Raw genomic sequence first — 72,089 nt, 5'->3', positions numbered from 1 at the left:
ACAATTGTTGTTATATTACTGTGTTACTCAATTCCTTTATTTCTGTCTATGTCTTTGAATCTGGTTACTCTATCCACTATTAAGAATGGGTTATTGAACAGTACGTCAAAGAATAAATCAAAAGGGAAGTTAGAAATCAGTTAAATGAAAACAGAAATATAGTACACCAAAACTATAGGACACAGCAAGAATGGTGCTAAGGTACTAAGGTGCTAAGCTGTAAGTGTTTAGATTAAAAAGCAAGAATGATCAGGGAACCTGGGTAACTCACTTGGTTAAGAGTCCCAACTCTTACTTTTGACTCCGGTCATGATCTCAGGGTTGAAAGATCAAGCCCCACATCAGGTTTCCTGCTTGGCTTGGAGTCTGCTTGAGATTCTCTCGTTCCCTCTGTCCCTCCCCAACTCACGCTACCTTCTCTCTCTCTCGCTCTACCTAAACCCCTCCCCCTGCTCTCTCATCTCTCCAAACTAAATCTTAAAAAAAAAAAAAAAATCTCAAAACTACCTAACTTTTTTTTTAAAGATTTTTATTTATTTATTTGATGGACAGAGATCACAAATAGGCTGAGAAGCAGGCAGAGAGAGAGAGAGAGGAGGAAGCAGGTTCCCTGCTGAGCAAAGAGCCCAATGTGGGCTTCCTCTGCTTTCGGCTCAGGACCCTGAGATCATGACCTGAGCCGAAAGCAGAGGCTTTAACCCACTGAGCCACCCAGGTGCCCCAAACTACCTAACCTTTTAACTTAAACTAGATAAAGAGCAAACTAAAGCCAAAGCTAACAGAAGGAAATAACAGAACAGAGATAAACAAAATGGAGAATAGAAAGACACAGAAAAATCAATAAAACCAACACTGGTTCTTTGAAAAGACTATTTTTTTTTTTTAAGATTTTATTTGAGAGAGATCGAGAGAGCACCATCAGGGTGAGAAGCAGTGGGAGAGGCAGAAGCAGATTCCCCACAGAGCAGGGAGTTCCACAAGGGGCTCCATCTTTCCTCACCAAAATATAATTAAGAATGTACATGCAAACTTTTGCATGTAAACATCCAGGGCATCCTGTATCTCCGTAAGAGTCAAGGGACCTGAGATTAAGAATCAATGCATAAAATTCACTGAATAGATGATGGTAGTTTTAAATTTTTTTTTAATTTTATTTATTTCTTTGACAGAGACAGATCACAAATAGGCAGAGAGGCAGGCAGAGAGAGGAGGAAGCTGGCTCCCTGCTGAGCAGAGAGCCCGATGCGGGGCTGGATCCCAGGACCCTGAGATCATGACCTGAGCCGAAGGCAGAGGCTTTAACCCACTGAGTCACCCAGGCGCCCAATGATGGTAGTTTTATAAGAATGTTGCTTTTCTCAGAAACCATATTCAGTCTTTTAATAATATCCTGACTCTGTCATGATGGTCAAAATTGCATCATGGGTATCTGACAAGTGAGACAAGTTCTGGGAAGGAATGGCTGTCATTTAGTGTAATTTACTACCGAACTGGGATTGAAGCTTGTAACACAGATCTTCACCTAAACCATCTAGGTTTTCTCACCTATAAATGAAGTGATTTCATCCATCTTGAGGCCATATTTCAGCAATACTTTTCTGTGATATGATCGTGATGCTTACAACTCTAACTAGATACCCCACAGAGCATCGCAGGTAATTTATAATTTCTGTGTCTCCACGAACCATCCGTGTACTGGGGATCAGAGGGTCAGGGCCCCTAATGGTGTCCCTCAGCAGTGATTCTATCACCCTCTCTAGGCTTAAGCTACTCACGTTGGCATGCTGTTGTGACAAATCTATCAAGTACTCAAACACAATGTTAAAGTTCAAAACACTATTTGAGGATAATGAATAATATTACCACTTACATACTGTGTAGTGTGTTACATGCCCCCGACTGTGTTTTGCACTTTTTTCCAATTTGACCTTCAGAAATGTGTTATGAGACAGTGTGGAAATCTCCACTTTACAAAGGAAATTTTGAGCCCCAGAGACACTGAGGTGCACTGTTGATGAATTACAGAACTGGGGCTTGAGCTAATATCAATATCCTTTCACTATTCACTCTAAGATATTATTGGCACAATCCATAAAGAAATACAGAAAATTAGATTCTATTTTTAAAAGTAGGATCAAATCCAGTGCCTTCAAGATATTGTCTCTACTTTATAATATTAGTAATTTTGAGTCACAATTAGGTAAATGGGATATGGTGAAAAAACCTTTCTGTTCCATCAATTTGAACATAACATTTGAAAACTTTCTTAAACTAATTAAAGTTCTTTCAACAAGATGATTTGTGACTTTAAACACTGCTCAAGATTTTTTGAATAGCTCATTAGCAAGTTCTTTCTAATTTGCTTCTAAATGATATCTCACAGAGCAGGTTTATGAAGTCAAGAGTTCGGTTTTGTACCACAGCCCAAGGCAAAATTCTCACTCTCCCTGCCGATATGGCAGGGATGGCTAGCTAGGACATCACTCATGTACCCCTTCCACGGCATGCAGTTACTGCTAGAAAATGGTCCTCCCGTTCTCGAGGACATCTCAGGCAGAGGCAAGCACTAAATGCACATACCCAAGACCCTGCTGACCCAGGAAAAGTCAGTTTCTACTGCACTGAGACACTGGAGTCTTGGTGTTCACTGCAGCAGGTAGTGTGAGTTATCAAATATGACTGTTCAACTCTTAAGATTATACCCTAATTAAAAAAAAAGAAATGAAAATGAAAAGTTTAAAAAAAGAAACATGTTCACTAAAAAAATCTGTCTTGCAACTATACCTCTGGAGAGTCACATGGTCCACTTTCCACACTTAAAAGGAAGTACTAGAAAAATAAACACGTGTCAACATCTCTTTAAACATTATGGCATTTAAGTCCATGCAGAACAGGAAAAAAAAAAAAAAAAAAAAAAAAAAAAAAAAAGGAACAAAACAGAAAATGCCAAGACTCACACGTATACAGTCACCTAATTAATGACAGGGCAGTTGGAAAGAATGCATTTTTCCCCCCAGTAAATTGTGTTGGTTCTTTTTGTTATCCCTACAGAAATCTCTAAAAAATGGTTCTTGACTCCTGTATCCCGGGGTCCTGGGATCAAGCCCCGCATCAGCAGGAAGTCTGCTTTCCCCTCTCTCTGCCTGCCTCTCTGCCTACTTGTGATCTCTCTCTCTGTGTCAAATAAATAAATAAAATCTTTAAAAAAAAACAAACAAAAAAATAAAATAAAATACCTCAAACCAGAAACGTCCCAAGTGGGAAGCAACAGTAAAAGGATGAACGAACTGTAGAATTCACAGGATACTGCATGGCGATAACGTCAATGTACTACAATTATAGCCAAAAGCATGGAGGAATTCCAAAACCACACGGAGTGAAATAAGCCATTCACAAAATAGGGCACTCTGTGATTTCATTGAAGTTCAAAAACAGAGCTATTCAAGGGTGTTAGAATTCTGAGCAGTGGCTACCCCTGGTGCAGTAAGGAAAACCAAGACAAGATAAGGCTCAAGGGTGCTCTCAGGTGACATTGTTTCTTTTTATCTGCCGACGCTGGTTACCAATGTAACTTTATACATTTTCTCTGGCATGAACCTTTGTGTTCTTTTATTAAACAAAAAGTATAAATAGTCAAACGTTATCCCCCCCCCCCGCCAAAAAAAAAATCAGTTAGCCATGATTCTGCTCTGTGGTTTGATATAAATTTATAATCTGTAACATTCATATTCTAAGTACAAAGTTCAGAAATTTGATAAGCCTCTTCTACCACTGTTTTTTATTACACACAATCTCACTGTCTACTGTGCTCTGATTTGATTAAAATGTTCCAAAATAATCTAAGATAAAGGGATATTTGATAGTTGCCAGCCATAGAAAGAAGTTTCAAATACAGGAGCAATAATGTCTCTGCAAATGAACTAGAAGAGATAAAACAATATAGGGACTATGTGTACCTCATCAATGTGACATTATCTAAACTACTGAACATGAAGGAGATCTTTAGTGGGTTTTTCTGTTTGTTTTTTGTTTTGTTTTGTTTTTTATAATTCTCAGGCGTGAGCACAGGACCCATAGGAGAAGGAGGAAGTGATATTTTATCACAGATGAATAGATCTGTGGCTGCACACCAGCAGACTCCAGGCCTAGAGGGGGGATGGTTCACTGAGGCCAAAGATGAGCCCCAGACACAGCAATGGAGGCTTAGGCTTCTTGGGGAAGCTGACAGACATGGAGTGCAGGAGCGGCTGACAGGACAGACATCCGCAGTTGAGGTCTATCCTGCAGCAAGCTGACATGTCAGAGCAACTGAGCCCAGCCATGGCTCTGAGGGGTCCTTTCTCTCCTTGTACAGCCTGCATCCCCAGGAGTTCGGGGCCTGCTGTCCACATACTCGCTGTTATAAAGAGGATGCCGTGGGTTGACATCCCCAGAGCCTCTGACCTTGAACACTGACCATATTCTGCACATTCCACTCGATGGGAATGGAGGGAGGACGGTACCACTACGTTCTCAAGACAGTGATCATCAGGCGTGCCCAGGGTACACCTGCACAAGGTGGCTGTCCATCGCATGTCATATAGTGGTGTTATACTGAATACATGCTTGTTTTTATTATTCTGAGAAAAGAATACTTAAGATCAGGCAATACAATTCGTTTCTGAAGTGAGAGCAACAATCATAATTTGCATACCACATTCACCATGGACCTTGTCTAGCCTAGCTCTGAAAGCAAGTGTCTTCTCTCGGATGAAAATTATGTTGGATAGCCAAGCACACCTTAATGAAAATCATGTGGTCATGCAGGCGGTGGCTAACATAGAACACGGACCATACTTCCACAAAGTAGAATTCCTTTTGTTATAGAAAAATATAAAAAACATAGTAGAAGAAACCACACTGCCTCAGATTCTAAAACACAAAATTCGGCATTTTCCTTAAAATAATTTTTTCAATAAATCTAAGTCTCTAGAGGCCTAAGAAATTCCACAGAGTACATTTTCTTTAGAATAGTAGCATCTCACTCTTTCACCACTCAGGGAAGAAGTATTTATCAAGCTCCTATCATGTGCTGGGCAAGAGACCGGGCTCTGGGAATACAAAAACCCATAGGATGCTATGCCCTTCCTCAATAAACTCACTCTTTAGGGAGAAAGACAGACTTGTAAACAAGACAGCAAATTGAGTCCTAGAGCAGAAGCCACAGTTGGCTCTCAGGGAGAACTGACTTGGTCTCCTCCGTGCCTGCCCTATGTAAGCCTCAACAGAGAAAATGGGACCTGATGTGAGTCAGATGTGTTTGCACCCACATTCCCCGAGTGGTGACATCTTGTGTGAACACAGCACACTACCACAGTCAGGGAACCAACGCAGACATCTTCACAGACCTATTCAGACTCACCATTTTACGTTCTCCTGTGGTTGTGCACGTATGTTCAGGTCTGTGCAATTTTACCACGTGTGCCCATGCAGGTGATTGTGACCGCAGTCAAGATACGGAAGACTCTCACCACACAGGTCCCCCATGATGTCCTCTAACACTACCACTGTCTCCCTGCCTCCACATCTCCTCTTCCTAATACCTGGAAACCATGAACCTGTTCTCTAGCTCTGCCATTTTTGTCATCTAAGAATTATTCTATAAGTGGAATCACACACTATGTTAAGTATTTGAGATACATTTTCCCCTCATTAAGTATAATTTCCTAGAGACCCATCCCCACACTGGCACGGACCAAAGTATCAATAGTTTCTTCCTCTTCATTGCTGAGTAGTATTTTATAGCAGGAACCCACCATGACTGGTTTAACACTCTACCAACAACAAGACACCTGGCTTTGTTTCCCCTTTTTAACTGCTATAAAGTTGCTATGGACATTTATGTGCAGGTTTTTGTGTGGATATAAATTTTCATTTGTCTGGTATACATGCCTAAGAACACAGCTCCTAGATCACCCATAGATTCATTAGATAACTGACCATTTTTGAGAGCCTATGCTATTTTATGTTCCTATCAGCAATACAGGAGTGTGCCAGTTTCTATCCATTCTCACAACATTTATAAATAAATAGGAGGTTTTCATTGTTAACAAGTTTCATAGCTGTGTTATAGTCAGACCAAAAATCTCTCCTTTACTGTGATTTTAATGTACAGCTAATAGTAAATAACATTCAATCTTCATCTCTTCCAGCTGCTGTGTTTAAACCATTTATATTTAATTTAAACCACTTATATTTAAACCATTAATATTTACATTTATATTTAATATTTAAAGATACATTTGGATTTGGATGCATCATTTTTGGGGGCTGTGCATCATTTTATGACATTTTTTGTTCGGCTTTTTTTGTTTCTTCTGTTTCTCATTTTCTGTCTCTTGAAGTTTGATTTTTTTTTTTTTTAGTATTCTGTTTAAATTTATATACTATCTCTTTGTATAGTTTTTATGTAATTTTTTCAGGGATATTATATATGCTTAACATTTCACAGTCTACTTAGAGTTAATATTTTACCACTTGAAGTAAATTTAGAAACGTAGAAAATTTACCAATGTAAAGGTATCGTATCATGGCTATCCCTCTTTTGGTTTATTAGTTTTCGTATATTGTATATGTGAAAATGTTACCAGATGATTTAACTTTCACATTCAACTACTGCATACATTCTCACAAACTTAGGAGAAATAACAGTTTATCACATTTACTCACAAATCTGCAATTGATGTTGCACTTTTTTTTTTTTTTTCATTTTTGAAGATCCATTTCTACCTGGGATATCATTTTCTGTCTGAGGAGTGTCTTTTAGTGTTTACTTAGAACAGGTCTGCTGACAATAAACTAGTTTGTTTTCATCTGACAACATTTCTATTTTCATTAGAAGAATATTTTCACTGGATCTAAAATTCTTTTCCATCAGCGCCTGAAAAGTGATGTCTGGTTTTCTAAGGTTTCTGATGAGCCATCTGAAGTCACCTGAATCCTGTTCTCCCGGGCATATCATTTCCTATGGATGCTTACAGGATTCTTATTCCCATACTTTTGGCTTTCAGCAGCTTTATTCTGATGCACTGGACATATATTTCTTTGAAATTACCTTGTTTGAATTTTGCTGAAGCACTTGCTTATGCAATTTCATATCTTCTGCCTAATTTAGAAAGTTTTCATTTTCAGGTCTTTTTTCCCCTGAGCCATGGTCTTTCTTCTCCTTTTCAAGATTCCTGTGGCATAAATGTTAGAATTCTTGATATTGTCCACAAAGATTTTGAAGCTCTTAATTTTTTCTTTACACGTTTCCCCCCCCGCCCAGTTAGTGATATAGATTGGAAGGCATCTATTGTTTACTTTCAAGTTTTCTTATTTTTCCCTTATTTCCATTTTTGAGCACTTTCAGTGATTTTTAAAAATTTTTCAGTTCTAAATTTTCCATTTTTAAAATAAATTCTATCAGTCTGCTGAGACTTTGCATTTTTATTTGTTTCAATGGGTTTTGCCATTTCTTCACAGAGCAGTTATAATAACTTAGTTATGGTTCAAATATTTTAGATGTAGTCCTTTTCAGGTTTGACATCAGTTGATTGCCTTTACTTTTGAGAATATGCCCAACTTCTGGGATTCTTTGTAGGTTGTGCTGAGAGGGGACAAGATGGCCCATCATGCACCACACTCACCTTGGTAGTCAACCATTGGTTAATGCCTTCTTATGCTGAAGTAGGAGGGATGTGTTCGATGAACGGGTTGCAACAGAAGTAATAGTATCTTTTTTTTTTTTTTAAAGATTTTTTTGAGACACAGAGAGAGAGAGAGCTTGCACACACAGTGGGGAGAGGAAGAGGGAAAGAGAATCAAGCAGACTCCCCGCTAAGCACAGAGCCTGACTCAGGGCTCAATCTCACAACCCTGAGATCATGGCCTGAGCCAAAATTGAGAGTCGGATGGTCAAATGACTGAACCACCCAGGTGCCCAAGTAATGGCATCTTCAAGTGAAGTAGTAGTAAGAGTGCTGGGCACTCTCTCTCTTCCTTCCCCCTGCTTGGACCATCCCTGGTGAAGGAATACACTGCCATGGCCTGAGCAGCTCTTTGGAGAGGCTCACATGATGAGGACTGAGGACCCGCAGCCTCTTGCAAACAGCATTGTGTGAGCATGGGTGTGCATCTCCTTAGCCAGGTCAGGCCTTCAGATGCTTACAGCCTTGCCTGACAGTTGAACTGCAAACTGTTCCATCCCACAGGGGCTCTCTTCCCACCCCCCTGCTAGATCAGGCAAAAGTTAGCAAAGAGTGCTTCTTCATCTTAACTGGAAATGAATACAACAATTTTTTAAATATTTTTTTTATTTTTTAATAAACATATAATGTATTATTAGCTCCAGGGGTACAGGTCTGTGAATCGCCAGGTTTACACACTTCACAGCACTCACCATAGCACAGACCCTCCCCAATGCCCATAACCGCACCACCCTCTCCATACCCTCCTCCCCCAGGCAACCCTCAGTTTGTTTTGTGAGATTAAGATTCTCTTATGCTTTGTCTCCATCCCAATCCCATCTTGTTTCATTTATTCTTTTCCTACCTCCCAAACCCCCCACGTTGCATCTCCACTTCCTCATATCAGGGAGATCATAATCAAAATCATAATCATAATCATAGTTGTCTTTCTCCGATTGACTTATTTTGGTAAGCATAATACCCTCTAGTTCCATCCACATTGTCACAAATGGCAAGATTTCATTTCTTTTGATGGCTGCATAATATTCCATTGTGTGTATATATATATATATATATATATATATATATATATATATATATACATACTACATCTTCTTTATCCATTCATCTGTTGATGGACATCTAGGTTCTTTCCATAGTTTGGCTATTGTGGACATTGCTGCTATAAACATTAGGATGCGTGTGCCCCTTCGGATCACTACGTTTGTATCTTTAGGGTAAATACCCAGTAGTGTGATTGTTGGGTCTTAGGGTAGCTCTATTTTCAACTTTTTGAGGAACCTCCATGCTGTTTTCCAGAGTGGTTGCACCAGCTTGCATTCCCACCAAGAGTGTAGGAGGGTTCCCCTTTCTCCGCATCCTTGCCAGCATCTGTCATTTCCTGACTTGTTAATTTTAGCCATTCTGACTGGTGTGAGGTGGTATCTCATTGTGGTTTTGATTTGTATTTCCCTGATGCCGAGTGATGTGGAGCACTTTTCCAGAATACAACAATTTTTTTTGTTTTTAATAATGGGTTAACAGTTACAATAAGAGACAAACAAAATAAAACATACTTAATTCTTTTTTTTAAAGATTTTATTTATTTATTTGACAGAGAGAGAGAGATCACAAGTAGGCAGAGAGACAGGAAGTGGGGGGGGTGGGGGGAAGCAGGCTCCCTGCCAAGCAGAGAGCCTGACGCAGGGCTCCATCCCAGGACCCTGAGATCAGGACCTGAGCCAAAGGTGGAGGCTTAACCCACTGAGCCACCCAGGGTGCCCCAAAACATGTATGTAATTCTAACACAACTGATTCATTTTGATATTTGTAGGATAATTGTAAACATTATAGGAAATTGCTTTAAAACTACTGTAACACTTTAATGAGACCATTCACATTCCTGTCCCTGGTAATAAAGTGCTTTTGTTTCCCTTTCTAGATAGGAGATAAAGCACCATGTGTATATAGTCATCAGACATCTCATGAACACCAAGAGACTTTCCTTAGCAAACTTCAGTAAGCTGTCCCACCCTTGTAAGCTAACTATAACAAACTGAAAATATTTCAGAACAGGAGCTAACACATCCTTTTTCTTGCTGCATAAGCTTCGTTAACTCTGGGGGTTTATTAGATTCTGACATAATGATCCTTAAAAACAACAGTGATCTCAGAAGTTCCACATTGCCGTCTTTTTATTCATGTGGCTCAGACACCAACCCCCATCTCTAACGGATGGCACCTTGGCAGCTGGCGTAGCAGTGGAGACCTAAAGGCAGAATTTGCCACTTAAAAAGAAATCCAATATATATATATATATATATATATTCATCCTCTTAAACGTGTTTTGCTATGGCTGTTGTTGGTGTGTGTTAGCATGTCTTTAGTTCGATTCTGTAAAAATTTCATAGGGGGGTTGGAGGTAGGGTGCTTACTTTCGACATTGCTCACTTCTATCTGTCTTTCCCCAGTCTGAAATCAGCAGGACCCCAGTAATGGATGTTGTCTGTATCCCTCTGTCACAGACCATTGGGTTTCTTACCTCGCTCTCCCCCCGCAACCAGTTGGTCATTTGGACTTTAACATTCTTAACCTCCTAAGTTTAATAGTGTTCACCTATCTGCTTATTTATTCCAAATTCACGGTTTCCTAAATAGTAATTCAAGTATAAAAATCCTTGCCATCCTGTTACACATGCAGTTTTCTCTTAATACGTAAAGATTAAATCTACTTAGGGCACCTGGGTGACTCAGTCATTAAGCTTCTACCTTCAGCTCAGGTCATAATCCCAGGATCCTGGGATCGAGCCCCACATTGGGCTCCCTGCTCAGTGGGGAGTCTGCTTCTCTCTCTCCCTCCACCCCTCTCCCTGCTCATGCTCTTTCTCAAATAAATAAAACATTAAAAAAAAAAAAAAAGAAAGATGGGCTTTGAGTGAAATTTGAGTGCACACTTGTGTACATGTCTTTCAAGGCAAGAACATTTTCTTCAGGTTCTTCTGGTTGTGATCTTGCTTCTGTGTAAGTTATATGTTGCCAGAAATTTCAATTATTCAAGAAAAACTAGAAACCTAAACTCGAACTGAAATATCCTCAGTTTTATAACTGGCCTAATTGGCACCCGGGTGGCTCAGTGGTTGAGTGTCTGCCTTCTGCTTGGGTCATGATTTCAGGGTCCTGGGATCGAGTCCCATGTCGGGCTTACTGCTCAGTGGGGAGCCTGCTTCTCCCACTGCCTGCCCCTCCCCCTGCTAGTGTGTTCTCTCTCTAACAGATAAAATCTTAAAAAAAAAAAAAAGATTAATTCCGCTTAATGCCTGTGTCTTCTATGTTAGTTATGACTTATAATTGGATATTCCAGAAAAAAGTTTGATAAAGAGAATAAATACCTTAGAAATCATATCATCTGCCATAAATACAAAACTTACTCCTTCTCTCTTTTAATAAATAGATGACATTTTTGTCAACAGTTCTATCTAATCAACAATAGCAAGGGATATATTTTAAAGGTCCAAATCACATCACTTTATGTTAAATTTTAAAAAAATTTCAGTAGTATTGTCCTAACATATGTATGTATACGCACAGCCCCCCCCAGTTAGACATATTTATACATTAAAAATGACTACATTTAAGAAGTTCTGCACTGAATTTGCTTAGAAATCACCTTAAAACACTCTGGAAGCTTAAGAAACTCTAAAACCCTGTGTGATCTTAAAATATGTCTGCATTTAGTATTGATTGCTCTATCTACAGAACAGAAAGCTCTCAGAATCACTCAGAAAGGCTTATGTCTGCTAGAGTACCCAGTCTGAATTCTGAAAGGTATTTGCCATTATTTATAATTTGTGGAATGGATAGCTAATAATGTCTGTAATCTTGGTAGTTCTAAGAATAATACTGTAGTCTACACAGTAAGACTTAATCAGTATTGGCTGAAAGCCCTGTAAGTACGTATAATGTGCCCTTTCCACGGCTATGAATAACTCTAAGAAAATGTCACTATTTCGCATTTGGATCAGGTGTAGTTCTCACTGAATGCTTTACTGAAACCGTACAAATGTCTTATTTATATGTAGGCAACTACAGGTGGCTCAAGGAGGATGTGTGTTGAGATTATTAATTGGGAAGGCAGACAGATGTTTTTATCCTGGTAGTTTATAAAACCACCATTTACTACTTGTGATAGAGTTTGGAGGGGTTCTCAGCTCATTTCTGAGAGGAAGGAAATGTTGCAGGGACATCACAGACATGCCTGTGGTCAGAAGGCCACTCCCTTCTCTTTGTTCCACGGTCCTGCTCACGCCCTCTCTTCCACAGCTCCAGATCTCTGTGTGTCCACAGTGTGTGAGGTAATTATTGATGTAACCTTATCAACGCAAGCATGTAGAAGATACAGCTACAGAAACTTATCAGTGCCTGGCAAACTCCCCAGGAGGAGGCCCAGTTCTTCCACTAGCATATCAAAGTGTAATGCCGGGTACCTGGCTCTCCACTCACCTGGAGGGGCAATTCCACCACTACAGGGCAGCTGCCTCTCCCCACCCACTGTTTCCAATAAACCTAGAAGATGGTGGAGGTCTCTGTTAACTGTCCAAGCCATGTAACACATGGTCATCAATAAGGTGTCTATGGAATACCTACAGTAGGCAAGACCAGATGGTACTAGCCCAATACCAAAAAATACACTGGGTAGTGCCTAAAAGAGCATTTCTCTGACAGGACCATGGAGGATATTAACTCGTGTTGCACTTCCCACTGTACCAAATAGCCTACAACAGAGCAGATTATACGCAAACTAGAAACACCACCTGAAATACACCAGAATATGCTAGAATTTATATAGTTTTTCAAGTAGATTAATTCCCAAACCTTTCATTTTGATTCCTACAAATTTAAAAGTTAACAGTCACTTCTACTGAGACCTCACTTTACTGATTCCACAGTTATAGCCTCATAGCTGGGATGACCAGAGAGATGTTGATCTGATTTTTAGAGTGAAAGGAGGACTAACAATAATTATATCTGAACAACAGGTGTAAACAAGGAATGTCCTGGGACTGAGACATATGGTTATCCCAATGAACCAGATTTTTCTTTGGATAGGAATCAAAATGGCCACGTACTGCCAATACTTTGGAAAATACTGGGGGCCATCCATCAAGTGATATAGGCTAAATGGGGCATGGTCATAGACAATGACTTACAGATTTCAAATGTTTAATATGTTGTAGAGAGTGGATACCCACTTATAAGGAAAGTTTACAAATAACCAAAGAACCTCAGAAATCAAAGCTTTGCCTTAATTCACATGCAAATGAAGCTTCCCATTGTCCTTTTAAAATAAACAAGGGGGCACAGAGGCCTTCAGATAATCACTAAATTACAAAGAACAGATGTGAGCCATTTACGGGTAAATGTGCTTGCTGGCAGAGAGAAAACAAGATAAAACAGCATGCACTGAAACAACCAAATTGGCTTTTTTAATGACTCATACATGTGTGATTACTAAAGACAGCAACAAAAATAAAACTGTTCACTTGACTAAGGCTAATACACTTTAGTTACTTCAAATTAAAGGCTCATTATGCCATTTTTGTGTGTCATACATCCGTTTCTGACAGCCTCATAGGAAGGCACCTTTTCAGAATTTATAGGAACAAAGACATCGCCTGACTCCCTCGTGTTAGGGCATTACTGGTTTTGTGACCAACTGTTCTTTCTGTTAAAAGTGTTCTTTCCTAAGTTATGAAATTTCTATTCAGAATCACTTCTGAAGTTCATAACTCATAATGAACGTTATACCCAGTGATCTTTACGAATCTCTTATTTTTGTGTTAGCACCACTTTTTTATGTTTTGAAATAAAGCGGGGAGGGATCTTACCTTTAAAGAGGTAATGCAACTTAAAGAGAAATGCAACTTTAAGCCAGTGTTGCTGACCCATCTCCGTTCTTCCTCCTCACCCCTTATACCCACCCCATTCCAGTTCACACTCTCTCGGACATGTAGTCTACCAACTGACTCATTCTATTGAGGTCACTTCTCAGCATGCCACATATGAAACACAGGTCCGGATCTTAAATTATATTATCACTTTTTTAAAGTAAACATATTGGCGTGGACTATGAGGGATAATAGTTAAAACTGTATGCATTACAGAGAAGTGCTACGTGATTTCAGAGTAAGGGAATTGTTTTCAAAAATTTCGTTTAAATTTCAACAGTAGGACAAAGTCAAAGTTCAGTCAAAATGAGAACTTTTATTGTACTTGGGCTTAGCCAACTCCCTGACTTCTCCCACCGCTTCTCTCTGGCCACCAGGGATTTGGAAGATGCCCCCTGGACACATCATCTCAGAAGCACAACCTTCTCCAAAGAATTTTGAATACTGCACAGAAAATGGATTTGCTTAAGCAAAATTGGGAAGTGATGCTAATGTAGGTTAGATACTCTTCAAGAAAAACCATGAAGCATTTTTTTTTTTAATGTACATATCTTGCTTGATTAGTGCTCCCTAAAACACACCTAAAAAGTACTGCTCTAGAGGCACCTGGGTGGCACAGGAGGTTAAGCGTCTGCCTTGAACTCAGCTCAAGATCTTGGGATACTGGGATGAAGTCTCGCATCAGCCTCCCTGCTCAGTGGGGTGTCTGCTTCTCCCTCTCCCTCTGTTGCTCCCCTGCTTATGTGTTCTTTGTCACATGAATTAAAAAAAAAAAAAAAAGTACTGTTCTATATTTCTCTGTAGCAAAGGGTCTATCACTCCATGTCTAGAGGATACCAGGGGAAAGAAAAATTGTTAAGCTAATGCACGGTAATAACACTATACCATAAGCAGGTTTCTTTTCTGAGCCTAGTACTGAGCTAGACATTAAACTTCAAAAAACAATAAAGGTGGACTGATGTCAAGAAATTCTTAGTTTAATGAGGTTGTTAGTGTATTCGTCTTCTAAGCCTGTAAAGCTAGGTCTTTTCTAAAGAGATACTTTGAAAACAATGTCATTCATTAAAAGAGAATTCCACAGATAAAATAGAGCAATATTTAGTTTGAACAAATGAGAATGGATTCTTTAAAAAAAATATTTTATTTATCTATTTTATTTGAGAAAGCAGGCCTTTAAGTGAGTGGGGGGTTGGGGAGGGAAGCCCAGAGGGAGAGGATCTCAAGTGGACTCCTGGCAGACTGGGGAGCTCTGTGCAGGAATTAATCCCAGGACCCTGAGATTCTGACCTGAGCCAAAACCAAGAGGCAGACACTTAGCCAACTTAGCCACCCAGAGACCCCTTGATTCTTTGTTTTAATTTGACCTTAATGACTTAAATGCCTCATGGGAACTTGGAGAGAGGTTAGGGTTTCTAAAATTCCCTTGTGAGCGTCCAATCCCACTCATATCTGTATTAAGGAGAGTAACTGCAAATAAACCAACTTTTTAATTAGAAAAGTTAACCTTTACTAGAGCAAACATATATGGTAAATATAGTCAGTCTTACTACTTTTCCACTTGTCATGTATTTAAACAGAGAGCTGGTTGATTCATAACCAAGAGAACACTAGAACTATAGTATCTCATAAAAATCTTTTATGAAATGAGTACTATTCCTCAAGTAAGACTCTTCATCACTTTTGGCACTGGACAAACTTCCAGACTAAAGTCAGATCAGAGTCAGGATTTGTACTGACGTTCCTATGCTGACGAGTCTAAAGTTCTCTCATGCATGGTGCCTATAAAATTAGGTTTCTGAACATTTAATTTAAATTAAATTTAGCAAGCGAGTAGTTTTTGAGCACATTTCATATGCAAAGCATGATGTCAGGCATTGCCAGAAAAACAGAGTTAAATTCTGTTGAGGTGGGGTCTTGAAAAATATCATATGAAATACATATTAAAATATCAAAACCATATTGATCCCAAAATGCTATTTTTCTATAATAAAGAACTTTGTTAATTGCAGTATCACAAAAGATCAATTACTTATTTTAAGGACAACCTATTATAGGCTAAAAGAAATCGCATTAGTTATACAATCTTCATTTGATATAAAATACTATGATTTTTGTGATCTCCTTTTTAATGTTTGTTTTCCTATTCACAGTAATTGGGTGGCACATTGAGCTCACCAGAGTGATCTTTTTAAACTCTCAACAAATCTACTAAAGTCAGAAAGATATGCCAGACTGTTTGTGTTCATTAGTTGCTCCATTCCTTCCGCAATGTTTGAGTACATTTGGGAGGACACTGTTCTACACACCATGATGCAAGGGTGAATAAGACAATGTCATCTTTATCTCATTGGAGCATGAAAAAATAAACTATGTGCCACATTAAAATGTGATAAATACTATCCAGAATTGTGTAGTTTTTATGGAATGGTAATCTTTTTACCCAGGATTCTGTGTTTAATGGGGGATTAACAATAAAAACTGCATCTACATTGAGACTAAAAAATTAGCCAAATGAAGATGTATGAAATGGTCCAGGAATCTGATTCTCAAAGCTAGGGAGGGGGACTCTTTGGGCTATGGACCCTGATCTGTGATTACATAAGTTCAAAATTGCCCTCACTTACGTTAATGATTGAAAATAAAACAACAAATATGGGGCGCCTGGATGGCTCAGTTGGTTAAGCACCTGACTTCTGATTTCAGCTCAGGTCTGATCTCAGGGTCATGAGATCAAGCCCCAAGTTGGGCTCTGTGCTCAGTGGGGAGTCTGCTTAAGATTCTCTCTCTCCCTCTGCCCTTTCCCACCCCCCCCAACTTGCATGTGCTCTCTCTAAAATAAATCTTTAAAAAATAAATGAAACACCAAACAAACATAAATCTCCCTGTCCCACCTGTGAATGTTTCCTGGAGGAGATAAACTGCACCACAGTGACCAAGAGCAGCAAGTGCTCAAAGAGGTGAATGTGGCATCCTGGGAAATAGCAAGCAATCTGTGCACCATTCCTATTCCCTCAGTGATCATCAAAATCTAACAATGCTAGATTGTTACATTACACTATTGTTGCTGTTGCAGGGCTCTGTCTCCAAAATGTTAAATATCTGGGGTAGCTTTCCTCCATGATAGAACACTCTATGCACATTCATTCAGTCTATATTCACTCTCAATAGCTAATAAACACTAAGAACACACAATACTCCATGCAAAAGCTTTGAAATATTATGCATATATAAGGAACAGTGTTTAGAGAACAGTTTATTATCTACATGGTATTAGTTTTGATATATAGTACTTATTAACAGCATTTATAAAGATGAATGTTAATTGGAACAACTCAAGAGAGGGCTATCACTGTACAAGGAGGTGTTCTTGTGAATTTGCAAAATGGGAGCATCTCTAGGAGCTTATAAATTTTCCAGCAAGAACCAGGAACTTAGAGAACCCTACCAGGAAAGTGTGTCAAGAGTCAAACAAGCATCTTGTGAATTCAGAAGCAGAAGAAGTAAGTTTGTGCTGCCCAAAGGGAAAGTTCTATACCTAAGGGGCTGTGGGTTGGACTTTTAATGATTTCCATAGATGAAGATACCATTCCAGGTGGGAGTAATGTTTGCCCCAGAAGGAGGAAGGCCCACGATTTCTTTAACCATAATGAGGTCAACTAGTTAGCTGGAATAGGTTCTGCATACAGGGGGAAAATCAATTACATAGTTCTGTGCTAGGAGGAGGACAGGATCTCTTCTGTAAAAACAGAGCTGAAAGGAGAGATATGGACAAAGCACAGCAGTATGCATTGTTTTTAACTGCAGTTAATGAAAAGAAAGTTCTGTGTTATCACATCCAGAACATACTAACATATAAAAGGCTAGCACAGGTAAGGAGAGAAAGGATCACCTGTGGTAACCATGTTGGTGAGAGATCAGAGAGGACCTCACAGTAATTATGTGGCATAACTGTGGCAAATGATAAGCAGGAAAATGTCCCATAATCTACTCCAGAGGGGCAAACCCAAAACAGGGAATCCCAGTTATAGGTCAATATGGATTTTATCTCAAATTTATAAGTCAATAAAATTCTTATTTATATACGGAAGAAAACAAGATTCTATGTGGTCACTACCATAAATACAGAAAGGCATGAGAGGATTGTATTATTTTCAACTTAATTATCAACTTATTTTTGAAATGCCAGCATGCATGCACTGAGGAACACAGAGAGAGGCAGATGGCCAGGGCATAGCAGCTAACTGGCATCCCACACCTCTGCATAAGCTGACTTCACCATAACACAGGAATAAAGGGAGTGAAAACTAATCTGACCCCAAATATAAAAATATCCTACAACGGGCTCTCTGTCAAGAGAAGTTCTACTTAATCACCATGAGGAACTGTGTCAAAATCGGTACAAAGGCTGGACTCCAAGTACCAGGTAACGATCTTCTATTGTCCCCTGCGTGTCGTGTCCAACAACATCCCCATCCTCATCACCCCATATGGGTCCTGTTGGCCACACAGAGGTCATTAAGAGCAGGTAAATGACTTCTTTTGCTATTGACTTTGGTCCCAATGCCAATTTTGAGTTTGCCCCAGAAACTGCTAAGAACTCAGGGTTTTGAGTTCCCACTGCCAAAAAGCATTGAGTATGCGGCTGCTTTTCCAGTGAGTGTGTTTGAAAGGTGCCAAATCTAATTAAGGAAGAATAAAACACAGACAGTATAGAAGTGATATTTAAGAAGATTCCTAAGTGAGGTGTTCTAGGATTAAAATATGTCAAAACTAGCTATACCTAGGATACAGGATGCCATTAGAATAAAGTGTGACTTCCTGTGATAGTCATACCGTCACCATTGCTCCTTCCTTTCAATCATGGTTCCTGGAACCGTGGTTTATCTCAACTTTGTCTAAAATGTTAATTCTCACGTTAAATGTACTTGTCTGCCTCATCACAACCTCTGTATTGGAAACTGTTGTCAAAAGGTTAGTGTCTTATTCTTTCACCTCTTTAGATCCAGAGGGGAAGAGTTCCTGTCTAGTCTGCTCTCGGAGACTCCAAATCAGTTCTGTCCTGCCTGCATCTGATAGTTGAGAGGACCTGGGCTTGTTCTGCAGCCTCAGCCAGACTAAGAAATTCTCCTTTTAGCCCCCTGAGATCCTAGGTCATGACCCTTTGCTTAATCAGCATGGGGTGGGTGTGTGTGTGTAACTTCCCAGCTAATTAACATATTTGACATTTACATTTGCCCTTGAAAATGACACTCAAATTAATAGAAAGAAAATTTAGTGAACATCAGTAAAATATGGAAAGCCGCTTTGATTTTTTTAAAACTAAAGTCCTAGATGTGAAACTTAGAAAAGTAGGTAAAATTCAAAAGTAACATGGAAATAATAGGTTTTTTTGTTTGTTTGTTTGTTTTTTTAAAGAAGCTTCAAGTAGAAGGCTGTACCTATTAAGAGACCATATAACATTTCAGGGCTATAGTTATCAAATTGAGATCATGGCTCATACACACACTTATATTCTTTCGGTGGTTATTAAAAATGGTAACAGTTTATATATGATAATTATTTCCTACTATTTGAAATGTTCATTTTTGCTGCCCTTCATCTAGAAGCTTTGTTTGAAATTACATCTGATAGTGTATAGAAGTCTGCACACAAGCAAACCCCATGTGGAAAAATTGGTCTTTAATCCTCTACTGCTTACAGGCAAACCCAGTGTTTAATGAGATAAGTGACAGGTACGCTATCCCACCAGACATGCAGGACTCGGAGCCAGGCTACTATGAGAAAATTGGACCTCAGAAGAATTCTTGCCCTTCGCATCTCAGGTATCATCACAAGAGCCACCATTTTCGGAAGATGATGCTTTTTGGCTTCTATTTAAGCTCATCTCTTCGTCCTTGGTTTTTAAAGCAGTATTTCCCTTCTGCAAGGAGCAGGAGGATTTCATCTGGCTTTTGACTTAACAGTATCTGAATCATGTTTGGGTTCTGTTTGCCAGACTCCTAATTTTAGTTTTGATTACTCAAAGATTGTATATAATACTCCCACATGACCTTTTAGTAATTAATATTTTAATTTTATTGGCTTTTTCTCAACTAAACTTTCTTACAGTCTCAAGATTCCAAGCTGGATTTTACTCTTGTTCTCGGGGAGACAATGTATCCATTAATGGATTCTTCAAATAAAATTTGACATAAAACTGAAACAGGACCTCTCTAAACAAGGGTTAACTATTTCAGTTAGGTTATTCATCCAAATTAGTGGTCTCAGATTTACTAAGTAGGCCAAAATGAAATATTAATGCTTTATTTGATGGGATACAAATAGTAGAAACTTCTAAGCAACAAAGTTAATATTTATTTCTTGGCCTAAGATTATTTACCTGTTTTAAAAAACAAAATTAGGTACTTAGACAATTTTTAAAATAATGCATTTTCTCAATAGTAAGCAAGGCACTCAAGTGTTTAAATGATGAGGAAGCACCACCCGTAAGAACATTCAGCTCATATATGGGTAATGGTGTCACAGCTGTAAAGTGCTTCTTGGCTCTTAACCTTATAGTAAGTTTTCCTTCATTTCAAAGGACAGACTGGAAATACCATCTCCTATACCCCAGGCTTGAGACATCACATTCTCAAGGCAATTGATTTATAACAAAGGAAGGGAAATATTATTCTATAGAAGAAGAGAGGAGGAATGTATTCCAAACTCTAACATGTTAAAATAGGTATTCACTAATTTGTAATCTAGGGAGAAAAACAGGTTTGCTTGATGTTTATCTTTAAAACAGGATTGCTTGGGTTTGCCTAAACTTTTTCAGGCAAAATAGCTTATTGCTATTTTTCCAGTTTTCCATAGAAGACTGTATAGAACAAGGCATTCTTCAGGTTTATATTAGATCATTACATTGAGCTCCTGGTAGTCAGCGCAGCTTGGTTGACCTTGGGCTAACCTTGATTAGTATGACCAATAAATATTCTTCTACGCTTTTCTTTTAGCATCCTTTCTGAGCCTCTATTATTGAAGACACCATGCTAGCTATGGCAGAGGTTTTCAAAAGGAAACTTGTCTTCAAGCAGCTTACAGAACATACTTGGATAGGAGACAAATACATAACCAACTATCAGAAGCGAGAATGATGAACTGCTCTGGGAATTCAGAGGAAAGAGATCCAAATTGCAATCCAATGCTCTTCTCAGACTTTGTTCCGTGCATGTGGCGAAACAGGAATAAATCTTTCTTTAAAGGAAGCTATACATTTGAAACTCTACTTCATGTAGCAAAAGAGTTAAAGGGACATGCTTAACGTCTCATGGACTGATTTTTTTTTTTTTCCATTTCTGGTAAAAGCTCAGAGGCTGAAGCACCAGTTTCAGAAAAGGAACTGAATGATAGCAACGAAGCCTAGTATATAATTTCTGCTTCCTCTTTATGTAGCTAGTAACTTTTAATTAAGTCCTCCAAACCTAATCCTTACTAAAAACATTTACATATTTTTTATTTAGCCATGTTTTAAGATTCTGTTAACAGATATGAATATTGTGGGGAATAATTGGGTTATTACACCCACACACACACATTATGCTTTTTGTATTAAAGTTTAACATTTTAGGGGCTCCTGGGTGGCACAGTCAATTAAGTGTTTGACTCTTGATTTTGGCTGAGGTCCTGATCTCAGGTTGGTGAGATGGAGTCCCTAGTCCAGTATCACGTGCAGCTCCTTGCTCAGCAGGGAGTCTGCTACTTCCTCTCCCTCTGCCCCTCCTCCTACTTGCACTTTCTAAATCTTTTTAAACAATAGTAATAAAGTATAAGGTTTTAATTAGGGACAAGTAGTATTAATGATCATGATAATTATAAACTAAACTAGTATAGCCTAAAAGTCAACACAAAATTAGACATATTTTAGGAAAGGTACGAAAGAAGATCTGTGACCCTTTGTTTCCAGAACAAAACACTTACGCATTTATCACTTGCACACCTGAAGACAGCATTGAGTGAACAGATGAAGCATCAGTAGAAGAATGGCAATCCATGACCTTGGCCAAATGAGGCCTAACCACCTACTGACCAAAACCTGCCCTTTGAATGGTTATCTATCTACCGTCTATGAATGAATATAAATCTACTGTCTATTTCTCTCTCCATCTATTTCCTACACATCTGTCTTAGGCTTCGGTCATCATTTCTTATGAAGAGAATGGAAACCATAGCACAGCACATCTCTCAGACTTTCTGATCCACCACTCTTCCAGGCTCCAGGACTGGTATTTAAGATGTCTAGATCATTATGTAGCTAAATGCATGTGGTGCGTTTTGAGATTCCATAACTTGTGCTACAGATAAAATGTTTTTGCTACCTTCAGCTTTCTTAGATTGTTTTTGCTCTTATATGGAACTCTTGGCCTTAGTCTTCACTGGTTTCTTAAATCTGTTTTATTTATAGTCAGTTTCCTCTTCCTGATACTTTTTTATTACCTTTACTAATTTCTAGCCAACGTATACATTAATTATACCAAATATCGTTAGAACATTGTACTTTCTCACCTATATTTTTCTGGCTTTCTTAAAGCTTTCGGGATATTTATTCCAAGAATAGGAGAATCATCTTCTTCAAAAAACTTCTGTAGCATGTTTGGCCTTTGCTCACTAGCAAGGACATTGAGCTATGGAAGCTCTATTTGTCTCCCTGTGGATTAGTCACTGCTCAGCGGGGCTCAAAGTCCAAGTACAAGAGAAAGAGAAGTCTCCCTCCCCAAGCCCTGCCTATCTATTATTTTTCTCTCTTCCTTCCCTATCTCCCATCACTTCTCCCTCCTGAATCTGCTCTATGTGTTCTTAAAAAAAAGAGAGAGAGAAAAAATCTTTATTTTTTTCCTTTGTGACCCCATAAAAATGTTAACTTATTTATTCATTGTCCTACTCCGTTGTTTTGATATTCTGGAGAAACAGTTACTTGGGCCTATTTTTGGCTCAGTGGGTTAAAGCCTCTGCCTTCAGCTCAGGTCATGATCCCAGGGTCCTGGGATCGAGCCCCGCATTGGGCTCTCTGCTCAGCAGGGAGCCTGCTTCCCCTTCTCTCTCTGCCTGCCTCTCTGCCTACTTGTGATCTCTGTCTGTGAAATAAATAAATAAAATCTTAAAAAAAAACCAAAACACCAAAATCTTAATGAACATCTCAGTGTGAGGCATATGGATTCAAATATGTGAAGGTAGGGATGGTGTCTTTTAATTAAGAAAACAAATCTTCACTTGTTGATAGCACATTTCTGTGGTTTCTCTACATGAAGAACCTACCGTTTCCCTATAAATGGAACAGTAAAGAATCCCTTCCCTTGGCACCCTAACTAAGGCCTTAGGCGATGATGGATGCCTTCTTCAATTTGACTAGTCTCCTAAAGTTTTCCTGTAAATATCCTAACAATCTAAACATCTGGAACCAAGGATAAAAAAACAATTACTGAAAGGTTAAAAAAAGAGGGCATAAAGAAAACATTGAATATATGTGTGAAAAACCTTATAGAAACATATGGCTTAAATTTAGTATCAGGTATTTTGTATTTCATAAACTTAATAAATAATAACTTACCCAGTACATACTAAATTGTACTTCACAAATGTCAGTTCATGTAATAATTTTAAAAACACTACTTCACATACGAGCACATTAAAACAGGGATAAGTTAAGTAATTTGCCCAAGGCTATACAGGTAAATATGTATTAGAACTATTGGTCAAACCCACATAATATGGCCCCAAAATCACACTCTTAAATACTATACTTTCCCACACATGCACAGTTCTTTACTGTTTGAAAACAGGGTATATGACTCGGATTTCTGAAAGACTAATTCTCGCGTGTGCAGCAGCGCTAATAAGTTTACTACAGAAAAAAAGGGAGAAACAATATAATACCCAAAGCAATCTACACATCCAGTGAAATCCCTATCAATACTAATAGCATTTTCACAGAACTAGAACAATACTAAAATTTTTTATGGAATTACAAATGACCCCAAAAAGCAAAAAATAATCTTGAGAAAGAAAAAACTGAAGGCATCATCATCCCAGATTTCAAGATACACTATAAAACTATGATAATTATGGAGAGGAGAAGGGAGTTGAGGGAAATTGGAGGGGGAGATGAACCATGAGAGACTATGGACTCTGAAAAATAATCTGAGGGTTTTGAAGGTGGGGGTGAGAGGTTGGGGGAGCCTGGTGATGGGTATTATGGAGGACACGTATCGCATGGTATACTGGGTGTGCTGCATAAACAATGAATTCTGTTACACTGAAAAGAAATTAAAATTTTTTAAGAAACTATAATAATCAAAACAGTGTGGTATTGGCACAGAAATGGACAGATAAATCAAGGGAACAGAGAGCCCAGAAATAAATCCACAATTATATGTTCAGTTAATATATGACAAAAGAGGCATGAATATACATTGGGGGAAAGACAGTCTTTATTTAATAAATAGTGTTCAGCAAAACAATGAAACTGGATCGCTTTCTCACATCGTGCACTAAATAAATTCAAAATGGAATAAAGACCTAAATGTGAGGTATGAAACTATCAAAATCCTAGAAGAGATCACAGGCAGCATTTTCCTTGACATCACTCATAACAATATATTTCTAGATAGTTCTCCTCAGGCAAAAAAACAAAAACAACAATAAACTGTTGACACTACACCAAAAATAACAAAGCTTTTGCACAGTGAAGGGCACAATCAACAAAACAAAAAAGCAAGCTCCTGAATGGGAGAAGATACATACAAATGACATAGGTGATAAGAAGTTACTACCAAAAATATAGAGAGAACTCCTACAACTCAAAACTAAACGAAGAAAGAGAGAAAATAAGCAAGCAAACAAAAAATAATCTGATGAAAAACAGGCAGAGGAGGGGGTGCATGGGCGGTTCAGTAGGTTAAGCATCTGACTTTGGCTCAGGTCATGATCTCAGGGTCTTGAGATCAGCCCCGTGTTGGGCTCTGCATTAGGCTTGGATCCTGTTTAGGATTCTTTCTGCATCTCCCTCACTCTCCCCTTACTCTCAGTTCTCTCTCTAAACACACACACAAGTTTCTGTTTGTTTGTTTGTTTGTTTTTGTTTTTGTTTTTGTTTTTTTAGGGGGAAAAATAGAAAACACAGACTTAATTTTATATTCTATTGCTGGTGGGCATCAGATTTCCCATACTGCTCCTACCAGAAAAGGCAGTCATTCTAAAAGAGCTAACGGTATTAGCAAAGAAGAAGCAATCATCATCCAAGGACAAAACACTGTAAATGCCAGCTAAGAATCTGAGGAAATCCAGTAACTTCTTGCCAAAAGAAAATAAAAGAGACTGAGAGAGGCAAACTCAGAGAAAAACAACTCTATGAATCAGAATTTGTGCTCATAGGAGAAAAATAAATTCATGTCTATTACCTTCAATTTATCAACTTCCCATAAGGTGATAGGTGTGGTAAGGATGTAGGAAGGAAGAATTATAGAGTGAGTGATGGTATTGCAGTTCTCCAAATACTCAGTAGCCAATAATAGATAAAAGTAACACTAAAAATACATAGGGAAATAAATTAAGAAATACGTGAACAAATTGCTTTTAGGCCACAGTATAAAGAGTTTAAGAGCTACCTGATACCATAAACCAGGTAATTAATAATAAAGGAGGTGAGCAGAATACTAGTCTCCATAGGAACCTGCGAGTATGCTATAGCAAAAAAAAGAGAATCCTTGGACCTTAACACGGAAATATTACCCTGGATTGTCCTGAAGGCCCCAAACAATTATGGGGGTCCTGAGAAGTAAAAGAGGAAAACAGAGAAGTAACGCCAGAGTAACGCAGCATGAGGACTATACGCTCCCCGGCTGGCTTTGGAGACAGAGGAAGGAAACAGGTTCTCAGCTAGAAAAGCCAAAAAAGTACACAGCCCAGCTAATGTCTTGCTATTATTAGCGCCAGGAGACTTCCAGTGGATTATTTCCTGTAGAACTCGGTAACAAATCGGTAACAAAAAAAGGTAACTAATCGGTGTTGTTTAAGTTGCTAAGTTTCTGGAAATTTGTAGAAAAGTCAGGCCGTGGCCATGAATCCCTCTGCAGGAGTTCTGTCCTATCACTGCAGAGGGTCCTGACTAGGGAATGAGTTCCCACGGCACAGCGAGCTAGGGCCTGCTTTGCAGAAGAACGGGGGCTCCTTTGCAGCTTTCCATAGGTTGTCCTTGGGCGCTGAAGCAACTGCTGAAATCTCCATGATGCTCACTCACACACATCAACGTGCTTTCATCCCCATCTCCTGCTGCCCTGAACTATGTCGTATCCTTGAAAACACACCTGACTGGGCTGAAGAGAACTAGGGCCCATGCCACTCTCTCTTACGATGGAGAAACCAGACATCTATAGGTAACTGGAGGGTGAACATGCTTGAAATAGCATATAAAAACACATCCTAGAATATACACAATTATGTTTAGATTAGAAGTATACGTAACAGAATACAAGATTCTGTTATTATATTAAAAAAGCACTAAGGGTATAGAATGTTTCAAACTCCCAATGCATTATATAGATAAAATGGCTCCTTAAAAGGTAACAAAGTTTCAAATGATAATCCACTGTCTCCTTTACATCTCTGTTCAGTAAGTGCCTGTGGAAGGGATTCCAGATCAGTCTTGGACTGCATTGTTCTACTAACCAACTACGCCCTTTGGGAGTGCTGGCAAGATTTTGAGAAGATTTAAAACTCCTCTGATTTTGAAGAAAACTATGTCCCAAAAGTTTAAACTCCAACTCATAACATTCTATACTAGCAGTGTATGATTTGACAAATTTAACACATGTATGTTTTAAAATTTAACCTTATGGGCACCTGGGTGGCATCTGACTCTTTATTTCAGCTCAGGTCATGATTGCAGGGTCATGGGTTTGGGTCCCATGCTGGGCTTTAAGCGCAGTGGGGAGTCAGCTTAAGACTCTCCCCCCCCCCTTCCTCTGGCCCTCTCCCCACTCATGCGCACTGGTACTCTCTCTCTTAAAAATAAATCTTTAAAAATAAAATAAAATTTAACCTCAAAGAAGGCTATGAAATACTCAAGCTGCAACTATCTCAAATGAGAACACTCAACTTATGCTTGATTATAAACAAAATCTTGAACACCCATATTCTGATGGAGAAATGAATCATTAATAACCAATAAACTTGACTTGAATCATCTATTATTTAGGTAAGAAATAAAGAAATAACTCTCCCCCCACTGCTTTCCTTTCTCTCCTTAGTCCTTTCTGAATTTATCTAGGTTCTTCTAAATGAACATGTTATCTAAGAAATTCCAACATTTTTTTTTTAATTTGTGACCACTTCTTGCAATAATTTTTATAAGCAATACTGGCCATATTGGCAAGTTCATAATATTTATATTTGGAAAATAACCAAAAAATAATCTGCATGATTCTCATACTTCATCACAGCTAACAGCTTCTGATTTTGACAAAGCAAAACCAAATAAGATAGAAATTGCCTGTTACAGATCTACCAATATTGTATCCTATAATCTAAGGTCTATTATGTTTTGGTAAAATTATACAATATAAACTCAAATTGCTTATGCAACTTGAAAAGATATCAAATCCCATATTATGCATGGAATTTCATATATATTGTAATATATTTGATATTTTCTTAATACAAAGATTCAGAAGTCAACCAATGAAAAGGGGACAACAAATTCCATCATTATGTCAATATTTGAGGTTTTTTATTATGTCTTTTTAAAAAATTATGTGGGTATTTGATTAAATATAAGACAAAAAAACTGGAATCCCTTCACTGCACATTACCAAAGGATTTGGTATTTATTTAACGAAAATAAAACACTTTGAGAACCACAGACTATTCATACAAGTATTGAAATATTTTAATGAGGAAAAAGTACAAAAACTGATTAAAAATTTTAAATTATGGTAGATAATAAAATATGTTCTAAAATTTCAGGTAATTTTTTTTTTTTTTGCCCTTTTCTTTTGCAGGATGTAAATCTGAAGGACCTCAAAGAAAAATGTAGCAATTAAGTTTGGAAAAGATATGAAAGAGACTTTTACTTTTAGAATGGACATTTTTCCCTTTCCTAAAATGTCTATTATTCAAGAAGCGTGTTCATAAGTTTAACTGAAAAAAATAGTATTTTTAATAATGTAATAGACCTGCTCTAAAAAATGGTTCTCTTATCTAGATAACATCTATCACACTGCAGTCAACTACAAAAACAAAAAGAGCAAAATACAAATTTAGAGAAACACTTTTTCTAAGGGAAGCCTATTTAAACCCTGTAACATTTAGAAAAGTTCTCAGAGCCCCAAATATATTTCACAAAAATATAGTTTCCTCAGTTTCAAGTAACTGTTCTCGAACATTTTGAGTAAATGATTAAACAGTCAGTGGACAGTTGCATTTCTAAATAAATTGAAAGTCAAGGAGTCAACATTTCTCATAAAAATAAATTAAAATTACAGTACATCATGGTCTCCGTTGTCCAACACTATTGTTGTTACCAGATCTACTTGACAATTTTTTAAAACCAGTCCTAAATCCTACAACTCCCAAGTCCTTGATTAAGCATGTTACTGTAAATTGAATGTCCATGATTAACACCCACACCATAAAGTCTTGGGTGTTTAGCTGAATTACAGGGCTCATGTTTTTCTAGGAGTGTTAAATGAACACTCTGGAGGTGGACTACTGGGTCTAGCTGGAGTCAATGTGACAGGGTTTGAATCATTAGTACCCTTTAAAGGAGGCACTGGAATTACATGATGGTCTGAAAAGTGTACGACATTGGCTGCAATAAGTGTAATCCAATCATCCCTGAGAATTTGCACAAAGTCGACACTAGAGTGTACAGCCTGGTGGTCACATGAGCAAGAAGTATGTGTTCATTTGCATCTCATCGAATTCTTCCCATGCTCTGATCCAGCCAATGAGCCAAAACCAAGGGTCTACAAATGCTTATCTCAAACTTCTAAAACTCCATTCAAGGTAGATCCTTCTATGATAAGTTTGTCCAACTGACCAATAACATGGAGTGGTGTCTGGTGGGACACTTGGCCACTGGACGCACTCACTGGATACAGAGTGCCAAACGTCATCAGAGCTATGGCTATGGCAGAGGCAGTGTCTACAGCAAAATAATTATTCATTTCTATTAGCATATATGTAATACAAAGAGCAGATTCTCCCACTAGATTGGACAAGCAAATGGATTCATTCAGGGAAAGAAGATACTGTAAGTCCTAGAAGAATTCTACACAAGCTTCAACTAGGAACTATAGCATGCTCTTGAAGCCAACTTAACTAGCAGCTTCAAAGACAGAAGCAAAAGGCTGACTCCAAATAGAAAGCATCATGAATGAGTTAAAAGAAAGAGCCAACTAATAATCTTCCTGTGTGTATCTTGCAAGGATTCAAAAAGCGTTCTTTCTTTTAACATAAAGAGAGCTCCCCCATGGGAGCAGATACAGCCAAGACCTTAATCTTTCAAATCCAGTGAATAGACCATTTCCTCATCATCACCGGGGAACTTACCAAACATTCATGAAGCTAAAACGATCAAACAAGGTCAAGTGGGTATCGGCAGGGAAAGCCCTACCTTTAGGGGAACTACATCACACCAGCAGGAGGTCGGTATGTGTAAAGTTTACTGCACCAAAGAGCAAGATCTCCCAGGACCCCCAGTCAGCTGCTACACATCTAAACCCCTGTCATAACTGGCCAAAAAGAGGATCTTTGTGGTTTTCTAAAGAGATGAATGGGCCACATAGTAAGGAGTAGCCTAGCGCCTGCCAGAAGACATTCTGGAAGCTGGTCTTCCCTGAGCAATTATTTCAACCTCTAAGGGTAGAAGTATTTTTTGTGATATTTTGTTAAAAGGTAAATGGAATTAAGATTTGGACCAGAGGAGACTTTGGCAATCTCCTCTTCATGGCTGGATATGTGGTACGCCCACTGTGGATCAAAGACTTCTGTAAAGATACATGTTCAGACTTAACAACCACCTGAAATCCTAAGTGGAAATTACCTTTACTATAGGAAATTTGTAACATATGCTCTTATGATGAAGCTCAAGTGAGTCAAAGAATTACGTGATAGAAAAAGAATCTGCACATTCACAGAAAGTGAACGGGTAGGCAAATAATCTTGTGTGTAAAATACAGTGACTCAAGAAAGGTTTCAGGCTGTACTTCACAGCTTATAAGCATTTTTTCCTATACTATTGCATTTTCCTAAACACAAATGACCTTAGTTTTTAAGTAAGTATTTTCAGTTAAACTGCTTAAAGGCCCATATATGGTAACTATGTAATTTAAGTTAAACATGATTTCTTGGTCATGAGGTGCCCTAGTCATCATTCCCGTTTAGGTCCATGATCTTGAGCCTTAACCATCCTTCAGATGTATTCTAATACTAAAAGCTCTTAACAAATTTCACCTTATTTCTAATTCAATGTCAGAGAATTAATGTGTTGACATTGGAATTAATTATCAGTCCCAGCATAATTAAAGTGACATTTAACCACTTAATAGAACAAGGAATGTAGATAGAGAAAAATCCAAGAACTACATTCTCTACCTGAAAGGAAAACAATTATTTCAAGCTCTATGCTAATTCAATCCATGGTCCCCAAAACAGAACTTTGGGGCATTCTATTTCATTCTGTCTTTAATGAATCCAAACTGAGTAACTGGAACCAATGGCCACTTATTCACAAATGTCGTCTATTTCTAATTCTTGGCCAAATAAGCTCTCAGAAAGATGATTTAAAAAAGAGTCTTAGCACCCATATATATGACAAAAGTATTTTGGCTTGTGAAGAATGACTATAGCTTGTATTCTGGCAAGATTTTTAAAAAGATGAAAATCAGCATCATCCTTACAGGAAATAATTCCTAACCCCCTCTGTTCTGTTTGAAGAACAGTCACAAATCATTTTAAAGTCATCACTCCCAGTGGTGAATTCTCACACTGTCCTAGGCTTTCTACTTTATGGGATTTGAAAAATCAATGAGAGAATTTCATTCAGAATAAAAATGTGAGCACCGTGAACTTGGGGAAGAGCAAACTGCACCACAGCACATCAATATCTTCCATTTGGTACCAGTTGGTACAGAGGTTAAAAAAGTTTAAAAACAAAACCACAAAAACCAGGAAAGAGAGAGGGAGATAGCTAATTGGAGGGGGAAGGGTGATATATGGATCGGAGCATACACAATTCCATACCTGTTCAAGCCCTTAATCTTGGTGCAACACTGGTTTTGGTAAGCTCCCGAAAACGCTAATGAAGTGACTATCCAGGTAACATACCAAGGAAGGTTAAGGAGCAGGAAGGAGAGCTCATTTATCACAGATGCAGACAAACTTGGGTTCAATTGCCCACTCTGCAACTGCTCAGCTCTAGGACTTAGGGCAAGCTATGTGCCCCCTTTTAACCTCAAGCTTGCCATCTGAAAAATAAGGCCAATAGCTCCTACTTGATAGGATTCTTGTGGGGATTTTATGAAGCCTCAGATCATGAGTGTTGAGCCTGTAGAGTCTGTGGTTCAGAAGGATAGGCCTTGGAGTAAAGGCTGACCACCCAGATTCTCGTCTCCGTTCAGCCACACACCAGCTGTGCAACTTGCATGTGTGACGGAAATTCTCTGAGTCTCATCTCATCAGTTGTGCCTGAAAAATGCACATGAGCCTATCGCTTCTACCTTCCTCATTTTCCTATTTTCAAATCCAGACAAATAAATTTATATGTGGGGAAAAAAGACTGTTTTTGGATAATAACTATGCAGAGAAGTGGTCTTTAAAGACATTTTTACTTTGAAAGAACCCTCCAAAGTCTTTAGGAAAAAAAAAAAAAGCATGAACAAGGCATACGTTCACATTGTATTCTTTACTTTAAAAGGTTTAATGTTTCTTAATTAAAAGGCCTAATTAACATTAAAAGACTTAATACTACTGAGAACAATTATCTTCACTTGTATCAGCTAAACTAATAAAAGTGAGATTAAATGCATACTCATACAATATTTGTCTTGAAATCTCATATTCTGTGTTGTCACTTTGTCCCATCGAAAGAGAGGGACTTTAGTAAAGTAGTATTTCCCACTGCGAATGACTTTTTAAAAAAATCATCTTAGGTAACTGTGAAGCCTCTTAAGTTTTTACTCTGGATTTCAAGCAAAGGAATCCACCCTGCTTTCTCTATTAACTGCAACATTAAAAAAAAAAAGCCTTTTATAAGGTAGTATCATTATTCATAGAGGCTTTTAAACAATCACTCCAAATTGGACTCCTTAAACAAGTATGTAAAGAGAAACCAGTCATTACAGGATTTCAGAGGGACCTCAGAAGGCCTCCTGGGATTGGTGGGGTTTCTTGAACATAATCCATGTTGACAGTGAGTCAAGAGCTAAAAAAAATACTATGTTTAAAAAAAGAGAAAGGTACCTGAGGTTATGATGAATTTGACTCATTTCAGGAATGTTTAAATTTTTTTTTAAAAAGATTTTATTTATTTGACAGAGAGAGAATAGGCAGAGAGGCAGGCAGAGAGAGAGGAGGAAGCAGGCTCCCTGTTGAGCAGACGTAGGGCTCGATCCCAGGACCCTGGGATCATGACCCAAGCCGAAGGCAGAGGCTTTAACCCACTGATCCACTCAGGCGCCCCAGGAATGTTTAAAATACTCACAAAGGAATGATGAGTTATTCAGTAGGTGCCTCCCTCCACTTGGGGTTGGGGAGGGCTCTCTGAAATATACATGCCAGCCAAAGAAAACCCAATATTCAGAAAGCTACTGAGGTTAAACAAGTTTTAATTCAGCTTTCCAAAGGAATCCATGTCAGTCATGCTCAATTGCTCCTGCCACTCCTGGCTAACATGGTGTGGGCTTTGCTACAGGTGGTTTCATTCATTCCTGCATCCCTTCACCCACCATGTATCGAACTCTTGTTACCTATCAGTTAGCTTCTAGTCCCCCCAGTTCTGGAAGGAAAGAAAGTATACATAGTGGCTCATCTCTTGAAGATCACAGTCTAGTAGTGAGAGAAGACGAATGAGTATGTATTTATGTGAGGTGAGGGTATGTGCTGGACAGAAAACCAAGGAATAAGGCAGATAGGGAATCTAAGGGGTAGGAAGAGGGGAGGGAGCAGTCCAGCCCAATACTGAATTACATTTAACTTTATTTTATTTTTTTATTTATTTCTTTTCAGCATAACAGAATTCATTGTTTATGCACCACACCCAGTGCTCCATGTAATACGTGCCCTCCATAATATCCACCACCTGGCTCCCCCAACCTCCCACCCCCGCCCCTTCAAAACCCTCAGATTGTTTTTCAGAGTCCAAAGTCTCTCATGGTTGATCTCCCCTTCCAATTTTCCTCAACTCCCTTCTCCTCTACTTTAAAGCAGCATCTGAAACAGGTACCAGCCAGAGCCACTGTCCGAATATAACTGTGGCTCTCAGAACCTGATTACCAACTGAATTTGTCAATAATGGGTCATTGAGAAGTCCTCAAAAAAATACAGTTGTAATGCCCCAAACAGCAAAAGTTATCTCTTGAAAACAGACTGAAAATCTAGGTACTGCATTTGATGTTTTATGTGTATTCTTTCTCGTTATGACATTTTGGGGTCTACTAGGGATGGTTGCAAGATGCAAAAGGGTTATATATTTGTAGCCGCTGCCACCAAGAAGAGGACCCTATGTCGCCCACCTTGAATCTGGTGTTTCTTCAGTAGATGGTGGGAGAATAACACCGTGAGTTCCAGGGCCTGATTTCAACAGGAATGCAGCTTCTGCCTTGTCCTCCCCAGGACCCCAAGCATGCTAAGCAGTGAGGAAGCTTGCAATGGAAAACCACTTGCAGAAACATTCCAGACAGTTCAGCTGTCCCAGCTGAGCTCGGGCTCAGGCAAACAAGCAGTGTCTGAGCAAATTTAAGTGAGATTGGCAGCAAAACCTCCCAGGTATCCCACACAGATCACAGACATAATAAACCTGTGTTGTTTGAAGCCTCTAAGCTTTGGGGCAGGTTTTTAGGCTGCAACAGAGAAACGGAAGCTGCCAGTGATCAGAGGCTCACAGCGAGAAAGAACAGAGCTAGGACTATGAGTTGTATCTGTCCAACTGCAACCGCTAACTTTTGTAGCACCACAGGTCTAATTTTCCTGAAAACCTGTTTCTCTTTAATGAAAAAATGAGGTTAAAATAATCCATTAATTTCTACCATATTCAACATTCCAATGATTCTGTCAATCAAGGAGCATGTAGGTATATTCTCTGCCCAGCCTCGTCCTCAAATAATCACACCATCCCAGCATCCCAGGATAAAAAGTTTTGATGTCTCCAGATTAAAATTCCAGTTATATCACTAGTGCTCAAGCAATCTAACCTAAAACAAATTACTCTACTTCCAAATACGTTTAAAAAAAAAAAAAGGTGGGGGATGGTAATAATCATGGAGTACAGATGTGAGCAGATGGAGTAAAGGGTATGAAATGCCTTTAGAGCACACTCAGAGTTACATTCAGTGCAGTGGAACACAGATCGTCCGTGTGTGTGTGTGTGTGTGTGTGTGTGTGTGCAGTCATAAGTAACATCCCAAGCCATACCTGCTTACTACTTACTTGGCATCAAGAATAAAGATGGTTGGGGTGCCTGGATTAAAGCCTCTGCCTTCAGCTCAGGTCATGATCCTAGGGTCCTGGGGTCAAGCCCTGCATCAGGCTCTCTGCTTGGCAGGGAGCCTGCTTCCCCTCCTTCTCTCACTGCCTGCCTCTCTGCCTGCTTGTGATCTCTGTCAAATAAATAAATAAAAATCTTTACAAAATAATAAAAAAATAAAAAATTAAAAAAAGAATAAAGATGGTCCCCAGTCCTCTGATGGCCCTTTCATTGAGAATCGAGGTCTAGGTTTTCTCTTTCAGATTGTTTTGGAATTCTAAGCCACCATGTAAGAAATCCAACTTTTCTGAAATTATCAGGCTGGGGAGGAGGTCAAGTTGGTCACCTGAAGAGATCACATGGAGAGAGAGGGCAGTTCCCGTCAGTCCAGGCATCTCGATCAAGTGACAGGGGTCCATGAAGATTGAAGGTGCCATATTCAGCTCCAGGTACACAAAGGACCACACAGACAACAGTCTACTTATGCCCATGACCCCCCAATTCATAAATGATCCCATACCGTTATTTTGTGGCAGTTTATTATGTAGAAATAGATAACCAGGACACAAGTGCTTCAAAGTACAAGAAAGACAAAATTCTTAAAATTTCTGTCTCAGTTAGTAACTTCATGGCTGCCTGGAACACATTCTCTGTCCCCCTTACTCCCCCCACCCCCGCCGACCATCACACGCACAGACACACACATACTCTCCTGCATACACATCCATACATATCTAAATCTACAAAAAAACACACAAAATAGCGTCATGTTCAAGTTGCCTGATAAACTATGAATCTATAGTGAGAAGTGTATTATAAAATGGAGGATAAAATATACTAAAAACAACAGGAAACACAAATTTGACTATTAAACTCGACCATGAAACTCACAACAGCCAGAAATCAAGAAAGAAAAATAAAAGACTATATATCTCTCATTCTTGAAAGGGAAGAAATATTATTACTCAAGGTATGTCTTGTTCTCCTAGAAAAAAACAAAAATTCTTACAATGGTTCATTTTATCTGGGCCACTAGATAAGATAAAAAATGTCTGATGTTAATAAAAACTCACAATTAGTTTTTACAATAAAATCAGAAACCATAAAAGAAAATGTTAAACATGAACCCATAAGTATGATTTTTTTAAAAAATAATAAAACATTGGACCTTTTTCTAAACCATATAAAAAGGGATAGTCCCCTTAATATTTGAAAGGTTCTTATATATTCATTAGAAATTGGAATACTGACATAAATACAGTTTACAGAAAAAATTAATGAAATGGTTTTGAAATATATGAAAATATGGCTCAGTCTACTAGCTGGAAATGCAACTTAAAATTTAAAAAATGATGCAGTGTTTTCAGATCTCTGGCAGAGATAAAAGAGATTTGATGACCTAGCATATGCTGGAGGGAGGTGAAGGTACCATCCCTGTCTTTCTCCATGGCTCACTGACGGGCATTTCTGCAGTAACTCTCCAGCATACACATCTAAGACACCATCCTGCATAACTGTTTGCACACATTCACAGATATTTCTGTAAAGATGTTCATTAAATCACGGTAATAAACATTTCAGTCTAAATATGGACAGTCTGTTAATGACTGGTAAAATATTAACATTCAAATATTGAAATTTAATGCAATATTTAATAGATATAAGTATATGCTCAAATACAGAGAGAGATCTAATATTTCTTCTTAGGTGCATACTACAAAGTCAGTACGTTTTTTACTTTCTCATTCATATAAAAAATGGGGCATGGACTGTGTATAAGCACATATGGGCACAGGCATGTGCATGGAATATTTTTGGAAAGATTTGTAAAAAACAATATACCTGGGAAATACAACTGGGAAATAATATGTGCGGCAGCTTCATTTTTATATAATTTTTCCTATTTATTTAGATTTGCATTTTTACCATGTACCATTATTCCTCTCTAAAATTAGTGGGGTGGGGAGAAATTCAATGATTTCCCAAGGGCTTCCACATGACATGCAACAGAATAACTAATGGTAATACACATATGCAGTATTTTGGGACCTAGAGGTTGTGTAGTTACATACCAGAGAACCCCAGAGTCCCCCAGTTACTTGCTATCACTGCAGAGTCCAATGGGGAGGCAAAGTGGTCAAAATTCTACCTCTTACCCTCACCAGCTTTAATCAAAACATTCCACTTTTATCTATTTTATACACTGCAGCTACACAAAAGGCTTTGTTTAAATGGGAAAATTCCACTCTTAGACAGGTCTGAGAATTCTTGACATATCAGAATACACTAACAACATATCCCCTAGCTGTCAGCTGTGATCCACGACACAGCTGGCTAGTTTGATTTTAACCTACATCATTCCATGAGAGTTAAAGGACTCTGTATTTATAGATGTATGGAGCTTCTCTAAATCATAAAGTCTCCTACTGACCAGTCTTGTTTGAATGTATTCTGATTAGGGGACAGTATCTATAAAAAGCATTGGCAATTTATTTACCAAATTTCCAAACATGAAAACAAACAAACAAATAAAAACAACAAATTTTTTTTATTTAATTCTGTAAGGTTTCCTGTGTTTTATATAACAGAATTATTTCACATAAGATTTTATAACTTTGTCCCATTTACTGAGGAACCAATCGTGGGAATCCTGAACGTCATAGACTACAACTTGATGTTCTCCTTAATAAAAAGAATTTGTAGTTGTGAAGTCTTGGCTGTTACTATGGCCTAGGCTTGCATTGTATTCCTTTTCTAACTGCAACTGAATAGGTCTTCTTTCCCACATCACTTCTATCATTTAAAATGCATTGGCTCCAATATTTTATTGCCAAACACTCAACCTGCTTCTGTGTCCGAGACCACTTCTGCTTCCTCAACAACAGTGTTCTGTGCAACAGAGAGCTACTATGGACACAGCTGCTATCGTTTATTCCTATCTTATGTAATTTGGGCACGAGAATTTTCTCCTGATGCTCCTGATACAAACAACAGGTCAAATACCAGTCTCTCTTGCAAGGCAGAATTCCTACAAATTTTGACTACCCCCCCCCTTATGTTTAACATCCCTTTTCAGCCACATTTTTCTACTGGATTCTACTCAGATGTCTAATAACTCTTAGAAACTGATCCTTTTCTGGCAGCTGATCTTCATTTCTCAACTTAATTTTCATCACTATTACTCTTCCCTTGACCCCTTCCCACAGGCCCCTCCTCTGAGACTTTTCCTTGGACATGCCTATCTCCAGGCTAACTGACGGCTTTGCTTGTCCTAGGCTCCAATGAGACCCCAGATAAAATGACCTTCTATCCACCCAGAAGAAGAAGTTTCGTACGATTTTCAAACAAATTCAAGTTTTGAGATTCTTTCAGGTCAACAAGAAGAATTTAAATCCTGAATGTTATTCTGAATGTACAATCACAAAGACTTTTTAAAAAAATCTTATTTGACAGAGAGGAAGAGAGAGAGTGAGTGCACATACAAACAGGTGGAGTGGGGAGGGGCAGAGGGAGAGCGGGAAGCAGACCCCCCACTGAGCAGGGAGCCAGGGATGGGGGACTCTATCCCAGGGCCAGGGGATCATGACCTCAGCCAAAACAGATACTTAACAGCCTGAGCCACCCAGGCACACCACAAAGACTCTTCATTAGAAACGGATAGATATTAATGGGGAACGTAATATTGATTATCAAAAGCCCACACCCAGAAACTATCCTTCTACTACAAAATTAATGAAATGAAAGTTTTCTCTACCATAAACTCTGGTACATTTGGTTTTTACAATAATATTGATCTGTTCCCTAAACTTCACTGATTAGGTAGAACAGCGCCAAGTAGTTTGTAGGAATGGATCACACTTAAGTGTCTCATCATTTGGAACTGAGCCACTGGAAATTTGCAAGCTATCCTGCTTTGTTGTTGTGTTTAATAGAGGGCAGGTAGGGGAATCAGTTCAGTCCCCTCTGTGAATAATTTTGGGAGAAGTCTTAACCAGATTAGGAAAGAAGGCAACTAACAATAATGATCACTTTCCTTTCTCATAGTTGTGTTAACATAATTGCATATGCACATCCAAACAATATAGTCAAGAATGGTATAAAGGAGAAATGAACACCCCACAGTGAATCAATCTTTTTCAGAGTCAAAGCTGACATTTCGGCTTCCCTGAGGGAAAGTGAGGGGCGAGGTGAGACTAAGACAGTCAGCAGGCTGTCTGGGAGAGGTGGGGAGAGAGGAGAGCTGAAGAGCTGTCAGCTGAAAAGGGAAAGTAGGGTATAGGAAACATTCCTGCAAACCAGCTGTGCTCTACCACTTTAAACAATCCAGCAAAATCACTATTTTTTTTCATTTCAAAAAATAACTTATCCTTAGAATATAATATTCTTGCTTAATACTCAATTATCTATGCACAGTTTAGCATTATCCTTGCAGTTGCTAATTTGCAACAGTGTCACTCCTCCGAAGCATGGAGATCACGGTTAACAAAAGCCAAATGGAAAGATAACACAGTCATGAGTGAAGTTAAAAATAGAAATGAGACATCCTCGCAGACAGTGTTTAAAACCCATACACATCTCCTATTAAACCAGATTCCCAATGTCTCTGCAATCCTAGAGGGACAATTTTGGCACACTGGGAAGCTGCCTCATTTGTCTTGTGTTTCTGAGAGGAACGTATTATCAAAAAACCTACAAAGCCTCTTAAACACTGAACTGTAATTTTCAGCCACCCCCATTCATATCTCGAAGCCAGTATCTGAAAGAGTACTAACATCTTGGCTTTGAAGTCTGGTAGAAGTTTAAATACCCAAAAATAATGTCTTTGTGAAAAAATATAAAAATAAACATCCAGAAGAAATTTTGGTATCTTGCAAATGCCAATTTGTAAGATTTTGGTATCTTGCAAATACCAATTTGTAATGTTGAATACATTACAAATCCAGATTTAGTAGTTACTTTTATAATATTAAATTCTTTAAAAAAGTTTTAACTTTGGAATATTTTAAAAAATCTTAACAGAGAGAGACAAATACACACTGAGAGAACGAGTAGGAGGAGGGGCAAAAGGAGAAGCAGACTTCCCACTGAGCAGGGAGTCTGACCCAGGAAGGGATCCCAGGACTCTGGGATCATGACTTGAGCAGATGTCAGATGCTTTACCAAGTGAGCCACCCAGGTGTCCCAGAATATTTTTAGATTTTCCTAAATATTGGGGAGAGATTACAGAGTTTCCACATACTCCACACCCATTTTTCAATTATTAAAATCCTACCTTCTGGTTAATTTGTCACAACACATGAATCAATACCTATATACACTTTTAACCTTACTTTGTTAAGATTTACTTTATTTGAGACAGAGAAAGAGAGAGACAGTGAGCATGAGAGAGGAGAGGTCAGAAGGAGAAGTCCACTCCATGCTGAGCAGGGAGCCTGATGACCTGAGCCGAAGGCAGATGTTTAACCAACTGAGCCACCCAGGTGCCCCTGCTCTTTTAATCTTAAATTCATACTGTATTCAGACTTCTTAGCTTGTACCCTGGGCCCACTCTGTGGCTTTACCGCTTCAACAGGCCATCCAGGATACCTCATAGTTGTTGTCACATCTCCCTGGGCTTTCAGATATGATAGCTTCTCAAATTGTTTTTGATGACGTTGGCCAGTTGAAGTAGACGGGTCAGGTATTTCGTAGATTGCTCCTCAACTGGGACTATAGAAATGGTTTTCCATGGTTCGACTGGGATGACTGGTTTGGGGAGGAAGATCACGGTGGTAACACATCCTGTGTATCAAAGGTACACACTGTCAACATGACTTCCTGACGTTGATCATGGTCATTTGGCTCAGAAACTGTTCTTCAGGGTTATACTCTATAGATGTATCTTGCTGCCCTTTTCATACAGTCCTTTTTGGAGCCCACACTTCAAGAGAGGGAATGATGCCCCTCCTCTGGACACTGCAGTATTTCCATGAATTACTTGTGATTCTTCTACAGGAGAGGTCTGTCCTCTCCCCCCTACTTATTCAGTCATTTCTTTATATCAGCATGGGCATAAGGATATTTTATACTTTGGGTCACACACTCTAGTACTACTCTACTGTGTTATTCCTATTGCTCTGTATTTGGCCATCAGCAACTCTTTCAAGAAACTCCTGAGTCCATGTGGCATAACCCCATGACTGGGGGCTTTGCCTTTAGGAGTTCCTGACTTTCTGGAAAAATCAGAGGTTACAGGTTCATGTTACACATTTCTTGCCTGAGTCCTAGAACCAGCTATTTCCCCAAGGAAATATCTTTCATAGGAAAATGGCATTAGAAACCAAGTACGTACACTGCTGTGGAGTCTGGGGGCTTCCAGCCTCTCCCCACTATGTGAACAAAGAACTGTGTGTGAGCTCACTAAGGTCTGCATGTATATCTGGCGTCCGACCAGATCCACACTGCGCTGAACACGAGCTCATGCAGAGATCACTCTAGTCTCCTCTCTCCACTTACCTCAAAGCTCTCACGGCAGCGGGGAGAAACCTGGCTCCCACAAACCACCATCGTTTCCAAACTATGTGCTTATAAGATTCTGTGATTCTCTCTTAAAGTCTGTGAATGGACATACACACAGACTCACAAACTTGAAAAAGACCTCAGGGATCATTAGGTTCATCTTCCCTTTTACATATGTGAGAATTGAAGCTTACGTGACTTATCAAAGGTTATAAAACTAGTTGTGGACATACTGACAAAAAAACCAGGTGTCTTCTCATTGAAATTATTGAACATTTAGGTTTTAGAGTGATGCAGCCAAACATTCATATTACAGACGAAGAAACTTAAAAACATCCACAGTTTAATGGTTTACATCTAGTTACTGACAGACTAAAAGCCCATGTAAAATAGGAAATGTGACAACTGGACAAGTGAATCCTCTACTTACCTGAAAAAACCATTAAAATGTTAATCATCAAAATGTAGTCTTTGGCTAAACTAGGAGTTTCTATCGCCCTACATTAGAGACAGATACTGTAAGTAAATGTAAGATACCTAAAATATTTTGAAATAGATAATGATCCATGACTCAGTACAGAAGTGAAACCATTTAGGTAATTATGGAATTCCTCACCAAGATACAACAGTTTTGCTTCAATTCTGCTCTTTCCTGCATAACAGGGAACAAGGTCCTTCCAACTGTCTTGACACTCTTCACAATCAGTTATGAAGGAAATAAATGTTGATGTGGGTATGCCAAGTAATGTGATCAAAGACCTACTGTTAAGAGTTAATATTCATGGAAAATATTAATGTATTTTATTACAGGTAAGCAATGTTTTGGTTATTAGTATAAGTCATATTAGAAAGTACAAAATAGAGTTTTTCTAAGAAGTAGTTTTTTTATAGCCTTTTTAATAGTAAAATTTACAGAGGACATTTGCAAAGTAACATAAATGAGCAACAAACTAAAATAAAAACTAACATTTATTTAGCTCCTAGATCAGGCACTGAAGTTTTATATGTATTTGCTTATTTAATCTTCAATGAAAATTATTTTCCTTATTTTTGTTTGAGGAATCTATGGCACACAGCAAAACAAATCCAGAAGTAAGGTGGATATATTCTAGTTTTTATTGAATTTCAGCTTTTCTTTTAAAATGATATTTTATGGCCCTTATGTTCAGAGATCACCTTGTCCAGGGGTTCTTACTGCTAACCTGCATATTAGATAACCTTTAGGACTAAAATACAATACCACTCTGGGAGATTACACGTGGTTCTCAAATTAATGCACAGTCATATGGATTTTTTTTGTTTTTAAACACTACTCACTGGGTCCCAACATCAGGTTTCAGATTTAGTAGGTCTGGAGTAGGTTCCCCATTATTTCTATTTCAATGAAGTGTCCAGGTGATGTCAGTGGCCTGGACACCACACTTGAAACCAGGGAGTGCTGAGTTAAAATCTCTAGAACTTGAAGAATTGGAGCCTGAACTTTTGTTGTTGTTGTTGTTGTTGTTTAAAGATTTTATTTATTGATTTGACAGACAGAGATCACAAGTAGGCAGAGAGGCAGGCAGAGAGAGAGGAAGGGAAGCAGCCTCCCTGCTGTGCAGAGACCCCGATGTGGGACTTGATCCCAGGACCCTGGGATCATGACCTGAGCCAAAGGAAGAGGCTTTAACCCACTGAGCCACCCAGGTACCCCCTTTGGTTGGTTTTTAATTGAACCTGGCAGCCTTATGAAAATGGAGAATGAACCCCATATATTAATTAACCAATGTCAGCAGTATGGACCATCTTGTTTTATTTATTAAACACAATTTCATTTTCTCATTTCCTTCACTTTTCTTGTCTTTCTGTTTTCCTTCATTTTTTTTTCCTTCTGTCTTTCTAGAGACTATTTGAAAGCAAATCCCAGATGTGATTTCTTTCATAAAGAATTCACATGCTGGGCAGCTGGTTGGCTCACTCTGTTAAGCGTCTGATTCATGGTTTCACCTCAGGTCTTGATCTCGGGGTCATGAGATTGAGCCCCCTGTCAGGTTCCATGTTCATTGTGGAGTCTGCTTGAGATTCTCTCTTTCCCTCTGTCTGCCCCTCTCCTTACAAATGCTTTCTCTCTCCCTTTAAAATAAATCTTAAAAAAAAAAAAAAATCTACATGTGCTTCCAATCTTTCTTTTCTTTCTTTCTTTTTTTTTTTTAAAGATTTCATTTATTTATTTGACACAGAGAGAGTGGGGGAGAGCAGACTCCCCGCAGAGCAGGGAGCTGGATGCTAGACTCAATTCCAGGACCCTGAGGATCATGACCTGACACAAAAGGCAGACGCTTAACTGACTGAACCACCAGGTGCCCTAAGTTTTTTTGTTTTTTCTTAAATAACCACCATGCCATTATTACACAAGGGCCTCTCAACCCCACTCTGCCCATATTTTAATACACAGCCAAGACTAGGAGTCTCTAATGCTAGTCTCACTCTCTTATTTCATGTAATTTAGGAAAAACTGAATCAAGGCAAAAAGGATTTGAGACCATAGGTTGGAGGGCTGGAATTAGAGGTCTCACTCCCTAACCTTCTATCTTTTAAACTACATTTTCCCATAGAAAATTAAAAAATACAGCATGTTACAAGAAGGAAAAAAAACTGTAGTAGGGTTGAAGAAGTAATGGTAAGGAGAGGGATTATTGTGTTATGATTGGATTGTGCTACATTGTATTTCAAAAAAATCAAATGATTATCTCTACAGATGTGCTTATCTATGGATAGCAGTATGTATAGTGTCCTGGAAAGTTGATTTGATTGAGAACACATGGCTTTAGTTTCTAGCTCCCCATATACTTGTTAGTCCTAGAACAAATTGCTTAAGTTTCAGTTCCCTAAATGATGCAATATGAATAAGCAGCAACAACTAAAAAAAGCACTTGCAAAGATCTTTATAAAACACTAATAAGTTAACCAAATTTAAAAAATGCTTATTTAGCCATTACTTTGTTTTAGAGGCTACAAATGATTGGGACTACTTTCATTTAAAAATGTGCATGTAGGGGCTTCTGGGGAGCTCAGTCAGTTAAGCGTCTGGCTTCAGCTTAGGTCATGATCCCAGGATCCTGTGACTGAGTCCCACATTGGGAATCCCTGCTCAGTGGATGGTCTGCTTCTCCCTCTGTCTCTGCCCCTCCTGCTCCTTGTGCTCAAGCTATCAAATTAAAAAAAAATAAAAATATGTTTGTATGTACTGCAATGTGCAAAATATTATGGTTTTAACTTTAAAATATTCTAAATCTGGGGTGCCTGGGTGGCTCAGTCATTAAGCATCTGCCTTCGGCTCAGGTCATGACTCTAGGGTCCTAGGATTGAGCCCTGCATCGGTCTCCCTACTTGGCGGGAAGCCTGCTTCTCCCTCTCCCACTCCCCTTGCTTGTGTTCCCTTTCTCACTGTGTCTCTGTCAAATAAATAAATAAAATCTTTAAAACATAAAAAATAAAAAAAAATACTCTAAACTTGTTTAAGGACTTGTTATATCTGACTTAAGCTATCCATTAAACTTACAGGTTAGGGGCACCTGGGTGACTCAGTGGGCTAAAGCCTCTGTCTTCAGCTCAGGTCATGATCCCAGGGTCCGGGGATCGAGACCCGCATCAGCCTTTCTGCTCAGCAGGGAGCCTGGTTCCTCCTCTCTCTCTGCCTATCTCTTTGTCTACTTGTGATCTCTATCTCTGTCAAATAAATAAATAAAATCTAAAAAAATAAATAAATAAATAAATGTACTGGTTACTAATAGTTGAATCTGATTTTCAAACTACTCTTCAATTTTCTATTATTTTTGTTTCTCATTTATAGATTAATTTATGTATGAAAATCAGATCATCTCCTTTCTAATTTACTGAAAGATAGTGATTATAAGATTTCACATTAAAAATTTAGAAAGCTTGTATTAATGGCCCCTCAATGATGAACAAAATAAGAAAGTTAAGATTGAACACGTTAAATTTGTCAGAATTGAATATTTTTGTATTTTTAAACATGCAGTCTGAGTTTTCTCTAGCTCATATAATCCAAGATAGGGGAAACTTCAAATAGGTAAGCAAGCCTAGAAATTTTCAGTTTAAAATTTTAATGAAGTTTAAAATTAGCCAATGAAATCCAGCTTCCCTGTATTATTTAACACTGTTAAGTAAAAGGAGTGAATCTGGACAGGCACATTGTATGAAATAAATAAACTATCTTCTCTTGGGTTTTCTTTCTGTTTCTTGTGTCACCAAGAGCTCTCTAATGCAACGTGCATCATGTGTATATAAAATGAGAGAAATGCCTGAATTGGACTTGAAAATTCTAGAAATTTCCTTTCTATCAGAGGAACCACATCTGCCTGCAACATTTCATCTGATGAATGTTACACACTCAAGCACAGGGATGCAAACTCACATAAAAATTAAGTTTTACTTAGCACAATCCCCTCTAGTGGAACACAAGGAATAGCACGGATGACCACAAGGGAAGGGACGGCAATGTGAAGAGGGAGGAATCAGAGAGGGAGAAGAACCATGAAGGACTCTGGACCCCGGGGAAGCGAACTGACGACGTTCTCACAGGGGAGGGGGATGGAGAGAGGGAGTAGCCAGCCGGGTAACAGGTTTGAGGAGGCATGTGCTGTGATGAGCACTGGGTGTTACATGCAACAGATGAATTGTTGATCACTGCATCAAAGAGTAATGGCTTACTATACAGTGGCTAACTGAACATAACAGAAAAAGTAAGTATCATTTGGATTCAGGAGTGAAAAAGATCCCCACCCCCCAGCCATTCTGATGCTTTGAAAACATGTCCCCACTGCTTGATTCACCTTGTAGAGGAAGGAGAAGATGCCGGCCAAAGTACAGCTGAATGGATTCTCACCATAGTTTGACGTTTTCAGTTTGGTCTAAGATAGAGTTTATGTGGCATCTTCGAGATTTACACAGAGGTGGGATCAGATGGGCGGTCATGCCTCAGAGCTGCTAAATCTTTTTTTTTTTTTTTTAAGATTTTATTTATTTGACAGAGAGAGAGATCACAAGTAGAGAGAGAGAGAGAGAGGAGGAAGCAGGCTCAGTGCCTAGCAGAGAGCCCGATGTGGGACTTGATCCCAGGACCCTGAGATCATGACCCGAGCTGAAGGCAGAGGCCCAACCCACTGAGCCACCCAGGCTGCCCCACAGAGCTGCTAAATCTTAAGTCTAGTCTGAGACAGGCAGCGTTGCCCAAAGAGCCATGCCAGTAATCCTGGGAAGACACAGGCATATGAGACAAGCTTCACTTCCATAAGCTCACTGCCATTCACAATCACAAGGGTGTACATGTTGACTTGCAGTTTCAGTTTCTAGTAAAGACGCTTGGTATTGGGGGCAGTTCTGTATGAGGAAGAGAGGAGAATCATCAGGGATTTGTATAATGATGGCATGTTGAGGCGGAGAACAGCAATAACCTCACAGCCTATGAAAACCTTCCTAAGACCATTTCTGACCAGGAACCTAGTGTCGTATCAGACACTGGGGTGGATCAGTTTCCCCAGGAAAGAAAAAAAAAATGCTCTTCTATAAATAGTTGACTCTGGGCAAAGACATTCTGGCTCTGGTGACAGAACACACAGTGTACGTGTCCTTGGAATGGGAATGTGTGAGTATTGGGGGATTAAAGTCAACCCACTTCAGAATATTTTACCCTGTGACCCCCTCCCCCTACACACATCAGTGACTCAACATTGACTGGAAGAACCAGGCTCAGGAGCTAAAATTGTATCTAAGCTACCAAAGTTCAGCTTGACACACCTGCTTCGTTATTAGTCATAATATTCATTATTAAGCTTGAAGACAAGAAGACACTCTTAAAAGTTAGCAAACGGAATACTTAGCCCATGCATCTCCAAAGATGCTTCTCACTGAGAACGGTCATCACTTCCATCATTTTCGTTAAGAAATCTGAACTTATTATACTTGGGTTTAACTGGACAGGTTACAACATAATTCTACTCTCTTAACTTTGATTCTTGCTTTGTAAATACAGCCCATGGATGTACCTATCAGTGTTTCATGCATAAGTGCAAGCCATTCCTTTGTCATCAAGGATCGCATTGTGTGTGTTCCTTTCATTTTTCATAGCAACTCCTTTAAGGAAATAAAGACTATTCATTTTGTTAAGTTTTGGGGTTTCATTTTTCGACTGGCTTCCCTTTACACTGCCTTTCACTTTAGTTACTTTACCCAGTAACTGAAGTGAGAGTAGATGCTAATGAAGGAAACGCCCAGAAGGCTTGATGAAAGGACTCTTCCCATTTCTAACATTGCCAATGGTAAAAAGATTATTTTTATTTGTCGACATACAGTATAGGAAGTTTAGGTACTAGAACAGGATATGAAATGCAGGCACACATCATTTTTAGGTGCTTTGCAGATATCAACTTTTTTTATTTAAAATCAAGCTAAAGTTTTAAGCCTTCAGGGGAGGAAGTCTCTACAGATGTGTTGGGAACAGCATGAGAACTAGAATGGAAAATGGGGCCTGAAGATGGGACTGAATCACTGCAATCTCACGACAGAACTTGAACAGACAAGTCGCTTCCTGTGGATGAGCAGAGAAGTGGTTTCCTGAGAGGAGTCTATTCCCTATTCCTATGAGGATGCTGTGAAGACTGCTGAAAAGACAACAAAGGATTGAGAACATCACAGAAACTTAGTTGATATGGCAGTGGCAGCGTTTGAGAGGATGGACCCCAATTTTGAGAGAAGTTCTACTGTGGGTAAAAGGTTATCAAGCAGCATCACATGAAAGAAACTGCTCATGAAAGACAAGTCAATCAATGCAGCAAACTTCACGGCTGTCTTCTTCTAAGAACTTTCCACGGCCACGCAAGCCTTCAGCAGCCACGACCCTGGTCAGATGGCAACCACCATCATCGAGGCAGGACCCCCACCAACAAAAAAGATTATGCCTTGTTGAAAAGCTCAGATGATGGTTAGCATTTTTTAGCAATAAGCTCTTCTTTTAATTAAGATATGTTTATATTTTTAGACATAATGCTATTGCATGATTGAAAGACTGCATTATAGTGTAAACATAACTTTTACATGCATTGGGAAACCAACAAACTCATCTCACTCATTTTATTGCAATGTTTGTATTATTGTGGCTGTCTGTAACTGAGCCCATGGTAGCTGGGGAGAGTGCCTGTGGTCCTCTAATTCACACCCGAACCCAAATGACCTCCTTTTTATTATTTCAGATGTCACAAATTGCATCTGTTTTAAACCTGTTCTGTTACAAAAAAAAAAAAAAAAAATCCCCTAAAGATTTCGCTTTTGTGTTTTAACACTTGAAAAATGAGTGACTGGAACTCAGCATGGAAACCCTTTAGCCTGCTTCATGAACCAAGGAGAGGCAAGAAAATAAATAGAAGGGAGAGAGATGTAATGTATTCAGTTTTATCACTTCTCTAGAGGGCAAACCCACAGACGCTCAGTTAGGTCAAGAGAAAGTATGTTGGTGCTTTCTGATGGGTTACACGTGATGAACGCAATCCCAAAATGTGTTAGTTCTACGTGGAGGAGACATTTGTTACATCATTAAGTGTAAGTTCTCTTTCTTGAAAATTATCTCCCCTTTCCTCCTCCTTCCCTCTCAGCCTGTTTTAAACAATACAATGTTTCTAAATGAATCAATCCATAATTTTTTAAGTATAATTCACCAATTCAAAGAATCTGACTTAACCATAACAGGGCCATTCTCCTTTCTGATTTTATTTCCCTTCATTGCATGCTCACCATCTGGCATATTATATAATTGGTGCATTTAATTGTTTACTGTCCATCTCATCACACTAAAATTACCCTGGCTGAAAGTAGAGGTTTTTTATAGAACTCTTATATAGCAGTTACCTAGTACATACTCAATAAATACTTGCTCGATTACTAAAAGAATAGTTAAATTAATAAAAGAAAGTGTTATCAGGTAAGTAAAACATTCATATTCTCTAACACACATACACAAATGGAAAAATGTAACTACCACATCCAGATGATTTAATGAACCAATTACATCATGTCATGATTATTCATCTTGTCAAAAAAAATCAGGTTGCCGTAATAAAAATTTTTAATTTTAATGTATATGGAAAAACAGTATTTTTCAGAATATTTGGTTCATTCCAAAATATTATGTGTATGTTTATTTACACATATATATATAAATATAGGATAGAAAAAAAGGTAAAACCATTATCATGTATATTAAAGGATTTTTGTCTTTACCTACAAAAACCCTGAGACTTTGTCAGCAAATACCAAGAATCAGATTTTAAATGATTTCAAATCAAACTTCAAATATTATTTTTATTTCAAAAGTAGTCCTCTACTTGACTATTAAAATCAGTTGGGAACATTTTTCCACCCAGTAAATTGAAATATTTTCTTTTATCATGAACAGAAGTTTTTTTTTTTTTTTTTTTTTTAATAAAATATCAGCAATTAGGTCACAAAGAAGCACTAAGCCCTCTCTGCATGATGGGTTTTCCTTCATGCCCCGGAAGGTGTGAGAATCAGAGGGACAGTAACTTTTGAGCTCATGGACTGTACTCAACCTCACTTCAGGATGCATGCTTGATTTTACACAAGAAAGGAAACGGATCAAGGAGGAAGATCTGATGCATGAGAAGCAGCCTTTTGTGCTATCCAAGGACAAAAGCAAAATCATGAAATTGATTCTCCATCATATTGGCAGCAGGAAAAGACTTCAAGTCAATTCCTTCCGTTAGAGCACATTTCTCTTAGGAGAAAAATTCACTGGTTCAACGTAACAAAGATAGTTCCATACTACAGGTAAAAATAGCCTTTAAAAATACATTCTGAATCCGACCTCAATAATTATTCAAGCTTTTGAGCCTGGAATCCTTGCTTAATATCATCCTCCTAGCACCCATCTGAGATCCTCAAAATTAGCGGTAGAAATTTACACAGTAATTATTCAATCCTGCTTAGGTATAGTTTGTTAATAATGTGTGGCAGTCTTAAAACCTTCAAAGTATTTCTGGTTTCCTTCCCGGACATTCATTTCACCCTGCTTCAAGATACACAGTGAGACTGCAGTTTTTCCTTTTCTGGACGGGGCAGATGCATGGTTAGTTCTGGCTAATGAGTTGAATGAAACACGGGCCCCTTCCATGCGGAGGCCTTCACTGCGAGCCTCTTGAGCTTTCTCCCCTGCCATGATGCATGGAAACTACTGTGATGTTGGCTATGCTGTTACCTTGGGATTCTGAATGATTACACTCATGAGGAACTCCATGTCCAAACCTTGCCACCAAATCATGATGGATACATAATAGGAGTGAGAAATAAAAGTGTGTTGTTTTAAGCCATTAAAGTTGGTGTGGTTCTTAGGCAACATAATTTAGACTTCTCCAAGTATAAAGCTTTCCAGAATCAATACCTGGGTAGACTCACAGCCATTCCCAGGCACACACAGAACAGCTATCAATTAGAGTCTGAAGAGCACCGCCAGCTGAAGTCAAAACAGGGCCTCACACTCTAACAAGTGTTCTTTACACAATCTATTGGTTTTTCTGTTTTGTTTTTGCATTTTTTGTTTTGATTTTGCACAAATCACTCTCCCTAAGCTTCCATATTTAGAGTTTCCTAAATGCCCCCTTCTCATCTCTCAGATGAAGCCTTGACGGACTTGTGCAGTGACCCCTCAGCCTAGCTCTGCACCCTCAAAATCCAGGTACCGAGGAGTAGGGATATACCTATGTGTGTCCATTGGAGATGGGGCAGGAGCTAAGACACAGTTCTGCCTTCCCCTCTAGTAAAAATATATTCCCATTGAAACTAATAAATCACGTCTGTTTGATCCAGCTTGGTTAGGTTCTAGATTAATGTTTATTACAGATTAAGTAGGTATGTGATATGTTGTCCTAGGAACCTAACCATTTTTAATATTGTTTCTATGTGAAAATGTATTCCGAGTTCCAAACAATTGATTCACAAATTAACTTCTGGAACATGACCAGCTTTTAAATGTGGACTCCTGCATGGCAGAATGAGCAAGGTACAGAAACAAAGAGATAATACTCCGGTTTGCTATCTTCTGTGGACAAGGATGGTAGCTTAATAATGATAAGACTATCAGCCAGAGCAGCCTGTCAATTAGAGGTTTACTTAGCATTCGCTTAGGAGATCCTGTTTTCTTCTGTCAGTTTTCTGCTGCATAATTCACAGCCATACAGGAGGAACTGGGCCCTAGAAATGACAGGGGAAAAGGAGACAGAATATATGGTGCCATCAGCCTGTCCTCAGTACATCACCATATTTGTAATTCAGGGGCCTGAGTCCTGAAAGTTTTCTCTGGGAGATGGTTCCTGTGGCAGAAGACAGACAGGTTGTTGCTGATAGGCAGAACTCCCTACTTTTTAGTGTACTTTTTTTGGTCACACTGACATTTGATGGAGGTATGTTGGAGTGACTATCATTATTTTACATGTCTGCCTGATCGTGCTACTATGAGAAAATGACAGCCCTGATTTAGAGAATGGCAAGATGACCAAAGGTAAGCTTGGAATTTCTATTAGTTCACCAAGTATACACTCAATAGACATGGCACAATTTAGACAAAACTGTTTACTGTTTGGCTACTCATCATGCTTGATAGGACATTTCTGCTACTATATGAGATTTCCAGAAATGAGAGGATTAGGAGCTACAGTTCTCATTAAAATGTTTAGTTTTCAACCAAGCAATACTGGCGTATTTACAGAATGGAAGCAACCCTGAAAAATAATTGAGTCTATTACAGGTTGTAAAGAAAAGCCAGTACTCCACTGTCCACTGAACATGCTAATTGAATCCGACCTTGCAAAAGATGAAGCAAAGAATGTTTCTCTAATTGCAAAGGTCTCTGGCTGGGTACATATTTCTATTTATCACTTCACACTTGGGCAATACATGGTGTTTCGTATAGATCCTATTTCTTAGGAAAATATTCTTAATTTGCAGAATAAGACGACTACTCTTTTTATTGATGCCTCCTACAACAATTTGGCATGAACCCTTAGGGATGAAAACTCCAATTAATTTCAAGGCATTTTTTTTTTAATTTCTAGGTTATGGATAAGTTCATTGAACAAGTTTCAGAGCCAATGATGACTACTCAAGTAGCTTCCCAGATTACACAGTCAATGAAAGGGGCAGATCACATTTATATTGACTGCACTCACTTGCTAGGAGTTGTCCCTGGTCACAGAAGTTCGGGTGGTCATAAATCCCTACAGAGTTTAAGGTGAGGATGGTTACACGTGCCATCAATGGCAATTACGAAGTTACAGATACAGATGACATGTAATTCTCACAACTGGATCAGTAAAAATATTCTCAATTTCCTTTTTGTTGTCTTGGGGTATCTAGGAGGGGTAGATCCTGGAGAGTATATCCGGAAGCCCCAGGGCAGAAGACAAATGCACTAACCCAACCGGCAGAATAGCCCATGTTGACCAAGATCAAGAACATTTTACATCAATGGAGGGACAACCACAGGTTACTCGATCTAATGAGTCAGAGAGGCTCTGTTAATTTCATGACTGTTTTCCCTGGGAGACCACACTGTTCTCTACTATTGAGATATACTGGTGGGAAAACAAAAAACAAAAAACAAAACAAAACAAAACAAAGACAAAAAAATAAACACCAAAACAAACCCCTGCCTTTTTGGAACTTATGATCCTAGCAGGGGAACCTAGAGAACACAAGCAGATATAACAGGAAAATGTTTAGTAGGTCAGAAGCCTAGCAAGGTCATGGGAAAAAAATCCAGTTAAGTGGAATAGGGAATGTAAGTGTTAGGAGGAGGTAGGAATTTGAAATCAAGTAGGACCACCCTTGATAAGAAAGTGACCTCTGAACAAAATCCTGAAGGACCCAAAGGTGCTAGCAGACCATTCCAGTCTCAGGTTCCTGAGTAGCAGAGTATAGCTGGACTCAGTAACAGGAGGAGGTCAGCATGCCTGCAGAAGCCTAGGTGAGAAATCCAGCATGAGATGAGGCCAGGAAAAGAAAAGGGATCTAACCTGTCTAAGAGCCTAAGGCAGGAGAAGACTGTGGCCCCACCAGGAGTGGAGCAGGGACACAGAGCTAGATGTTTGACAGATGGGTAACATGAGTACCTGCGTGCATCACAAGGGCTCTGCTCATGCGTTGAGTACAGTCATGGAAACTACTCACAAGCCCACTGCAATCATCTAACTGAAAGAAGATCACTGGACTGTGGTTACAGCAAAAATGCTAAGAACTGGCCAGAATATATTTTGAGAGATTTTATAAGGGGTTAATCACCTATGAGAGACAATTGTAGGAGTTAAATAGGAAAGAGGTTTGGAGACTGGGCAGGCCAATGGAGGCCACCACACAGGCAGGTCTGGTGGGAAGATGGGCAGGTGGGCAGGCACTGACTGAAAAGAAGCACTGGTGTGGAGTGGGTGGTTGGAGGTTCAAGAGTGATATTCGGGAGAGAGGTCTGAGCTGGAGACAGAAGTGGGGGAGTAACTATCCACAGATAGCACTGACAGCAGGGAGTGGGTGGGGACACCAGGAGAGGGAGAGGGTCACATGACTTGGAAGTACAGGGAATGGCAATCCTGGGATACTTCAATGATGACAAGCGGTAAAAAGAGATGTCAGAAAATGAGATCGCCTGACAAGAGAAAGAGGACACAAACATAGTGACCAACACAGAAAACTGGTTCAAAAAAGAAAAGAAGGGGAAAAAAAAAGAAAAAAAGAAAGATGGGACCAATTACTGAAAATGGTTCTTATAGGTGAACAAAGCCGACAGTTGAAAATGGACCAAGGGTGTGTAACAGGGAGGATCCCCGTGACCGTGAGCAGACGGGGCAGTGACGTGACAAGTGTGAAGGTGTGGTGGGAATGGGTGAAAGAAAGAACATGAGCTGCAGAGCTGGGAACACTTGAGCAGTTTTGAGAAATTGTGAGCAAGGATCTGGGAAGACAACTGATGGGCAAGACTAGGCAAGGGAAGGCCTTATGCTTTTTTACTTAGGAAAAATAACTGCCTATCTGTGCATTGTTCAGATCATCTGATGGAAAGGAAAACGTGAAGAGAGTAAACCCTTCCGTGAACTCAAAAGCCCAAGGATTTAGTTCATCAAACCCCCTTCTGTACGTCAAGATGTTACTGGGGGATATATGGATCTGACATGGGGATTTCACATGGAGAATTTCACATAAAGCTTTGATGGTTAAAAATAGGTATACTCAAAAATCAGAATTGTTACAGTTATGAATATCTAATACATGTTTTTAGTTCACCCTTGTGAACCAAAGAGCCAAATGAGATAATCATTGTGCATATATGTATGTGTGCATTCACAGAAGGTACCTAAAATGTGATCTTACTGCCAATGAAAAACATTTGAATTTTTTACAAGACTAAAAAAAAAAAAAAAATCAACTGACCTAATTCAAAAATATAATATTCATATGGAATTCATTCTTGATATACAAAAGGTGATTATATAATTCATATATCTGTTAAAAAAATCCTATCAATGAACTGAGATATTGACATTATTTCATCAGATACATTTGATAAAATTAACTTTCTTTTTTTTTTTTAAAGATTTTATTTATTTATTTGTCAGAGAGAGAGAGAGGGAGAGAGCAAGCACAGGCAGACAGAATGGCAGGCAGAGGCAGAGAGAGAAAGCAGGTTCCCTGACGAGTAAGGAGCCCACTGTGGGACTCGATCCCAGGACGCTGGAATCATGACCTGAGCCGAAGGCAGCTGCTTAACCAACTGAGCCACCCAGGCGTCCCTGATAAAATTAACTTTCAATTATGATTCACATTTTCAGAAAATTAGACCTGGAGAAAGACAGGTATAAAAATTCATAAAAATTAAAGTAAAATTAATTCCACATATAAATATTTTAGAGGTACTCCTCTTATATTAGACATACAAGATGATATATATTTTTTTAAATCCTTGCTACTGTATAAAATGGTACTACTGATCCTGGCTAATATAATATTACATGAAAGAAACTGGTAGATATGTGGAAAGGTGAAAAACTTTTTTTTTTGCAAGTGATCTAATAATATCTCATCGAAAATGCAACAGAATCCATTAAGAGCATGAGTGTAACAGATTTGCCGAATGAAGGATTAACTTTGAAAAAGCAGATATATCACCCTCACCTCTTTATCACTAACAATTGGTAAGGCTGAAAGGGGAAGAAATAAGACAGCAGGAATCCAATAGTTCATCTAGGAGACAGCCTGAGAAATCATGTGCAATGTCATTCATTAGTTGAAGCTCTGTTGTTTAAATACACATCCAGGTACAGGCACCCATGAAAACAGATCCATGCACCTAGTAAAAGGGTGTATGACAAATATGGTGATCTATCAATGAGATAATCTCAATCTTTCAATGAGAAAGTGATGACCTCTGTTGCGAGTTCCAAGACAAGTCCCTTTGGTTTTAGCAGCGCATATCATCCACCCTCTGAGAGCTTTCTACGAGGGCCAGAGCCCACCACCGCCACGAGGGGTGCGGGGGATGACCTAGAAGTGGCTAAGAGTCCAACCGTCCCTCGGTGGGAAATGACCCTCGGGGTGGTGTTACTCTGCAGTTACAAACCATGATAGCCTGCTGGAAGAAAACTCACCTTCCACTGGTCTCTTCCTTTTTTCACTTAACCACTCACTGCTGATTTATTTTGAAAAATATTATCTCATAAATCACTTGCACTGTTGGAATTCTTGTCTAAGAGATGGTTTTGGTGAAACCAAACCAAAGTAGAGCTGTACTTCATTCTTCAAAGGTGAAATGCAGTTGGATTTATACCCAAATATCAAAACTAAAATTTAAAATGGAAAATTCACAAAGGAAAATCTAATCCCAGGGCAAGCAACTCTTGTTAAATGAAACATCAAAAATACAACTTGTTGCACACCATAAACTAAGTTTGAGAGGGTTTAAGTGGCCAGGAGAAAATATGTAAAATGTACAAAACTGAAAATTGATCCATACCTGAAATGAAAACAATTCTGGGAAGAAAAAAAAAAAAAAAACCAGATGAGAAAGAATGTGTAGCAGAAAAACGGGTGACCAGAGTGAGCAGGCAGTGCAGAGAAAGGGAAGAGGAAGCGGCTAGCAGAGAAGAGGCGGTCTTCCACACGCGTCAGAGAAGCAGGAATTAGAAACAGCCGGACCCTCTCTGTATGAACCTAATCCGAGTTTCAAAAACTGGAAATTGTGGTAATACCGTTAGGAAGGGAGGATGCGGAAATGGTGACCTTCCAACACTGCTGATTTGACAACATTGTTATAGTCATTCTGCTGAGAACTTACAGGACCTACTGAAGTGAAGATTTGTATGACCTATGGCCCTTCAAACAAATTTTGCCTATGTGGCCGTTTCTTTCTTCCTTTCTTTCTTTCTCTCTTTGACAGACAAGAGATCACAAGTAGGCAGAGAAGCGGGCAGAGAGAGAGAGGGAAGCAGGCTCCCTGCTGAGGAGAGAGCCTAATGCGGGGCTTGATCCCAGGATCCTGGGATCAGGACCGAAGCCGAAGGCAGAGGCTTTAACCCACTGAGTCACCCAGGCGCCCCTATGTGGCTGTTTCTTACAAAACCTAATATACTCGTATATCAGGGGGATCCAGCAATCACGCCCCTTGCTGTGTGTCCAAAGGGGTTGAAAACGGTCTATGCAAAAACATGCACACAGATTTACAGCAGCTTTATTCTTAGTCACCAAAACCTGACAGCAACAAAGGTCTCCTTCATTAGGGAAGTGGATAAAACAGTGGAGCAACTAGACAACATAATACTCATGCACAAAACGAATGAGCTGTGAAGCCATGAGAAGACACTGTGAAGTAAAAGCAGCCAATCTTCAAAGGTTGCCTGCTGCAGGGTTCCAACTATTGGACATTGAGGGAAAAGCAGAACTAGGGACCCAGTAAAAAGATGAGGGGTTGGGGAGGGAGGGGTAAATAGGTGGCATAGAGGGCTCTAATTTATGGCCCTGTAACTACTCTGTCCCATACTGGCATGAAGGATATATGGCATTAGGTGTCGTCTACACCTATGGAATGCACAACATGGAGAGAGTCATAATGTGAAATTTGGCTCTGGGGATAACAATGTGTCAATGTAGGCTTACCAATTGTAAGAAATGCAGCATTCCAGGGGTGGTGCGGACAGTTGGGGATAGTGTGGATACTGAACATGTGGGGGCAGGGATATGTGGGAACTCTGCACCTTCCTTTCAATTCTGCCATCTGTCTACAACTGCTTTCAATGTCTTTTTTAAAAGTCTGTATAATCTAGAGTGTAGCTTTTCCAGACATTAAGGTTATATCTTAATACCATGAGCTTGTAAATACTAAATTATGTTTGACCTACAAACAATCATTTCCACTGCACATTCACCATCGTGCAGAGTTTTGATAGTGGGGAGTAGAACAGCACAGATGCCTATCATGGTGGGGTTTTGGTGAAATGTGGTAGGTAATCCTGTGTAGTGGCTAGAACCAACAACCAGTACAGCCTGTACCCCCAGTAGAGCTTTGTAACTTAGTGTCGAATGATTCTGTAAAAGAAACCTTTAATAGCAGTTATATAAAGTAAGAACACATACAGCTCTATGTTGAGCAAAGACAGGTAAAGGCATGCTTATCCAGACACCTGTATTAACAAAGTTAAGTGTGAATTTGCCTGTGAGGAAGATAATGGGCACAGAGATTAAAAGAGATTAGAAATTAAGGAAGAAAATATTAAAAACTCATGCCTGCAAGACGGGGAGATTCGCATGTGCAGGCCAGTCATGAAAGTGTGCCACAAACTGATAAGTATCATTAAGTCTCTAAATCTGTGGTTAAAATGAAGCTAGAAAAGGTATTTCCTACCTATTATGAATATGGTGAAAATTAACTTAGAAAATACATCTGAAGGGCTTAGCCCAACTTAGTGTATAGTGAATATTTAATACATGATATTATGCTGTCATAATTATCATCACTGTGATTACAGTTTCTGTGTTTTTTTTTTTTCCATTCTTTAGTGGACATTTCCACCAATGCTGTTTTCCCCACAAAGTCCTCTAAACCTTGTATCACAAAGAACAATTACTATAAACCTGTGATTCACTTGCAGAAACATAATATGCAGTTTATCTTAATACTCTTTTGGCTTCCCTCAAACTGACAAGGGATTTGGAATAGGTTCACTTCTTGAATGAAATGGCAAGAGTGAATTTTCACTTGCGTTAAACGAAAACAAAACCTCTCCAGCCACGTTCAGGAGCTGGAAGCTAGGTAATGGGACACAACGTGCTAGCCTGCTGGATTTCACTTTCGGGTTCCCGAGACCAGGGGATGGAAGTGAGGAGTGAACAGCTTTAGCAATCCAATCCATATACAAAGCTGATTTGCTGCAGGTTGATTTTCAGAAAAGCAAAACCTGCAGTCTTACCCCAGCCAGTCAAAACCAATATGATGAAGCAATTCTCTCTGATGGGACGCATACTGGAAGAAATCCCAGGCCATACAATGCAATGCTTCCCAGGGCAGAAAGCTGGGTTCATTGCGTCAAACTCTGGCTAGAGATCAGTAGCTCTCCTCAGGAAGTACACAGCCAGCTCTGCTTTTAGGAGGCCGTCTGAGGGAAGAGGAAGGAACCCAGGGGGGCTCAGGCTCAGTCCTCAACCCCTCCCACACTGCAAGCAGGAAGCAGCAACCTGAGCTCTTCAGCCTCTCCAGCCTCACCCACCCCCTTCTGGAGGCCTGCCTTTGCTTTTCCCGGAGCTATTACCACACATGTGTTCAGGGAGGACTCCTGGTGCCCACAGGCCCTTCTGGTAGTGGTTTTCCCAACGTTCACTGAGGACTTGGGATGTACTTAATACCTGCACAGAATAGGAAACCGAGCACTGAACATGATAACTATTTGTGTTCTATAAGCCATTTTAATGAAGTTACTACTGAAGAAACCGCAACTGAGACAAGGAGAAAAAGTAATAATATTAAAAAGAAGAATAAGAAGAAAACCAAGATTTAACATCTTTGCAGTGGCAACTTGAGATGGTTAAACAAGCAGGATTTGAATTTAGAGACACAGTCAGAATCTTGACTTTACTCCTCACTTGTGAGTTGACTCTACAGAACTCAGCCCCTCAACATCTTTGTTTAGTCAGCTGTAAAATCAGTGTTGCTAGAATAATTAAATGACAATACCTATGTAAACTGATTAATCTAACACCCAGTGCATGGCAGGATCAATAAATATAATTACGAGTTAAGATTAATAAATTTTACTAATAATGAATAAGATACTATGTTATTTAGTAAGTAATAAAACAATTAAAAATTCCATTACTACTTGTCAGATACTATCATTAGGCTATACTTTGTCCAAGACATAGTTAATAATTTGGCCCCCAAATATTTTCTAGCTTTTTGGCCCGGTATTTGTCAAGGAGAATCTTCCAGTGGCTATGAAAATGGATTAAGATGCGATCAGTATGGGATTTATTCTCAATACCATGACCCTTTTTAGTCTTCTGCCTTCAGTTTTCAATATAGGGTATCACACACTAGGAGGTAAACAGACTAAGAAAGAAACAGACTTACCCTGGTTCTCGCCTAAGTTACACCTGGTGGTGGTTTAGTCAAAGGACAGTAGACAGCCACTGATCTGTTGTATACGCAGCCCATGAATCTACCACACCGCACAGCCCCCTTCCTAGGGAGCCTCCCATTCATGAGGGCAGAGACTGTGGCAAGTGAGTAATTGCAGGAGGATAAACAGATGTACAGAGAGCTCTGGAACCCTAAACCCCAGGCTGTGTGGGAAAACAGAGACACTTCATAGCCCATGATGCCAGAGACTGTGGGCAGTGGAAGCTAGTACAGAGAGAAAGATAAGGAGAATTCTGCTCAGAGGAGAAAATACAGACCCATGAATGTGAGAGCACCCAACAGACAAGGGCTTAGAAGTCCTCTGGTTTCGCACACTTCCTCCTGTGTCAAGTACCTAGCAAACCACACCCCTTCTCGCACTGAGCAGAGGGGTTAGCACCAGGAGAAGTCAGAGCTGCAGTGATAAGCTGGCAGAGAATCACACTGTTTAGACATGTTTGCAAAGAAATAGTGATTTCCATGTTTCTTATGTCCACAGCCAAGAGTCGCATGGGTTTTGTAGGTCTGGACAAGTCAGTAGTCCTTCCATTCTGTGCCTAGAATGACGATTAGACCCAAACATCCCAGCAGAGGCACAATAATGGTTAACCAGGAGCGTGGTTATGTGCTGGACAGTATGAAAGGGAGTGTGAACACAGAAAATCTGTAAAAGGATGTTTTGTTCAAAGAGTGGATGTGTAATCAAGTATTAACAAGATAGAGGGGAAATGGAAATGATTTTCAGGGAAACACATGGTAAAGATTGGTTTTTCATATAAGGCAGAGGGATTGGTGAAATGGAAGATTAAAATGGAAAGAACACTTGAGAGATTTATCTAAGAATCTAAAAATTATTGTGTGTTTGCTGTGCTACCATGTCTATAAGAATAATAATAATTTAAAAAAAGCACCAGAGTGATGTGGGACTTCAGTCAAATTTTCATTATTGTTTAGGGAAATTTCAACTATTTGGGAAATAAATGTGGTTATATACATCTCTTTAAATATTCTGTCCTCAGGTAAAATGTGATTCTTGCCAAAAGATTTAATCAATAGGAACAATAAAACACATACATAGCAAATTTAACTGGGCTAGTGGCTTGCATAGTTAAAATGCAAAAAGAACTAATCACCCTCCAGCTTCAGGGAAAGAATCCATACATTATAAATTATGATCATTAGATAGTAGGTGTATCATTAATCGTCAGCTACATCTTGATGAAAAACAAAAATGGTTTAGATTGTTAAACACATCTAGTGTACATTTTAAATACTGTTTATAACTCTAATTCACTACAATTTTGAAAATATTAAGCACTAATGTTGTGGCCTGAATGTTTGTGTTCCCTCAAATTCTTATGTTGAATTCCTAACCCCAGGTGATGGTGTTAGAAGGTGGGCCATTGGGAGTGAGGAAGTCATGAGTAGGGGCCCCCATGAATGGGGGCCCCTACTCATGACTGCTCTTAGGCAAGAGGTCCACAAGGCTCCTGCAACCCTGCCTCCCTGAGGGAACTGGAAGAGGGCACTCAATTGACCAAGCTGGCCTCCTGGTCCCGGACTTCCAGCTCCAAAAGGTAAGAAATAAACCCCCCCTTGTTAATAAGCCACCCGGTGTGTGGTATTTAGTTACAACATCCAGAAGTGACAAACACAATGCCTTCTGTCAACTATCATCAATCAGTCTAAGAGCAATTCAGTTAATTTACATTCATTCATTTGACATACACGTGTTGGATATAGACTGTTTTCCATCATTTTTGTACTGGAAATATAGCAGTGAACCAAAGAGATGAAGCCCATATCTTCCTGGCCTTTATGTTCTAGAAGGGAATTATTCAGTATATTTAAAAGTGAAGACGTATTTAGGTATAGTTTTAGAGGATGCCCACAGGGCACAAGTTTAGAGTTTTTAAAAGAGCTAGGATATTCAAACTTTGCACTGCGAGTGAATACATGAAGTCTGCTCCTCACTGGGAGGGGGGAAGTTTTCAAACACTTTTGGGACTGCTGAACTTGTCGGATGCAGTCTAAGGCCTTGTAAGCATGTATTGCCATAGCCTTCATAAATCGAGCTCTGACCACCTCCCAATAAGTTTTCATACTCTGTATATTGGTTTGGATACTGTAAGAGAAACCTCACTGCTTCAGGGGCTGATTCTGAACATAGGTGCAGCCTTCAGTAGGGTCCTACACCTCACTACTGCACACATTTGTAATTGCGAATGAAAAAGAGATGATGAAGAAGGATTTGACTTCAACCTCATCAGATGTATTACTTGCAGGTCATTCTAATGAGGCTGCAGAGAAGACATTCTAGAATTAACAGACTCCCTGTATATTTAACAGAGGTGATACTGCCTGGTACCCATAACCAGTTACCAAAATAGCATAACACAGCAGGAAACCAACTCAGAGTGGTCTCTTTGGTCTCCTATAAATTAGTATCAACATAAGAGACTTTTTAGTTCCCGAACTACTGCTTGACCTCATAATTTCATACTCTTTAACAAGCGATTTGAAGGCAATCTTCAGTATTTCTGACATTAACAAACATACAGATAGAAACAGATGTGCAAATTTTTATGTTTTCAGACTTAAAAAAAATCACTTCCTCAAACACATAGGATGCAAACAGAAAAACAAAGCATTGTCTGAACTACAAGCTCTTTTTTATGAGCAAGTGCTGGAATTTCATGTTAGTGCTCTTTAGTCTCAGAAGTTGGTTTAATTTCTGAATGAAAGGCATACCTAAAAAATGTATTCTCATTAGTTCAGTGTAAGTCAGATGAAATACAAACTGAATGTTCCAATATTGAAAGGTGGTCAAGTTTCTATCCATCTTGAATCTAACTCACATTATAAAATGGCACTCCATAAAAAAATAAATGTTGGGGCACCTGGGTGGCTCAGTGGGTTAGGCCTCTGCCTTCGGCTCAGGTCATGATCTCAGGGTCCTGGGATCGAGCCCCGCATCAGGTTCTCTGCTCAGCAGTGAGCCTGCTTCCCCCTCTCTCTGCCTGCCTCTCTGTCTACTTGTGCTCTCTCTCTCTCTCTGTTAAATAAATAAATAAATAAAATCTTAAAAAAAAATAAAAAAAAAATAAAAATAAATAAATAAATAAATGTTTATACAGTCATTTGTTCAAGACATGCAATAGTAAAATACTGCACAGATTTGTTTTTTAGATTTTATTTATTTGATAGAGATCACAAATAGGCAGAGAAGCAGGCAGGGAAAGACAGGGGAAGCAGGCTCCCTGCTGAGCAACAAGCCCAATGCAGGGCTCGATCCCAGGACCCTAGGATCATGACCTGAGCAGAAGACAGAGGCTTCAACTCACTGAGCCACCCAGGCGCTCCAATACTGCACAAATTTTAGAGAAATCTGTAACTTCTCTCAAGAGACAGATACTGCAGGACTGGTAGCATTTAACATTTCTCAGAAAGTGGCACTTGGTAGGACCTAATGGAATAAATTTATATTTTTGATCTCTTAAAAAACATAATTATGACAAAATACTGCAAGTGACAATTGATGTGGGTATAGACAATTTTTAAAATTTTGTTTACTTATAAACAATGAGTTTTAGTATATTTCACTTTGTGATAATAGCTTAAAATACAAGAGTTAAATTCTAAATATTTAAGGAATATCTATGTATTATTTAACTGGAAAATTATAAAATGTTTTTAACAGAATATTCTTGCCTTCCTTAAAAGAATGTCTTTGTATTTAAGTGTGATTTCTCCTTAAGAAAATATAAAATGTGGTAAAAGAGCCAGCTCAGATTAACAAAGATCCAAATGTTTGACACCACTGTAGTAACACTTCAGTAGTTTGGTATTCTCAGGCATTTACTGTTAAGTTGTAGTGCAAACCCACAGGGTATCTCTATATACATATCAAAACAATACATGTTCTATTTCACCAACCAGTTATATTTCTGAATTTTTCTTTAGGTAAACTTGCACATATGGAAACAACATGCATAAATACATAAAAGATACACACTGCACACTTGTATATATGTACATACAATACACATATGTGTACACATAAATATACACACATGTACACGATATACATTGCAACATTTATAAAAATTAAGAATTAGTGAAAACTGGAAAGTCCACCAAAATGAAACTGGTTAAATTATGGTACATTCATGTACTAGAATCCTATGCAAAACAAAAAAAATATGAATCAAAATGTACATACACTATTAAAAGAAAAACAATGTGCAGGCCAGCATATGTGTTATGCAAACTTCAGTGTAAAAAGGGGGTTATGTATTAACATATGTTTTAATATAGTAAACTTTCATCTAAGTAAACAAGAAGGGAGTATTGAAGAAACAGATGTGGTTAACATGGTTGACCAAGCTGGAAAAATTATTTCCCTATACACGCCATTTTAATTAGTAATTTTTGAAGTATGTGATAGAGTTACCTATTAAGTTTAAGAACAAACTAATTAATGGGAAGGAAAATCAGCCCTCATTTTCCCTATTTTGTAGTCTGACTTTGACCCTCCTTCCTCATTACTACTTTTGGAGGTGAGAACTACAGGGGTCTCAGACCTGGCTGGAAGAACCAAGACATTGGGGGGGAAGGGGAACCCACAGTGGTGGAGGTAAGAAGAGGAGAAGTGCCCACCTAGTAGTAGCTCCTAAGATTTATTAGTTCGGCTCTCATTCTCAAATGTTCCTACCCTCCACATGTTAAACTCAGCAAGATAAAGAGAATGGAAAGATAAGCCACAGACTGGGAGACAGTATCTGCAAAAGACACATTTGATGAAGGACCGCTCTCCAAATGACACAAAAAAAAAAAAAAATCTTAAAACTCAAGAAAATAAGCAACCCCATTAAAAAAAGGGCCAAAGATCTTGACACCTCACCAAAGAAGATATGCAGATGGAAAATAAGCATGTGAAAATATGTTCCACAACATATATCATCAGGGAGATGCAGTTTAAACCATGAGATACCACAACACACCACCAAAATGGCCAGAATTTGAAACAGTGACAACATCACATGCTGATGAGTGTGTGCAGCACCAGTGACTCTCATGTGCTGCTGGTGGGGAAGCAAAATGGTGCAGCTTCCACTTTGGAAGACAGTTTGTGGTTTCATACAGAACTAAACATTTCACCATATCATCCATCAATCATATCTGATGGTATTTCCCAAAGGAGCTGAAAGCTTACATTCACACACAAACTTGCATACAGATGTTCACAACAGACATTCACTTGTAATTGGCAAAATTTAGAAGCAACCAAAATGTCCTCCACCTGGGTAATGATTAAAGAAACTGTGGGGGGGCACCTGGGTGGCTCAGTGGGTTAAAGCCTCTGCCTTCGGCTCAGGTCATGGTCTCAGGGTCCTGGGATCTCATGGGTCTCAGGAACCCCGCATCGGGTTCTCTCTGCTCAGCAGGGAGCCTGCTTCCCCCTTTCTCTCTGCCTGCCTCTCTACTTGTGATCTCTCTCTGTCAAATAAATAAATAAAATCTTAAAAAAAAAAAAAAAAGAAACTGTGATATATCCATAGCTAACATCATATTCAAAGGTGAGAAACTGAGTTTTTCACCGATGGTCAGGAATGAGACAAGGATGTCCACTCTCACTACTACTACTCAACATAGTATTGGAAGTATTAGCCACAGCAGTCAGACAAGAAAGGAATCCATATTGATAAGGAAGAAGTAAAACTTTCACTACTGGCAGATTGCATGATACCATATATAGAGAACCCTAAAGACTCCACCAAAAAACCAGTAGGACTGAAAAATGAGTAAGTTTGAAGGATACAAAAACCAATGTAGAGAAATCCATCGCATTTCTATGCAATAATGATGAAGTAACAGAAAGAGAAATTGAAAAAGCAATCCCATTTACAATTGCACCAAAAATAAAATGTCTGGGAATAAATTCGAACAAGGAGGTGAAAGACCTATACTCCAAAAACTATAGAACACTGGTGAAAGAAACTGAATATGACACAAACAAGTGAAAAGAAATTCCATGCTCATGGTTGGGAAGAACAAATACTGTTAAAATGTACATGCCACCCAAAACAATTTACAGATTTAACACAATCACCATCAGGACACCAATAGGACACCATTTTTTACAGAACTAGGACAAATAATCCTAATATTTGTATGGAACCACAAAAGACCCAGAATAGCCAGAGCAATCTTAATAAAACTGATGCAACACAATTCAAGATTTTAAGTTATACTACAAAGCTGTAGTAATCAAAACAGTATGGTACAGACATAAAAAAAAAAAAAGACAACACCAGAAAATTCAGAAATAAACCCGCAATTATATGGTCAACTTATCTTTGATCAAGGGGTAAAAATATTCAATGGGAAAAAGTCTTCAACAAATGGTGTTGGGAAAACTGGACAGCTACTTGCAAAAGAGTGAAACTGGACCATTTTCTTATGCCATACACAAAAATAAAACCCAAATCTCTAGATCTGAGACCAGAAACCTAACAATCCTAGGAGAGAGCAACAACCTCTTTGTCCTCAGCTTCAGCAACTTCTTACTAGACATGTCGCCAAGGGCAAAGGCGGGGTGAGGAGGCATAAATAAACTACTGAGATTACATCAAAATAAAAAGCACAACAAAGGAAACTATCAAAAAATTAAGACCGGGGGAGGAGTCAAGATGGCAGAGAAATAGCAGGCTGAGACTACTTCAGGTAGCAGGAGATCAGCTAGATAGCTTATCTAAAAATTGCAAACACCTACAAATACAACGGGAGATCGAAGAGAAGAAGAACAGCAATTCTAGAAACAAAATCAACCACTTTCTGAAAGGTAGGACTGGTGGAGAAGTGAATCCAAAGCGACGGGAAGATAGACAACGGGGGGAGGGGCCGGCTCCCGGCAAGCGGCGGAGCAACGGAGCACAAAATCAGGACTTTTAAAAGTCTGTTCCGCTGAGGGACATCGCTCCAGAGGCTTAACCAGGGTGAAGCCCACGCGGGGCCAGTGTGGCCTCAGGTCCCGCAGGGTCACAGAAGGATCGGGGGCGTCTGAGTGTCGCAGAGCTCGCAGGTATTAGAACGGGGAAGCCGGCTACAGAGACAGAGCCGAGGAGTGACTCTCAGCTCGGGGTTACCTTGAACCGGTCGCAGGCTCGGTCAGCTCGGAGCGCGGCCAGAGGCCAGGGTGACGGGAGTAATTGGGCACTGTTCTCTGAGGGCGCACTGAGGAGTGGGGCCCCGGGCTCTCGGCTCCTCCGGGCCGGAGACTGGGAGGCCGCCATCTTCATTCCCGTCCTCCGGAACTCTACGGAAAGCGCTCAGGGAACAAAAGCTCCCGAAAGCAAACCCAAGCAGATTACTCAGCCCAACCCTGGTAAGGGCGGTGCAACTCCGCCTGGGGCAAAGACACTTGAGAATCACTACAACAGGCCCCTCCCCCAGAAGATCAACAAGAAACCCAGCCAGGACCAAGTTCACCTACCAAGGAGTGCAGTTTCAATACCAAGGAGAGCAGCGGAATTCCAGAGGAGGAGAAAGCAAAGCACTGAACTCATGGCTTTCTCCCCATGATTCTTTAGCCTTGCAGTTAATTAAATTTTTTTTCTTTTTCAATTTTTTTCTCTTCTTCTGCTAAATTTTTTTAACGTTTACCTTTTCTTTTTTAACGTTTTTTTAACTAGTTTATCTCATATATATATATTTTTTTTCCTTTATATATTTTTTCATTATTGGTTTTCTTTTACTTGTTTCTTTTTTCTTTTTTCTTTTTTTTTTTTCTTTCTGAACCTCTTTTTATCCCCTTTCTCCCCACTCACGATTTGGGATCTCTTCTGATTTGGCTAAAGCATATTTTCCTGGGGTTGTTGCCACCCTTTTAGTATTTAACTTGTTCCATCATATACTCTTATCTGGACAAAATGACAAGGCTGAAAAATTCACCACAAAAAAAAAGAACAAGAGGCAGTACCAAAGGCTAGGGACCTAATCAATACAGACATTGGTAATATGTCAGATCTAGAGTTCAGAATGACGATTCTCAAGGTTCTAGCTGGGCTCGAAAAAGGCATGGAAGATATTAGAGAAACCCTCTCGGGAGATATAAAAGCCCTTTCTGGAGAAATAAAAGAACTAAAATCTAATCAAGTTGAAATCAAAAAAGCTATTAATGAGGTGCAATCAAAAATGGAGGCTCTCACTGCTAGGATAAATGAGACAGAAGAAAGAATTAGCGATATAGAAGACCAAATGACAGAGAATAAAGAAGCTGAGCAAAAGAGGAACAAACAGCCACTGGACCACGAGGGCAGAATTCGAGAGATAAGTAACACCATAAGACGAAACAACATTAGAATAATTGGGATTCCAGAAGAAGAAGAAAGAGAGAGGGGAGCAGAAGGTATATTGGAGAGAATTATTAGAGAGAATTTCCCCAATATGGCAAAGGGAACAAGCATCAAAATCCAGGAGGTGCAGAGAACCCCCCTCAAAATCAATAAGAATAGGTCCACACCTAGTCACCTAATAGTAAAATTTACAAGTCTTAGTGACAAAGAGAAAATCCTGAAAGCAGCCCGGGAAAAGAAGTCTGTAACATACAATGGTAAAAATATTAGATTGGCAGCAGACTTATCCACAGAGACCTGGCAGGCCAGAAAGAGCTGGCATGATATATTCAGAGTACTAAACGAGAAAAACATGCAGCCAAGAATACTATATCCAGCTAGGCTATCATGAAAAATAGAAGGAGAGATTAAAACCTTCCAGGACAAACAAAAACTGAAAGAATTTGCAAACACCAAAACAGCTCTACAGGAAATATTGAAAGGGGTTCTCTAAGCAAAGAGAGAGCCTAAAAGTAGTAGATCAGAAAGGAACAGAGACAATATACAGTAACAGTCACCTTACAGGCAATACAATGGCACTAAATTCATATCTCTCAATAGTTACCCTGAATGTTAATGGGCTAAATGCCCCAATCAAAAGACAAAGGGTATCAGAATGGATACAAAAACAAAACCCATCTATATGTTGCCTACAAGAAAGTCATTTTAAACCTGAAGACACCTTCAGATTTAACGTGAGGGGGTGGAAAAGAATTTACCATGCTAATGGACATCAGAAGAAAGCAGGAGTGGCAATCCTTAGATCAGATCAATTAGATTTTAAGCCAAAGACTATAATAAGAGATGAGGAAGGACACTATATCATACTCAAAGGATCTGTCCAATAAGAAGATCTAACAATTGTAAATATCTATGCCCCTAACGTGGAAAAAGCCAACTATAGAAACCAATTAATAACAAAATCAAAGAAACACATCAACAATAATACAGTAATAACAGGGGACTTTAACACTCCCCTCACTGAAATGGACAGATCATCCAAGCAAAAGATCAACAAGGAAATAAAGGCCTTAAATGAAACACTGGACCAGATGGACATCACAGATATATTCAGAACATTTCATCCGAAAGCAACAGAATACACATTCTTCTCTAGTGCCCATGGAACATTCTCCAGAATAGATCACATCCTCGGTCCTAAATCAGGTCTCAACCAGTATCAAAAGATTGGGATCATGCCCTGCATATTTTCAGAGCACAATGCTCTGAAGCTAGAACTCAATCACAAGAGGAAATTTGGAAAGAACCCCAATACATGGAGACTAAACAGCATCCTTCTAAAGAATGAATGGGTCCACCAGGAAATTCAAGAAGAATTGAAAAAATTCATGGAAACAAATGATAATGAAAAAACAACAGTTCAAAATCTGTGGGACACAACAAAGGCAGTCCTGAGAGGAAAATATATAGCGGTACAAGCCTTTCTCAAGGAACAAGAAAGGTCTCAGGTACACAACCTAACCCTACACCTAAAGGAGATGGAGAAAGAACAAGAAAGAAACCCTAAACCCAGAGAAATCATAAATATCAGCGCAGAAATCAATGAAATAGAAACCAAAAAAACAATAGAACAAATCAACGAAACTAGGAGCTGGTTCTTTGAAATAATTAATAATATCGATAAACCCCTGGCCAGACTTATCAAAAAGAAAAGAGAAAGGACCCAAATAATTAAAATCATGAATGAAAGAGGAGAGATCAATCACAACTAACACCAAAGAAATACAGACAATTATAAGAACATATTATGAGCAACTCTATGCCAACAAATTTGACAATCTGGAAGAAATGGATGCATTCCTAGAGACATATAAACTACCACAACTGAACCAGGAAGAAATAGAAAGCCTGAACAGACCCATAACCAGTAAGGAGATTGAAACAGTCATCAAAAATCTCCAAACAGGGGCGCCTGGGTGGCTCAGTGGGTTAAAGCCTCTGCCTTCAGCTCAGGTCATGATCCCAGGTCCTGGGATCGAGCCCTGCATCAGCTCTCTGTTCAGCAGAGAGTCTGTTTCCTCCTATCTCTCTCTGCCTGCTTCTCTGCCTACTTGTGATCTCTGTCTGTCATATAAATAAATAAAATCTTTAAAAAAAAAAATCTCCAAACAAACAAAAGCCTAGGGCCAGATGGCTTCCCGGGGGAATTCTACCAAACATTTAAAGAAGAACTAATTCCTATTCTCCTCAAACTGTTCCAAAAAATAGAAATGGAAGGAAAACTTCCAAACTCATTTTATGAGGCCAGCATCACCTTGACCCAAAACCAGACAAGGATCCCATCAAAAAAGAGAATTACAGACCAATATCCTTAATGAACACAGATGCGAAGATTCTCACCAAAATACCAGCCAGTAGGATTCAACAGTACATTAAAAGGATTATTCACCACGACCAAGTGGGATTTATTCCAGGGCTGCAAGGTTGGTTCAACATCCGCAAATCAATCAATGTGATACAACACATAAATAAAAGAAAGAACAAGAACCATATGATACTCTCCATAGATGCTGAAAAAGCATTTGACAAAGTACAGCATCCCTTCCTGATCCAAACTCTTCAAAGTGTAGGGATAGAGGGCACATACCTCAATATTATCAAAGCCATCTATGAAAAACCCATCACAAATATCATTCTCAATGGAGAAAAACTGAAAGCTTTTCCGCTAAGGTCAGGAACACGGCAGGGATGTCTGTTATCACCACTGCTATCCAACATAGTACTAGAAGTCCTAGCCTCAGCAATCAGAGAACAAAAAGAAATTAAAGGCATCCAAATCGGCAAAGAAGAAGTCAAACTATCACTCTTCGCAGATGATATGATACTATATGTGGAAAACCCAAAAGACTCCACTCCAAAACTGCTAGAACTTGTGCAGGAATTCAGTAAAGTGTCAGGATCTAAAATCAATGCACAGAAATCAGTTGCATTTCTCTACACCAACAACAAGACAGAAGAAAGAGAAATTAAGGAGTCAATCCCATTTACAACTGCACCCAAAACTATAAGATACCTAGGAATAAACCTAACCAAAGAGACTAAGAATCTATACACAGAAAACTATAAAGTACTCATGAAAGAAATTGAGGAAGACACAAAGAAATGGAAAAATGTTCCATGCTCCTGGATTGGAAGAATAAATATTGTGAAAATGTCTATGCTACCTAAAGCAATCTACACATTAAATGCAATTCCCATCAAAGTACCATCCATTTTTTTCAAAGTAATGGAACAAATAATCCTAAAATTTATATGGAACCAGAAAAGACCACGAATAGCCTAAGGAATATTGAAAAAGAAAGCCAAAGTTGGTGGCATCACGATTCCGGACTTCAAGCTCTATTACAAAGCTGTCATCATCAAGACAGCATGGTACTGGCACAAAAACAGACACATAGATCAATGGAACAGAATAGAGAGCCCAGAAATAGACCCTCAACTCTATGGTCAACTAATCTTCGACAAAGCAGGAAAGAATGTCCAATGGAAAAAAGACAGCCTCTTCGATAAATGGTGTTGGGAAAATTGGATAGCCACCTGCAGAAAAATGAAATTGGATCATTTCCTTACACCACACACGAAAATAGACTCAAAATGGATGAAGTACCTCAATGTGTGAAAGGAATGCATCCAAATCCTTGAGGAGAACACAGGCAGCAACCTCTTTGACCTCAGCCACAGCAACATCTTCCTAGGAACATCGCCAAAGGCAAGGGAAGCAAGGGCAAAAATGAACTATTGGGATTTTATCAAGATCAAAAGCTTTTGCACAGCAAAGGAAACAGTTAACAAAACCAAAAGACAACTGACAGAATGGGAGAAGATATTTGCAAACGACATATCAGATAAAGGGCTAGTGTCCAGAATCTATAAAGAACTTAGCAAACTCAACACCCAAAGAACGAATAATCCAATCAAGAAATGGGCAGAAGACATGAACAGACATTTCTGCAAAGAAAACATCCAGATGGCCAACAGACACATGAAAAAGTGCTCCATATCACAAATCAAACCACAATGAGATATCACCTCACACCAGTCAGAATGGCTAAAATTAACAAGTCCGGAAATGACAGATGCTGGCGAGGAT

General features: G+C 39.0%; 1 pseudogene; it reads right to left on the bottom strand.

The window, feature by feature from the left end:
• Nucleotides 1–28,237: 28,237 nt before the first annotated feature.
• Nucleotides 28,238–40,912, bottom strand: LOC116859761 (annotated as a pseudogene).
• Between the last annotated feature and the right edge of the window lie 31,177 nt (nt 40,913–72,089).

The sequence above is a fragment of the Lontra canadensis genome, unplaced genomic scaffold, assembly GCF_010015895.1.
Source record: "Lontra canadensis isolate GAN:19392208 unplaced genomic scaffold, GSC_riverotter_1.0 scaffold162, whole genome shotgun sequence".
NCBI classification, from domain to species: Eukaryota; Metazoa; Chordata; class Mammalia; order Carnivora; family Mustelidae; genus Lontra; species Lontra canadensis.
Note: the sequence above shows the minus strand (reverse complement) of the source record. Positions and strands in the feature narration are given on the sequence as shown.